This window comes from Taurulus bubalis (assembly GCF_910589615.1).
Source record: "Taurulus bubalis genome assembly, chromosome: 15".
Classification (NCBI taxonomy): Eukaryota; Metazoa; Chordata; class Actinopteri; order Perciformes; family Cottidae; genus Taurulus; species Taurulus bubalis.
Genome location: NC_136603.1, coordinates 16,880,777 through 16,945,122, shown reverse-complemented (window position 1 = coordinate 16,945,122; position 64,346 = coordinate 16,880,777). Strand labels below are relative to the sequence as shown.

Here is a 64,346-nt window from a genome sequence, read left to right as displayed (position 1 = left end):
GTTTGTTGAGAACATTTATGTACAGTTTGTGGTCTGGCCAAGTAAGGGACGGCCGTCAAGCTCATCCCTTTAGGAGTGTGTGTGCATGTGCGCGAGTGTATGCATGAATTTGCCTGTTACTGTATGTTTGTGTGTGACACACCTTTGCCTTACAGGTAGCCACACAGCAGCAGGCTAGGAGCCAAAGGAGAAAGGTGTAATAAAAAGAAAAAATGATCATAAAAAGTAGAAGTGTATTACAAAGCCTTACACACACACACACACACACACACACACACACACACACACACACACACACACACACACACACATGAGGGAAATAGGGGAAATCTGAAGAGGGATGTGCAGTATACTAGCCACCCTGCCTTAATTCATAGATACCGATTTTTAGTAGATTATATTTCTAAGTCAGTTTACACATGTCTGTGAGCTGAAAGGTTCAGAGGGCATACATGTCTGGTACAGTGTGTCAATTGTTCCTCTTGTACCGTCACAATTGTGTCGACTTTTGTTTTTCTTATCTGCCAGTGTAGCATGTCGGATCTCCCTGCAGCATGCTGATCTGCTCCTCTCTCGGTTCTTCCTTATCCTCCCTCGTCCCGGACATTATTCATCATGAACCATATCACGACACCTTTTCTTTCTCCCAACAATGAGCACACTGTACCCACTCCTGCCCCACTGCGGTCCCGTGGGGTAACAGCAGCAGTCCCAGACTCGCAGCGTCTTTATTTATGGTTGTCCTCAATGACTTGCTACTCCCCACTGTTGCATTGTGCTTGTGTGTTTGCTGCCATGCTCTCTGTTATGCAAAAGTCAATGTAAGAATGCTGATGTCATGTTGTCACATTATAAGGGTTATGTGTTGCATTTATCTATGAGTTCTTCTGTATTGTTCTAAAATTATTGATGGCGGTCACTGTTGATGTATGGATGTAACTTAAAAAAAACTTTTGATATATATATATTGTATTGAGAAGGGATGTTATATAGTCTGTTGTTAGTAGGAGGGAGACTTGAAGCGGCGATGTCACAATCAAATCAGTAGAATGTTGAACTGATTTGTCCATCATGTCCTCCAGCTGAAGATTGTAGCTCATTATGGATGAACCACTTTTCTGCATTTCTAACATCCGAAGTCCTCTTTGTCCAAAGCATATCTGTCCTGTTGCACAGCAAGTGACTGACTCTGGAAGTCTTGAATGTCAGATTCCGAAGCATTTTTGTATGTTTGTACAGTTTATTTTCATACACATCACCATCTGCCAACATGTATAGATTTAATAACAGGTGATTGGTATTTTTTTACTGGGGCACAGATAATTTTTCAGTTTGGTTGGAGGTCTGGATTTGTCTCTTTCAGTTTTCACTCAAAGCCTCCACAAGTGTTTGAACTTGGGGGCTCAACGTCCTGACCTCAGTAGATTAATAGAAGGGCCTTGGTGCTTGTTATGCAGTGTCCCACCTCACTGTGCCATACTGTATCCAGACATATTCTACATGTCACATACAAATCCTACCATGATAATGCTCTATAAGGTCTATTTTACTTTAATTATGTAATGGGGAATTCTTTGGAGTCATTCTTCAAACAGTTTATCTGAGCCCTTCACAGCTCCGTTTTCCACGACTATGTCATTTTTGTGTTGTCCACATTGAATATTTCTTTTGCTACTTTTGTATCCCAGAGAGAATACTATATTTTAACTGTGTTAGAATGTGTGTTCAAGTTTGTAACCAAAATTAGAGCAACATATACATGATATGATTCATTAGAGATTTACCAATAGGTCTACACACTGCACTTTGTTCTACAACAGATCAGTTTCCCCCCCTAAAACAAGGTCTAATGTCTTGGGGCTTATAAGTGTTCACTCTTCCTCACAAGTTATTTTTCTAAGAATGTAGTGGGTGAGATAAAGAAAAAAAGTGACCAAATAACTTGACTAGGAACGGACCGTCTGTAGCCTCTATCTCAAATGGGTTTATCGCACCAGCCTTCAACTGCTGATCAGAATGTCAAACTTTGTTTTCTAAGTCCATCAGCAGAACAGCAGGTGCTCATCCTGTCACTCCTGAGCTTGGCAAATGTCTGAAATGTCAACTTCTGTGCTCTGAGCAGCACGCCTCACATCATACCTTCAGTACAGCACTGTTTGTATTACTAAACAGGTTTTGAGAACTTACTTTTTTTGTTTTGGATCAAGATTTTAAAGGTTCAGCTATTGACTTTTTGCCAGCCTGACTGTAGCAAATGGGGGCAGAGCACTGTATTGTCATTCTGCTTGTAATAAAGAAAGAGTGAAAACATTTGTGACCTGTGTTAAATACATTACATATCATTGATGCACGTGTTTCTGCCATTGTCCCTGCCTGTCAACAATCCTCTCTTGTCATTTCAGACTTCAGTCAATTTCCACCATTCCCCGGTCACATGACCGTCACGTGCCAGCACACCTGCACCTCATTTCCCCCTAATCAGCCACTCTGTACCAGCCCACAAACATTAGCCTCATGCCAGGTTGTCTAATTTAGCTTAGCTCCTATAATATTGTTACACAGTTAAAAAGTATCACACTTGATGTAGAGTCTTTTATTATCCCACACATTCGTCTTCCTTGTCAAAACGTTGCGCCTATATTACTCACAATGCAACTCGACCCTTGATAGTTCAGTCTGCAATACAGGTGTTTATGCTAGTCGCAGTTTATGTAGCTAACCTCGAGCTGCTAGTCTCATGCACAGATGGGGAGCGGGCACAGAGGTCTGGTAAGATGACGTCTTCACAACTCAACACCCCCCTCCCCCTTCTATGGCGTTTCTTTTCAACTTCACTGTATTAGGTACTAATTCAGAAAAGAGATGTTGAATTTTAACAGTGCCATTAATCTACTGATAATCAACCTAAATACTTACAGAACCTGGACAGAAAAATACATATATTTAGAATACAATTGTTTTGTATAAATATTATAATCCCTAACATGTTTCATACTTCTGTTATTTGGCTGGTCAAGTAGTGTCCAACAACATAGCATGTGCAACTTAAAAAAAAAAATACATCATGTGATCAGCATCCATGATAGTCCTGGGCAGCGCCTTTCAGGTTCACAACTGTGTGCAATAACTTCTCCTGTCTGTATTACCTGCCAACATGTGTTGATCTGTGTAGAGTTTAACTGATTTAAAGGAATTAAGCCTAAACCTTCATTCAAATACAACTGGAATTCACTCATTCGTAAAGTAACCCAACCATTTTTTGTCATAGCCAAGTGCCGTCACATGGTGGCAATGCAGCATAATCAATGATGCATGACCAGTAGTATTGTGCACGTTTCTGTGGATGACAAAGTTTCATGACACAGCTGTTGTGCCTTGCCTCCACACTGGATGTCGCTGTTGGATCAGCTGTTTGTGGGAAACTGACCTTCAAATCCCCTCCCCCCTCTATGTCTTCCAGGTCTGTACAGGTTTGCACCATCATGTGTGCGCCGGCTAAAGCATGCATGTGCGAATGAGGCTGCCTCCCGCTCCACCTCCTCCCCATCTCCATCGCCGGTGTCCTGCGTTCTGCATCCCTCTGCGGAGGACTCGTGGCTGCAGCTGGGGCTGTAACAGCCAGAGCAGCTTCAGCATCAACCCCTCGTCCGTCTCGGCAGCATCCTCGAAAGCATCCATTTCTTACAAGCATCCCAGCACCCCCGTGCTGCACACACCCTCTCTCTCTCAGCTCTCTTTCCTCCAGCAACCGTGTGTCGTACAAGCCAGCACCCAGGCAGTCGCATCCTGGTCTAGTTTACCCTGCTGCATCCCCCTCTGCCATTCTGCTCGGCTGGCCTTGCCACCACAACAGTCCCCCTCTCTCATCCTCTTCACCATCATCCACTCTCCGTAGCACCGGTCAGGAAAAAGCAGGCAAGCTGTCTCTTTTTCCTGCAATAGTGTCTGTTGGCTGGGCAGCTGGTCTTCCACTGTCCCTTTGGAGGATGATCCTATGGATGAAGACAGAGGAGATGGCCCTGGGGGAGCTTCTGGAGAGACTGAGGACAGTCAGTCAAAGCATAGGTGGGTGGCAACAACACACTCAACAACAGCTATAATCCCTGGTCGTCGTATTCTTCATTGCAGAGGATTATGCATGTTTGTCTGATACATGATTATAGGTGAATTACTAATCTGTAGTCAGCCACAATACGTGACAATATTGTATCTCTTGTTTGGTTAAATGTAGACCAAATTAAATTTTATTTCATGTGCAGGATCATCATGAGCTACAAATATTCGATTCTACAGGAAACCACACCAGGTTTAAAATATAGTCTTTTAACCTGCTGTTCATGCTGTCTGCCACGAGCTAGGGTGGTGTTTGGCCATTAAGCTGTTCTTTTGTCACAAGACTTGCTTTTACAGTTTAAGCTTGCCGTGGAAAATGTGACATCGACTCATTTTATTTAATCTAGAACGAGAAAACGTAGTGCACGGTGTTGTGACAAGGATCGAAATCATTTGTATCGCAGTCAGATAGTTCAGTTATTAAGGCAAAGTGTCCTTTGTTATAATTGTTCATTGAAAATGTTTAATTGCATTAATACTCATTGTTTATCTCTACACTGAAATTTGCAAAAATATCTTCGGTTGCCCATCGACATCGATGATGACATCTACTAAAGACAGGCTTATGTGTTTTGTGATACTGGATACTGTTTCTCAGTACTCCACCCTAATGAGTTACATTTTTCTATATCAATATTTAGATAGAGATAGACATATAGTCCTATCCCCACTGTAACCCTGTACTGATTATTTACTTCAGGTAGTCACATCACCTCTTAGATTCTTTTGTCATGGCTCGGCTGTTGTGTTATGTGCAAAGCTCAACTCTGTGGGTTTAGTCTTGGCCTTTCATATTTGCTCTGAGGAGTCAAAGCGGCTGTAGGGAAACATTTTATGTCTGTCATTACGCAGTCATGAAAAAAGAAAGCTATTTTGGAGCCTTTTTGAGATGACACGGGAACCTTTTTCCAGACTGTAGAGGTGACGTCCTGACATTGCTCCTGCAGCCTCCTGATTTATCGCCACTGACTGAAGGACATATTTCTCTCTTTAATCTAACAAGTGCACCTAAAAGGAATATGTCAGCTTCTCGTTTCTTTTTTGATCCATTTATAGAGATTTCCTTTAATCCACTCACTGCCAGCACACAGCCACAAACGTGAATGCATACTTGTGCAACAGAGCACCTTTCATGTTGTGCTGATCTTGTTTCATTGGAGATCAGTGATGTTAGTTGGATTTAGAGAGGCCACAGCTGCTCATTGAGTCTCATATGTGGTATTCAGTTTTCAGATCATGATTCTTTTTAGCTGTATTTGTATGTGCAGCTTCAGTATGAATGAGGAGGGAAGAGGAATATTGTATATACTTTTGCATGGTTCTTTTGAATCTCCAATAACGATGAGGCTCTTGCTACAATCATCATGAATACAGCACAGTGGGCTCCGAGTACCATCTCCTCTTTGGCACCAGACATGGTGAAAGTATGGCGGCAGTGAGTGAGTGAGTGGGTGGACTTGTGCGGGGAGGGGGCATGGCAATGTCGAAGCTAGATGAATAAAACAGAACAAGCTACAGCTCTGAAACAGAATCATGAGCTTCATGACTCCAGACATGAAACATTATAAAACATTGTCATATTATTTATTTTTATATGTGCAAGCATTAAGTTTGCGACATTATAGTTAACATTTGCAGACATCGTTGGTAGCGCTTTGTTTGGAAGAAAATTTGACAGGAATGTGCTGTGGCAGGAGGAGGAGAGCCGTAATCGGCTCAGAGAGAACAAAACACTGATCACAGAAGACAGCAGAGAGGAAGGGAGAGTGAGGGAAAGAAAGATTCAGAGAAACTCTGGGGAAACAAAGTCAATTGAGGATGAAAAGGATTTATCATTGTCTAATCTGGCGCGCTGTAAAGGAGGTGTCATGTTGTAAATTACTTCTCTGTTCCCCAGAGAACAAGTTGCAGATCTTGTCTCTGAATTGGATCATGGTTTCTGACTGACGTGTCTAAAGATGCAATATTCTTAAACTGATGAAATTCAGGAAGATCCATTTCATCCCACACTGCCTATATTTTCTTTTTCTAATCAGTGGCAGCGATCCAATCGATCCATCTGTCAGAGTGGTCGTTCAGTCAGCAGTAAGTGGGCAGAGCTGTTTAGCACATCTTATCTGTGCTCAGTTGATACAAAAATAATCCATGGAGTGAGGAAATGTGCCTTTCTTCATCATTTAATATACATAACTTTGGGTTTTAACTGCTGGCCAGACAGAACCGCGAGTATAATGCGTACCATGTTCACTATCTTAGTTTAGCCTGTTAGCAACATTAGCTAATTAGCATTAAACATGGAGTATAGCTGTGGCTGATAGGAATGTCATTTTTTGCAGGTATTTTGTCATAAACAGAAGAATAAAAAATAAAAATAAAAGATTGAACCTGATGTGCTCACTGAAAAGTTAAGGGGTCACCAAAGGTATTGTAATTCAACTTTATTGGATTATGAATATGTGTACAAAATTCCATGGCAAAAGTTGTTGAGATCTTTCACTATAAAACACAAATGTCAAGCTGGTCACCAAAGTCATCAGGATGCATTTTCTGGGATCCATGAATGTATGTACAAAATAATAAATAAATAAATAAAGTTTAAATATTTACCTTGATAAGTGGAAGCTTCGACCTGCTGGTGGCGCTACAGGAAAAGGCAGAGGATCACCAATGTCAGTATGCTTCCTTCTCCGGGAACCATTACTATCGATGGCTATTGGTCCAATCGTTGCTGAGGTATTTCAGCCTGGACCGAACTGGTGGACCAACCAACCGACATTTCCACCCGTACAGCCACGGTGTTACCACGGCTAAAAAAACATAATGTAAGTTCATCTCTGCTATGAGAAAAAACTTAGCTTTTTGGTTTAGTATATTCTTAATCAGTGAAATGAAAATCATTTTTACTTGCAGCCCTAATCAAAAATGTCCTCTCCTGGACTCTGACTGGGCATTTGACCTACTTCCAGTTGATTTAATGGGACACATCCAGTTCAGTGAGTCACAGGTCTCAGCTTTTCCAGCAGGAATGTGTTCATCTGCTGCCAGGGATGCTTGGGGAGCTGGTTCATATATTGTGCAGTAATAGTGACATGTATGGCGTGGTTGGTGTTTTTTGTGCATGCTAATCATGGCTAGTATGTATTCACACCTCTTTGCATGTATGTGAGTATTTGCTGCTAGACTAAGCAGGAGCTGAGGTTTATGAAAGTATCTGAGCTCCAGGCTGCCCAGCTGTCCTATGACTTCATGGTTGCTTCTTGAGCTCAGTCATTTGTTTTGATCCAATGCTCCCCTGAAGCATAGTTTTGGATTGGAAGCATAGTTTTGGATTGAAAGCACATCAAGGAAGCTTGCTTATAAATCAGATATACATAAGACGTTAGTGTCACCGTAATGTGAGTGTCAGGTTACTTATCAGCTCAAGGTCAGGGGTTCAACCTGTCTAGGTGAGCTGTGCTGTTTATCCCTAAAGGCAGAGCCGGTGTATTGCCAGATGGATCCAGCAGGCCACTATTACTCTCCAGCTCGTCAGCAGCGCTCAGAAGACGCCCACGTCAGGGAGAGTGCTGCAATAATTAACACTCAGTTTATGCCATTGCATTTTAGTGGGGGTAGTTGCAATGAATTTTTCACATCAAACTAAATATAATTGAAACTGTCTGCAGAGGAATTTGAAAGCCTTATTTTAAATGCTAATGTCCTGCTTTAGATCGTTATCTACTTAATTTTTATATTTGCCATAATCATGTCTAGATAGAAATTATTTAAACAATGTGTTTATAGTGGCAATACTGATGAATTAATAATGTCAGGTTAGCCACACTAATGGGGTGGTTCAACGGGCGGCCACCACTTTGGTCCAGACGGAAATAGCTCAACAACTAAAGGCTGAATTTCCAGGTAATTAGGTACTGATTTTCATGGTACCCAGAGGATGAATCTTTGTTTCCCCTCTAGCGCCACCATGAGGTTGACATTATAGACACATTTCCATAAAATGTGTACAGTCATGGCCTATCAAGTATTTGTGATAACTCTGGTGAGCCACTGGCTTTTCATGTAGCGCCACCATCAGATCAAAAACGAAGTTTTTCCAGTACTTAAAAATATACTTGAAAAACTAATGTATTGTGCTTTGCATTTACTTCTAACCAGCAAATGTTGTAAATCATTGTAACACAGTCCTGAGATAGTGAACATAGGTAACATTATACCTGCATCAGCATGTTGGCATTGTCATTGATGTTGTTACGCTGATGTTAGCATTTAGCTCAAAACATTGCTGTGGCAAATACAGCGTCACTAGCATAGCTGTAGACTCTTAGTCTTGTTTTAATGATTTGTGGTGTTGATTTCAGCAGCTTTGGTTATTACGTTAGGACAGGCAGACACATGAGCTGTGTGTGCTTGTGTATATGTTTGTGTCCAAACAGGCAGGTCTGTGGACGTGTGAGAGCAAACCGTTCTGAAGGGCTACAGATAAAGTAACACACAGGAGGTGGGTGATGCCGTAATGAGAAACCAGACCTGACTAACAAGGGAACAGGAGAAGAGAGGCGGGAGACAGAGATGGAGGGTTATGAGTAGATGGCTGATGTTGTGTTTCTCGTCCTCCCTGCAGTCGTCGCCTCAGTGTGAGAGTGCAGTGCCTCTCATCGCTATTCTAAGCCTATAAACTGCAAGCTGCCTTTTGCTCACCAAACACACATACTTAAAAGCCTGCCAGCAACCTCCAACACTCTCCCATCAAAGGGGACCCTCTTTGCTCCTCCACCTCAGTAACTAACACACTCTGAGCGGTCTATGTCCACACAAAGTTTTAGTGTTGGAAGGTTTTCAATTTCCATGCTCTCCCAGTTCACCAGGAATGAATGCATGAAAGAATCAGGGGAGATAGAAAGAGGGAAAGAAAAGGCAGATTAGTTAAGGAGTGGAGGAATATAATTAGCCTGAGCACCAGAAGGGGATTTGTGCTCCACCGGCTGCCCTCTGCTCCAGCTCACCTCCAGCCTCCTCCCCTTCCCTCCCGTCCTTCCTTGGAAACCTATGCTACTCTGATTCGTTCAATAGTTGCACTTGCAACGAGGTATGTGTGTGCATTCAGAGTGAGCAGAGCTGGGCCCATTCTCACCTCCAGTGTGAACACTGTTTGTTTCAGAGGTTGTGCAGACAGTGACTCAGCTTTTTCTTTGGTTCTGCACTGCTGTCTCCCGAGTCCCCAATGTGGCACTGCAGAGGACAGCAGGCTTGTCTCGTATGCAGCCAATGCAGACATCTCCTCAGAGGACGCATGTGAGATCATGTCGGCTTGATTCCGAGTGAACCGACTCATTGCATCAAAGAAGGTCCTTCCCATGCCTGCATTTGGGGGCTGCGATTTCGAGTCTGTTAGAGTGTGCAGCGGAGCTTTGCAGGGGCAGCGAGGGGTCTCGCTGGATGACAGAGTGTGTGAGATCAGCAGACTGCTCTCATGTCTCTGCATGAGTTTCTGCGGGAGGGTGGTGAGGCGTCGTGCCGGATGGTGAACCGGCTCAGTCATCTGATCCAGAACCTGGACGTCTCTGGACTGGGCTCTCCTTTCCCTTTCAACCCTGCCAGCCGCAGGAGCTCCTGGAGAGACTGGGATGGTAAGACCAAAAGAGCAAAGGAGACTGTGTGTGTGTGTTTGATTGAGCACTCTGTATGTGTGTGTGTGTGTGTGTGTGTGTGTGTGTGTGTGTGTGTGTGTGTGTGTATTTGTGCGCAATTTTCCCAACTGAAGCTCTGGCCAGAGTTCTGCAGGGCATCACGCCCAGAGCCTCACACACAGTGTTTCCTGTGGGCTTCCCTTGCTCCCCACTGGGCTGTTTGTGTGTCTTTGTGTGTACAACGGTTTGTGTCCATGAGAGTGCGTGACTGCGCAGTTTAAATAGCCGCTTCAGTTTCCAGCCTCCAGATCTTTGCAGCTGCACTGATATTTTTTTCTGTAGTGGTAACAGATTCTTCAACATATGCAGAAATTGCAGCGCACAGCACCTTCCCAGCAGACGAGCTGGTGCAGAGGAGTGGGAACTGCTGATTAAAGCTGCTGAGTTTTCAAGTTGCTGTCTGTCAGACAGATTGTTGCCACTTTGAGACTGTGGCTTTTTCCACTGCATAGAAACAGACTTTTGCCGGTCTCACTAACGCGCAAGGAGAAAAGCATGGTGAGCAAAGCCAGGAGGAGTGCTTCTCAATGGGATAGTGGGATACCGATGGTCCCGCTTAAGCCAAGTGAGTCAGGAGACATACACATGGAATCTGTGTGTCTGTCTGTGTGGGTAGGATGCTTGTGTATTTTGCTATGTCTGGAAAAATCTAACCAAAAATCCAACCTTGTGTCTGTAAGCTATTTTCCTAGAACTTACTGACACAATGTATGTGAAAGCGTACATATCTTTTTTCTCTCACAGAGGTTGTCCTCAGAGATTTATGTTCTTTCTGTCCCTGGTTGAAGGTTGCTTCATGTTCAGAGCTACTGCTGTGCGTGGCACTTATGGATTGCATGTGTGTCTGCAGCTACAGTACAGTATGTGCATATTGTCTTTACCTCAAGCTGTGGAGTTTCAGGGTAGGTTTTCCACTCTGTTAAAATCATTAGCCATGAGGGGAATTTGTACAAGAGAAGAACTATGTTGTTGACCTAGAAGTTGTTTGGTATTGCTGGCTGAGGCCACTTAGTAATGATACTGTCAGAAAATCTGGGAAAGAATATTTGTGTGTGCTTGATTGCATATGTAGGTCACTAATAACGAAACATTGATCTGCAAGTTGTTTCACCTACGACTGATTCTTAAAATGATCTCGTAAGGAGGACAAATTAAACTCTGTTGTTTCCTAAGAAACCTTACTTGTCTCGGGGAAAAAAACACTTGAGGTAATTGCAAGTTCTACAGAATGCAAAGTGATGAAATTGTGATTCGGGTCTGTATGAACAAAAAAGACTTGACTTGAGGACTTGTAAACCAAAACTGCTAATACAACATAGCCCGACAATATTATAATAGTACAATGCTAAATATACAGAGTACTCTTTTTCGCAAAGGAGAGTTAAACAAATTAAATAAGGATGTATCCTTTTTTAGTACACATATTAATCTTTCTTGTCAAAACCCTGCGAGCTGGGAATCGGTACTCAATATAACCCAGCGCCAAGTGTATCGAAACTTCTCCAGTCAAACGATACCTGCAATTAATCCTTTGTGTGCCCAGATCTAGAAAAAAAAGTTGTGTTTTGCTGGTAGCCAATAACAGCAAGCGTTCTTTAATTTTAGGAGACGTGTGATTGGCCCATTGCTGAAACAGCAACCCAAACAGCCAGTTTTGAACACGGCCATGTCTGAGCCTGCGGCTTGCAGCTAACAATACTAACGGTGCCAAGAGCGCTAACAACGGCATCGGTAACAGTACTGACAGAGCAAGCGGTTTTAACCTGGGGGTAACCGGAGGCTGGGCGTAACTCTTCCACTAGAACACACTTTGGGTCGAGTGACGGCGTTTTCATTTTACCGATTAATACCAATAATAACTCTTTAAGGGTACTAGTATTGATGTTGGCATCGTAATTTCTAAAAACAAACCCAGCCCTACCCACAATCCAAATAGACAGCCGGCTGAGTGTTCTGTCTAAGATGCATCGGTCAGTATCTGTCCAATACTGTGCTCATGTAGTGATGAAACTACTCTGATACAACCGCACCTGAAGCCACCAAGTTGCAACAAACATGTTTGTAAAGTCATTGTTAGAACTTTAATGGTATTATTAAGTACTCATATCAGTACTCCGTATCGGCAAGTGCTCAAATGTGTAAGTACTTGCTGTTGGTCTGAAAAGATATACCACTAATTGGGGTTAACGTAGCCTTGAGCTGCTAGCTTCAAGCAGAGATGAGGGGCATCAACTCTTCTTTTTTAACTCATCATTGTCATTATTTTTTTTTCATTTTCTAGTTTTCTGTTCCAACTGACGCTGACTCAAGGTAACATAACATGAGTTAAACTATCACATCCCCAATTATGTTAAACATCATATTCTTGCATTTTGTGCTGACTGAAGATGCATCTCTTGAGTTAGAGGAAAAGTTTATCTGAGACACTCGTTCCTTCTTGGTACTCGCTCATTGGCTTTATGTCACAAAAACACAATGAACAGTGTCTTTAAATGAGACTGAGACTGCAAGTTGAGCGTTCTGTCCCTTTGTTTGACCCTCTTGTTCACGTTGAGTTGTTCAGCTATTGGTTCTCGTGTTTATCTCAAGGTTTATGACACTGATAACCTCGTGCTTGCCCATGGTCATAGAGCAAACACATACATTAAACACCCCCCCCCCTCCCCCTACACACACACACAACACACACACACACATACTTCCAGATGCAAGCTTTCATACCCATGCGCACACGCACACATGCAGGCATACATGTACAAACACTTAACACGATCAACATCTCTTGCCCCAAACCTTTTAGCACACTAAACTTGTATTTGTAGATAATATTTGAAAGAGGAGAGCCTGGTGTCTATTAGCTTGTTTTTAGGTGAAATGTATCTTTTATGTAACTCATTGAAATGGAATCTAAATCGCCACATTCTGTTAAGAAACAGTGTCTTTCTTTGAGAAGGCTCATTAGAACTAAGTCTTTCAGTAAATATGTAAGAATGGGGTCTTTTATAAACAAGAATAGGGGCTTTGAATGGATACAGTCTGTGAATGGTTAAATGGGGATGCAGGCAGTGTTTGCATGGGCTGTGGGTCAGAATGGAGGCTTTGTACTTTTGGTCCACATCTCCCTTGATAAGGCAGACGAGGAGCGAGAGCTTTGTTGGCCTAGGTAAATGAGCACTGGGGAAAGGACTGGGCGCTGCAGTTCCTATAACACTGACACAACATGACATAACATAGCATGCATACCTTTTCCCTGTTTCTCACTAGTCTTCCAAAACTGGATGCCTTTTTAGAGATCAGTCATCGCCAATCATTAGCAGGTTGCAGGCATTGCTATTCAACCTGGAGAGGATCAAGTAATTATTTGTTTAGGGGAGGGAAAAGGGTAGCAGGCTGAGCAGGGAGGTGGGGTAGGGTGCTACACTGTTGCTTTTGTCTACAGGGAAGGTAACCTGAGGTTGCAAGAGGAAGTCCCCACAGTCACTGAGTGACGTCCTGCAGGCTGTAGAGCACCTGCAGCCTGGCAGAGAGCGAGAGGCCGACTGGAGTCGGGTGAAAAGTGGAGTCAGAATGAGAGGGAAATTGTGTCAGTGATAGCTTTTTGCAAAGCTGCATTGAACAAGTGTTGCCGAAGAGGAGGGAACAAGACGTAGGCTGGTACGGCAGGATGGGGGGAGAGGAGATGGCAGATTCAGGCTTCTTGATGGAGGAGGATGTTGAGGTAGAGTTAGACTCTGGGTTTTGCATTAATGTGGACTTGGAGCTGAGTTTAGACGGACGGGTGACTGAAGGCTCAGATGACCACCCAGATGGAGAGGAGTTGGACTGGTGTGTGAGTACAGGACACACAGGTTATCTTTTTGCTAGAAATGAGCAAAAAGAGGATAGTCCAGGAGAAGTTGAAGGGAGTCAAACCTCCGGGGAAGGTGAGACGGAGGCTGATTCAGGGTCGATGGAGAATGGGGAGACTGAAGCAGAAAGAGGAGAAGAGATGGATGATCAAAGTGAAGAGGTCAAAGCGGAGGAGATGGGGGGATCGTTGGAGGTGCGTTTGTGGCCAGTAGAGACGAGTGGGGGTCATGTACGGATTTCTCTGGAGGAGGTGGAAAGATACTACCGATTTGCTCGCTGCTGCCACTGGCTGCGTGGTAGGTATCCGATGCTTTATCATTTTCTCGCTTTTTTTGTCCACAAAATGATGTTTCCCTTGTCACAGTCTTTCTTACGCCGTGCTGTATATACATTACTTGTTTTGGAAGGCAGTTTATCCCTTTATTATATGAAGCACAATCTGGTTCTGCTATGGTTCTGTACACATCTTCAACATGTCCTTTTTTCTATTTGAATTGACCTGTTCTGCCTCTGTGCCCACTTAGTTAGGTTTGGGAATACACAGCATTTGCTTTCTTTGTTGTCACTAAAATCTTGAGTCCATTTGTCTGTGCAGTTTCATCTGATGTCTGTTTTTCCCCAATTTAAACGTACAAGAAACACTCAGTGTCCTGTTGTGTATGTAGGATGTGGTATAGATAATATTTTGATAATGATCAAGAGGGATGCATTACTGCACTATATTTAGACATTTCACATGTTTTGATGACCCGAGGCAGTACAGAAGAGACATATACTGTGTTTGGTTGAACTCATATATCTTTAGGAGGCATTCAGATTATTTTCTGATCACAACCATATCCTTATTTCTTTATTGTGTGATTACAGACCCAGTGGAGCAACACAGTTGTTGACCATTGCCTTAAACATTGCCTTCTTTAACCCTAATCTGAACCCTCTCACCCCTGATATTATATGGACTCATCTGTCACTGCTCAGCCCTATTTAGTGCTTTGCTTTGTTTTTGTCACTCCCCCCTCCTTGACCATGACTGTAAGCCCCTAATTCCCACTTGATGCCCCCGCTCTTTTGTTTTTTGGGTGTCCATTCTGTTCCCTGCCCACCCCGTGACCTGTCCAATACTGAGCACTGAACAGAATATTATCAGGTTTCCACTCTTTATGTCCTGTTGAATCAGAGTTTCATGCTTCTGCTCTAGTCCTGTGCGATCTGTGTCAGTAGAAGCAGGCGGTCCAGGTGCGTGACTGTGACCCAATAATGTTTGACTCGTCGCTCACAAACGTGAGCGTGAGTGGACACACTAATCCCCATCGTTAAGCCTTTTAAAGAACATTAGCGCCTCAACCAGCAGTGTGTGTGTGTGTGTGTGTGTGTGTGTGTGTGTGTGTGTGTGTGTGTGTGTGTGTGTGTGTGTGTGTGTGTGTGTGTGTGTGTGTGTGTGTGTGTGTGTGTGTGTGTGTGTGTTTGTGTGCGTGTGTGAGAGAGAGAGAGAGAGAGAGAGATGTTGGAACAACATGTTGGTTCAGGAAGTGTATTTTCTTATTGTTTTGTCTTGGCAGTATATGGTATAGTATAATTTGTATCTGCCATTTTTATTGCAAGGTTAAAGCACCAAATTCTTTGGTATTTTATAATCGTGTACCATGTAATATGCAGTACAAGTATGAGTAAAATAAACACAAACATTAATTTGAGGCCTCCCCCCTTCCAACTGTTGGGAGGATGAGGCCTGTGTTTGTCAATATTCACAGACTTCCATTTTGACCACTATAATACAATAATATTGTGTATACGTACACATTTTTTGAACATAATCTCTAATTACTGTGCTTTTATAGGATCCTTGTGACATCATCATACTTTCTGATCGTAAAAGACACTGGAGTGGTTTCTATGTACAGTAGTATCTAAAACTGGCTCTTCCTCTCCCGTTGTAATGGCCAGAGGGGCTGGTAACGATTGTGTAATACTGTCTAAACTTTTGAGTGGAAATTTGGATGGAAGTAACGTAGTTGTAGGAAGAAAGGAGAGGCCGGACAAGAAAAGTGTAAAGAGTGTAAAAAGAAGCTAAAACTCAAACCTGGCATCTTTCAGGAGGTTATTTTTTCCCCCGTAACAGAATAGCCTCCTTCTGGAGACAAAGTGCAGCTATTGCTGGCCTGGATGGGGGGTTGGTTTTGATATGTGTGGGAGTTGCTGGGGGCAAGGCGTGGCTGGTGGTGTAAGTGAGGCTGGGTCAAAAAGTGGAAACTGTTGGAGGTTTCTGTGTGAACCTGATTCCATGTGGAGCGTGTGAGTGCCTGTAAGCGCTCTGCAGATGGAGAGATATTTGCAGCTTTGTGTCCTGAGGCAGTGAGTGGCCATTATGAACAGGGCAGCACTGCTTTACCAAGCTGCAAACATCAAAGATATGGTCATTTGTCTTATCTCATTTTTACTTGCTGACTTCTGTTATGGAGCCCTTTTGGTTTCACACACCCATGCCTGAGGTTAAATTGAAAGAAAAGAAGAATAGGAAACTGTCTCGAATATCATCTGTATATCAGTCAGTCAGTTGTCCCTAATCAATATGTTTACTACAGTCCTTTTGCGTGCTCGCTCAATAATGTTAAGGTAGGGTTTTTAATTTATTATAGATGAACCTGTGCAACCTTTTGCCAGATCACAAACAGAAACCTTTCCAGTGGAGGAGAGGAGGGAACAGGTTGCTGCTACTGATGAGTGTAATTTAATACCTGAGGTTTTTGGACTACAGGTTTTAATCCATTTGAATTATCAGCCTGTGTATGTACAATTTACTAAACATTGTGTTCATGCGTGTCTGTGTGTGTCTTTGTATTGCTGGACTTGGTAGAATAGTGTAATGTGCGTCATGAGGTCAGAAGCTGTGGAGAAGTAACAAAGGTGTTGTGTTGGCACTGAGCTCCTTTCTCTCATGGATTGTCTGTTCTTGTCTTCTCATTGTGATATCATAGACTTTATAAACACAAATGTTCCCCAGTAACTCATTATTATCTCCTTCATACATGGATTTCTCTTCTCACAGTTATTCCGCAGCTACTTATTGATGATTCCTCCATCATGAGGTGTCTCACATTTTCCTTAGTAATTACTCACAATTTTCTATTTCCACTCACTATTTGGGATGACATTTAGCTCTTGTTCCTACAGATGCACTTATTATAAATCGCTTTGGACAAAGGTGCCTGCCAAATTAATGTAATGTAATTTATGATTCTCATGGCACTTGTGTTGGTACGTTAACGTTGTTTAAAATGTTTACAGCTAGATAGGAAAGCAATCTAAGCTTGTATAGTATGCTCTGTAAAATCCCAGTAGTGTGAAGTCGTAGAGAGTTGTAGTGTGCTGTAGTCAATGGGCTTACACATGTGAAAACACAGGTATGGTCCTTTAAGTCGTCCTGAGTAGCTAACACCTTTGATTGGTGTTGTTTTGACACAACAGACATGGCACCAGCTGGTCTCTGAAGAAAAGGTTTAAAGAAGGCAGGAGACTGAAAATGCCAGACCAAGAAGACACACTTGAATGAATCCTGTCCTCAAGTGTGTGTGTGTGTGTGTGTGTGTGTGTGTGTGTGTGTGTGTGTGTGTGTGTGTGTGTGTGTGTGTGTGTGTGTGTGTGTGTGTGTGTGTGTGTGTGTGTGTGTGTGCGCGCGTGTGTGTGTGTGTGGGAAATAAATAAAGAAAGCAAGCAATAAACTTCAATGTACCCTAAGGCCAAGTAACCTGATAGGTATTGCCAAACAAAGAGTTAACGGCAAGACTCGCTGGTTTGTTAAAAGTGGAGTCAGAGGAGTGCTCAGTAAAAGGTCTGTGTCTGTAAGAGACAGACAGACAGGAACGAGAGGGAATCGACATCCATAACAATGATGGATATGTTGTGATACTCCGAGATGGACTGAGCTCCAGTGAGTACAAAGTTAGACTTGACTACTAAGTGTTTGGGCCTGTGCAGGTATGGTGCCTTACAAAGTATGGTAACATTTAGTCCTGTTTACTCGAACTGTGGTGCGATCTGTTGGGGCAGTTGTGAACGCAGTATATTTACTCTGGTGTGGATCAACACAGTTGATCCATAATGGTCATGAGCTTTAAAAGAAATTGAAAGCTATGAACCTGTGTAGTTACTATGACTAACTACGCTACAACATGTTTCCAGCATGGGAATTACATGGTGATACTGTATGATTGGCCTTATGACAAAAAGACAAGAGAAAAAAAGTCAAAATAGTTACTTTGACTTTGCAGTCTATTGTATGTTTGTAACCACGTTGACGGGCTAATGTCGGTCATTGTGAGACACTCCCTTCTACTCCTGTATTCTCCTGGCTTTTCTGGTCCCTAAATGGCCTGCTTTGTTGTTTTCCCATCATTTTCCGCTTGTATTTTCAGGCCTCCAGCCTCTTTTTAATTGAAGTACAGCATTAAAATTCTGTTTTGTGGATGATAAAGAGGCACGCAGAAGAACTGGATCTCTCTAGATCTGGGCTGGAACCATGACTGTACGCATGGTTTTAGATATACAGAGATCCAGAAATGGAGTTTACCATGGAGTTTGGGGGCATGCACCTCAAAGTATTTTGGTGATCGAATGTATGCATTTTCAGATGTTCGGTGAGCAATAGTTGAATAGCAATAGATATAAAACTATGTCAGCGGGCGGTACCATGAATGTACTACTTTCAGTACTAAATGTTGTGAGTAATCCACACTACAATCTGAAAATACAGATTGTCCTCGGCGCAGTGGGCAGAACCTGCTCTTCCTCTCTCATCTGTCATCTTCTCTCGTTCTTTTTCTCAGTCTCCCCTTCTTGTCCCGTATCTCTTCCCTTCTCAAAGCTGAGGTTTGATTGACAGTCGCCCTTTGTGTGTCTCAGTGAAGAAAGTAAACGCGTATGGGTTATATAGGGAAGTGTTTGAAGTGTTCCAAATGGAGATTAAATGAGCAAGTTGGTCATCTTGGCATTGTACAATTTCTTTGCTGCACATAAGTCAAGTTATTTTTATTCAGAAAATACAGAGGTCTGGACCTCGGTGACCTCAATAGTGGGTACAGCCAGAGCATGGAAGTGCTTTTATGTCAAATTAAAGAGAGAGCTGAAGAAATCCGTCTTGTTTTTCATGCCTCCATGTGGTCATTTAGGTTTAATGACATAGACGACTACAGAGCTCCAAATTGCCTGTAACTAAATTTAAAATATCTTTAAACATGTGCCCAGTAACTGAACAGTGGTTTTTCAGGTTCTGATATTCTGACACTCTGATGTATGCCAACTTAACACAAATATTTGCACACCAAAAATGCCTAAAGGATTGATACCGAAACCTACTTGAGCAGCTTCTCACGGCAGTATCTGACCACAATGTACTGGATTACTTTCATGTCCCTCGGGCTTCTCGCTATGCCGTCTTCGTGACTGGCTGTTTAGTCAATGAGATATAAAGCTGATGAAACAGCACAGACCTCAGATCTGTTGTTATGTTGGGGATGGCTGCATGATTCCAGTGAAATGAGCGTGTTTGATTGAACGCTTTATGTTTAAGGCTTGAGTAACCTGTATCGATGCCACATATGTAAACCCACATTGCATGGCAGCAACATTATAATAATCCTGCAGCAAATAACTGTACTTCTGACAATTCTTCTGTATTGATCTTTTTTTGCGCTTTGTTGCACAGCGCTCATTTTCAAGTTGAACTGAGGCCAGTTTTTATTCAGCGAGCAAAACTGAGAAGTTTCACAAATACAAATCAATCCTTACACTCCATATTGTAGGGAGGCTGTTTATGTTCAATGCATAATCATGAGGCCGAGCAGCTGGCACAGACATCTGTTGTCACCTTTCTTTTTCACAATAATTTTGTCAGAGTACATATCTTGACTTGTGCTTTGTCTTGTCATTTAGACCACACTGGAAATATACTGTATTTGCCGGTTTGCACATTCACCGTGACAATGTTCAACATGCGTGATGCTATTTATATGATATGAAAAGGTATACAGCCCTTCTTCTGGCCCAAAAGTCTCTTGCTAAACTGCTAATGCGCTGCCTCTGCCGTGTGAGTGTCTGCTGCCACCAGTTTGATCCCTTTAATAACCACGATCCCCATCTCCTACTGGGGTATTGGACCTTAAATCTGATTATTGTAATCCTTATGAAGGGAGTCCATGGGGGATAGCTGTTGAAGGTGGAATGAGGGGACCAACAAAGCCTGTTGATTTATCAAGACTGTACGTTATCTACAACAGGGATGTTTCCATTGGTCCAACCTCACCACGCGCCTTCAGGAACATTTCACCCACAATATGACCATTTGTATATCACTTATTGACCCATCTTCAAGTCCGCTCTCATGGTAAACAAAGAATCCAAAAACGGACAAAAGCCTTAAATCAATGGAGGTAAACGGGTGCCTCGTTAAACAATAGCAAAACTATAGTACAATATCAGTTCACAAACTCTCATACAACCCAGTATTATCCCAGTCAAATGTATTGTTTACTCTGTACTTAAAATACATGCATATTCATTAACGCCTTACTTTTTAAAACACTCCTGACTCTTCTGGAATCACACGGACTACCAGCCCTGTGCAAGCGTGATACTGTGTATGCGTAAGTGTTTTAAATAGTAAAGATTGATATTTAAACTTGGATTTTACTGCACGAGTATGGGAGATTGTAAATGAATGTTTTGATATAGTTTTGCTGTAGTTAAACGCAGCCCCCCTCACCGTGGAGGTATGCTAGACAAATTCACTGTAAGTTTTCCACAAGAATTTAAGGTAACACAGGATGAGTAATTAAAAAACAAATGGTTATTTTGTGGGTGAACTTTTCTTCAATGTACTGGAAATGTTGCTGCCATAATTAGAAAAGTGTGTTTGCATTTTAATTCTCCCTCTCTCTGGTACGCATGGCAAAGCAGATCTTTAATGGGTGTCAGGCTCCCTCCATACTGTACGTCTTCAGCTCTGATGTCACTAATATTCCCCTTCTCTGTTTCCTCCAGATGAGATCATGCAGATGGACAGCAGTCCCTTGCGTGCTGCGGACATCACCCCTGACCTCAAGAAGCAGTTTGCCTTCCTTTCAGGTGACTCTTCATATCCATCTCTGCTTATCTGTCTGATTTGTTTCTCATCTGCTGTCTGACAGTCCATTTCTTAATTAGCGCTCATCTTTTGCCTCATCTCTGCCACCAGAGGAATAACTTATATTTTACCTACTCCACTTGATATCTATTACTGTGAACGGTTTTGTCCTGGCAGTTATGATTTTCTATGTCACCTCCCTCCATTTCCTCTTTGCTGTTTGTCATGTTTCGGTCCAAACACCCTCTGTATTCCCGCTGCTGTTACCTGATCTGTATTTACTGACCTTGCTTGTCCAGTTCATGATAAATTTCATGTTTTGTGTCTTTCACAGAGATTTCCAGTTATTTGTGACACATTATATAATTTCTTACAGTACTGTGTCCCATGAGCTGACCTTGTGACTGCAGCCAACAAAACAAATATTTAAGCAGGCGTTGAAACCATGACCGTGCACTAGCTGTTGCTATAGCGATGAGAGAAGAAAAGGCAGACCGATTAATATTCCAGTCACATGCGCTGACAGAGCGCGTTTGTGTGTGTGTGTGTGTGTGTGTGTGTGTGTGTGTGTGTGTGTGTGTTCTTTAAAACACATCTTCTTACCATGAGCAATGGGGTCTAACACGAACATACTCCTTTCTGGCAACGAGAGATTTTTTTTATGTCTATATTTTTCTCTGTGCTCTTCTCACCGGTTTGAGATGGAGCTCTGTTGGGAAAAGGTGATGTCACATATTTCTGTTAACTAATGAGGATTTAGGAATTTAAATCAGACTCTAATGACAGCTGTTTGGCCATTGTTTATCAAACACAATCCAAACACAATCACAGACCAGAGGAAGCAGATTAGCTATTTTTTAGGTGTTAAGAATTAGAAAGCAGGGGCTTTAAGGTAAAACTGTGTGGTAAGATGGTGGCGTAAGGGGGTAACAATAATGAGCTAATATCATTTGTTCAATGCAAACCATTGTAGTTTATTAATAATAAATCAACTGTTGACTCTTGTGGGCTACCTTATCCTCCCCTTTTTTTTTTTATATATTTACATTTATTCCAAAATGCAAGTTTTTCAAAATACACAATTTATCTATATTGGAAGAGAATAGAATTTCAAACAACTCTTTTTTTTGGTTTGTTTTAAAATGGAGGGGTATTAGACAAAATATGTTTTAATGTTGGATATTGCATGTTTTTCCTGTTCAGTCTCCAATCATCAGTGATACAGCTTCAACATCAGTGCCCTCTTGTGGTCATTGTTTCTTCTTGCTCAGTGCTCTCGTCCTTTATTCTAACTGTAATAAATCAAAAGGCACTTTCCTTTACAGACTGATTGTCAGAGCCCTCAACACAGAGACTCACAGCATGAAAGTTATGAGTTTATGTTTTTTTGTTGATGATAAATTACACTATCCTTTGCTTCAGTGATTTGCAACATCCACAAGGAGATATGCACACAATATTCCGACAGGTAATCCCTATACATTCATGCGGCAATTTTTAATCTTCCTTTTTCAATTTTCTAGGAGGTAGAGGAGATAATGGCAGCCCCATCATTGTGTTCCCAGAATTCCCTGCGTTTGGAGAGATCACAGACGGAGAGTTTCACAACGTGCTGACCTACCTGACTAGTGTGCCGAGGTAAAGTCCCTCACTGGCTGATTGTCACAGGCAAATCTGAGATGTTTTGCATGCCGTCTAACTGTCGCTTCCATGGTATGAGCACTGATGTCTTTTCCTATCTTGTTTATCAACACTTTTTTAACACCACCAGCCACTTATTTTCTCCCTCTTAATGCGACAGCACAACACTGTTGATGAACCTGTGTGGGTTTATGGATCAACTGAGAGCCCCAGTCAGGTTTCTTTTATTACATTTCAGACATCATGTGATAGAAGTGGTTTCCCGGGTTTGGACTCCAAAGACATGCAGGTCAAGTTAACTAAAAATAGACGGATGTCGGAATGGATGCAAGTCAGATTCAGTAAAGATGAATATTTTACTTTGGGAAGATGCCTTTGTGTAAGAAGTCTGCCAGTAGGTGGCAGTAAATACTTAAACACAATGCCACTGCATTAAGATGCTGAGGATTTGTGCAGTGGATGGGACAGTTGGTGTGTATTGCATAGATATCTTTAGGTGAAGAGTGGTTCTTGTGTTAATAAAATGGCCAATTAATAATCCAATCCAGGGCCTCTTATCAGTTTTCTGCAGACTATCTTTGTACACATGGACAGACCTGGACGAGACACGGGGGGGAGGGAAATGTAGGAAACTATTCCTCCTGAAAGCCCTCCCCTGACTCATTTTTGTACCCTTTAATTTTTTCTTTGATATTTTCCTCACTATTAAGTCTTGCATTGACATGATTTAGGTCTCCCCCATCCTGGCTGTCCCACCCTTCTTTTATCCTGACCGGACTGGCAAAGTGTGTAAAAATAGAAACCCAGCAACTCTTACCGTTTTAATCTGAATAATGCATACCGACAGCTGAGCCGAGCTGTGTCCTGCAGAGTGTGCGCTTATGTGTGATGAATTCACACAAGGACCTGTTCACACAGGCATGTGTCTATATAACGGCCGACATGTGCTCATGTCTCTAGGCCTTTAGATAATAATAATCTGTCAATAAAGCTTTTTTTTTTTTTTTTTTTTAGCTTTTATCATTTCTGATCAATAACTAACAAGCTGTATTATCAAATGTCCATCTTATTTCACTTTTCAAAATGATCTTTTATAAATTTACAGGAAATTTTGTATATATATATTTTTTCAAATCCAAGCTGAAAACCAGCTAACATGCAGATATACGTTGCATCCATATTAAACTCCTTCACGATCAGACCTGATCGACGGGGAGTAGAGGACGTCGAGCCTCAAGCGGTTCTGAACACAGAGGCAGATGGCCGGTGCTACCTGAGGGACACACAGTCCACAGCTGGGGAAATGTCCTACAACTCTATGGTGTGCCCTTGAACAGCTGCTGCTAGTTTAAAACAAATTCCTTTGGATCAGTATTAATGGCAGACATATTTCATAATGTTGGTTTCATCATACCATATGGTTATTCTAATCAATTATTTATTTATTGAACTACCAGAAAAGGAATTAGGAATGTGCCATAATGTCATGCTGTGATATCTTATATCATAGCATGACATATTATGCCACATTCCTAATTCCTTCTAAATATATATTTTTATTAAAGCCAAGATGTGTTAAGTATTAAATAAATGTCAGTCTTGTCGCAGGATTTTCTGGATCCTAATACATTTACTTTAGGCTTTGCATCTATAAACGCACTCAGGAATGAATTAATAGCTCAGTCCTTTGTCCCTTCTCTTATTTATCTCTCTTTGGCTTTGCAAGTGCACGCACACAAGGATTTAGTTTTGCTGATTGGTTTTATATTAAAAAGGTACCATTGGAGGTAAGATTGAAACCTATTAAATCGAAACGCATTGTGACTTAATCTGTTTTTAATTGAATATAGCACTGCTCTTATATTGAAGCAATCTCTCTCTGCGCTGCTCATTACAACAGAAGAAGGGCACGCTGCAGCAGGATGTGTGCTGCTACTCCTGAACGCTACGCATTCATGCAGCAAATGTCCCTCATCACTGCATCGCCATTAGGCAGAGCCTTTTTACAACTCACAGCTTCACACTTTGTCCTGAGGAATCCAATTATTATTAGGACACTGATGCATGCGCAGCAACCTCCAGGTGGTTTCTGTGCATATTTGAATTAAACAGTTTAATAAACCGTTAGACATGTCTGTTTACAATACAAATGAGAAACATACAATACGCTATATGATTTTACATTGTTTAAAATGTGTCTATTTACATTTTGAGGGTATAGTGCATTGAATCAACATTTACATTTGGAAAACAGTATAAATATGCCATGGATAATTTACACCCATAGGTCCTATAGAATAAAAAAACAGATAAATATTATTATTGAAAATCAAATGGGACATACGCAATAGATAGTCTTGTGTCTCACACAACACAGTTTGGGACCTTGTCTTTTAGCAGAGTTATTTCATCGTGTTCTTCTGATTTTTTTTTTTTAAATTTTGTTTAGCCTCAGGTGCTCCATGTTCACCATAAACCCCGTCTCATCTCAGCGGCCGTAAATGTCTTGGAGGCAGTAAGAGCTCTTGTTCCACTCACCCGCTCCTCCTCATCCTCCTCTTCTACCTCTTCCTCCTCCTCCTCCTCCTCCTCTGCGGCTGAGGCTAAAGCAGTTTGTGCTTTGAAAGCCCGAGTGGCTGTAAGAGTTTCTGTGGGTGACTGAGCACACAGATGGGAGGGAGAGAACAGGAAAAGATAACGGTGAAGGGAAAGTGCAGAAAAATGGAAGAGTGCCACAGTGTAAATGTTGTATTGAGATAAAGGAGAGAGCCAGACATGAATTAACAATCTGTGTTTTCCTAATAAATGAAACCATCATACTTACTGAGGCGCCCGCCTTTCAGTCTGTCCCCTCCCCCTCATCTGCTGACTGGTTTATAGAGCTGCCCATCACTCTACAGCCATTCTGTAATAGGCTCCTGTCTCAGCAGCTCCCGGTGTCCCATTGGATGACTGATGAATGCAGTGCAGGCTGGATGCTGTGGTGGTCTGAAGCATTTGGCTCCGTCCCCTTCAAACAGCACAGCACACTGGGATCTACCACTGAGACACAACCCTGTGTCCTGTCTTTTGATTTGGGCTTTATTGTCCCAAGGTCTGCTCGTTTTGTATCTGCTGCCACCCTGTTTGTGCCGTAAGTAGTTGCAGCATGGTGGACATGAAAGCAAATACTTGAGGATTGCTGTGATCTTCCTGCATGTCTCTGACAGCACTGTAGTTGCATCGGGAGTTCAAGTATACACAGGGGAGTCTGCCGGTGAGCTGCACATGGGACTATCATTGATTGTTGGCGGCGTGTAAACCATACCGCCCTCCTCTCTTCTGGGACCAGAGAGGGGAAGGGGGGGCCAGGGAGAGAACTGGGGGCCAAGAAATCTGGAGGTACTTCGCAGTGTCTCCTTTGATGGATTGCACCAGCTGTCTAAGAAGATAAAGAGCAGCATAACAAAACAAGGAGCTGTGAACAAGCACTTAGGCTCACGACTGTCTCACTGTGCACACGGCAACTGGAAACTACATGTATGTTTTATGTCTTAATGTTTTTTCTCTTTGCACTCTTGTGTTTCTACTTTTCTGCCCTTGGACGTGTCTGTAAGGAGTCATTACATTGTGGAACTGTGTGGCCCGCCACACGTTGCTGCAGTGTGTTTTTGATTTTATCTTTTTTTTTGTCAATGAGAGTTAAAAGTTGATGTGATCTCTTCTCCCTATTCTTCGTGCCGTTGCTCTGCTCACGATGTAGCCGCACTGTTTACTTTGTGTTGACACGTTGTCTCTCTGTGTGCCTCAGTTTGTCTTCGACAGGCGTGGGTTTCAACCTTGTCATCGATCGCCGGCAAGACCGATGGGCGGCCGTCAAGGGGACCCTGCTTCGTATCGCAGTAAGTTGACCGTGCACTCACTTCCTCTCTGTGTTGATAATGTATTTGTGTCTGTGTGTGTGAGAGGAACAACTGTTTTAGTCAACTGTTAAAAGGAGAGGACCGAGCTTTCAGAAGGGCTGGGCGAGGGTGTTTGTCCGGCCAGGGAGAGGTGTTGGAGCGTCTCCATCTCCCTATCACTTCCACCCTGAGCGGGTTGATATGAGTCAACATCATCCTTGAACTCCATCCCATCACCATCACAGCCTGCCATGTGTTTCCATAGCTACAGGGACAAATAAACAGCCACATGCCAGAAAAAGACAGAAGGAGATGATGTTGCTTTTGTTCAAACAGTCATTTGAATGTCTCACTTATCATCTCTGCACCACCAGAGAAACAACCAATTTATTTACACATATTTTGTTGCCCTATAATTAGTTGCTGAATGATTATGCAGGATGTGAAACCACTGCATAAACTATCCATAGCACATAATTCATTTTCCTATCACTTTTTGATCGCAATTTTTTTGAGACAAAATGTTTTTATTGTTGCTGAATAAAATAAAGTGGTAGAGCGTCAGAAGTAATCAGGGATCTGCTTTATTCTGCTCATTTCAGTTGTGCTTCTCCTATGGGAGTCTAAAAGCTATCTGTTCATCTATGTTGTATGTTTTGTGTCGGGAGGTGATGAACTGGCAGCTCTCCATAATACGTGTGTGTGGGGGAGGATGGCTTTCATAATCACACACTCTTCGGGGGGAAACTATTTTTGGCTAAAACAATGGGAAGTGGACCAGCACCATGATTCATGCTCTAACCGTATGAGTTTTAACAGCTTTACCAGCTTCATAATATCAACTTGCAGTTTATTTTGCCTGCAGGTGTAGTACAGAAATTATAATTGCTGTTGGTATACAGGAGACGGTAACGTTTGGGACAGGTCTCGACAGTTCTCTCATTAACGCTGATGGCAGCAAACTAATAACTCAACACACAGAGAGAGAGAGAGAGAGAGAGAGATGTATGAAAAGATGAAACGACTCAGAGAGAATGAGAGATGAATATCACCAAGCTTGGTCTCGGGAGACATGGGAGTCCACATTGCTCCTTTCAAATTAAATCAAGTTAAATTAATCCCACAAGGGAGACTTTTACAGGCTGGTAATAAGGGGCAGTCAGTCAATGATGTCCTGTTTGGAGGGATTCAGCTGCTAAATTGGTGATGATGATGATGATGATGATGTTGAGGATGATGAAAACAGGCACTTTTCAAGCTGCGACAGCTACTGCATATATTTGTAATGTAGTCTGGTTCTCGGGCTAAATCGCATTGTAGTCATAGCACGCTGTGATGTGTTCACTCAGCGAGGTTATTGAGTCGGTGTGTGTACATGTTATGGGGGTGTGTTTGTGTGTGAGAGGATATTGAATGTTTATGCTGTTGAAGGATTCCCTTTGTCTTTGTGTGTGTTTATTTATGAGCACACTTGTGTACATATGAATGTGGGTCAGTGTGTCTCAAGGAAAAGCTGCCGGTCGCTGTGCATGGATGAGTTTGATCTGATGACAGACAGAAAGTGTGTTTATTGACTGGGCCCAATTAAGTCTGCAGAGTTACTGTCAGTCCCTAAAGGGAATCCTCCTCTCTTGTCATTTATCTGGCTCTTCTTTGAGGCTTTGTGTGTGTGTGTGTGTGTGTGTGTGTGTGTGTGTGTGTGTGTGTGTGTGTGTCTGTGTGTGTGCATCTCTCAGCCTACAACTGACAAAGAACAAAGAGCAAGTAGACCATGACTGCCAGCAACCACACATCCAAGCAGCACGGTTGAATGGTTAGAAGCTATAATTTGCATTTAAAGGTTAGGTCTGGAGATATTATATAGTGTTGTTGTTGTCAACAAATCCATGAAAATAGGATAACCAACAATTCTTTAGTGCATTCCTTAATATTCATACGTTCATGACCGTCTGTAGCCCTAAGCCCATTCATGCTTACTGAAGATGTACATCTTGAATCATCAGTACATTGTTTCATTGTTAAAAGGAGGCAACATCCTTTTCTAAAACAGCTGTAGTTGTTTATTAGTTGGGGATTATTGTCAGCTGCAAATTTGGTGTTCGAGAGAAGATTCATGATACTGGATGTTTGTGGGATCGAGTCAAAATACAGTCCAGTGTCTGTGTTCGTTGTAATAAAAGAACAGTGTGGTTAATGTGTTTTTAATAGTTGTTTAATACAGGGCTATATGCCACAGAGGCGTAGGATATATCAGGCTTTGGCTCAATTAGGATCCATTTTTGAGATGGATCTTTTCATGGGATTTGTTGACAAAGAGGAAAATATAGCCTTTTGCCAGACATATCCTTTAGCCACTTTTTGAGTGAGATACTACTACATACGACTACCATGTTATAAAAACAGCAGTATGTCCCGCAATCATTATCATTTCTCCAGATGGCGAGTGATCATATTCACAGTGCTCCTCCTTGTTCTGGCAGGTCAACAAGGACAAACCCTGAATTGATTTATTAATTCCATTAACAGTGCGTATCCCAAGTGGTTCCTATTAAGGATGGTTTCATTGTCATTTCTGCTGAGAGCAGCATTCCCCAACTCACTGAGGAAGGCCAGCCATTCAGGCGAAGCAGCCGTTTAGGTCATTAGCTAATTAAAGTAGCATTAACAATCATATTGCCTCAGGAGGGGAGATCAGTGTTCACCCTTAACCATCATCCGACTGCTTTCACAGCAGTACTTACTTTGTCCGTCTGTGTTATTCATGGCCTTTTTATGAGCATTGTATTAGTTATATTGGCTGAGCTGTGTGGTAGCATAGCAGGATGAATATGAGGAGAATGTTCCGAAAGGATCTTGCAAACCTTTTAGTTTTTTTTTTTTTGCTTAGTTTGGGTATATTTGCTTTATGATGAGTATGTTTGCGAGCAAGGAACACTTTTTTGTGTTCATCATTCCAAAGTATTCCATATCAAGGCTCAACGATGCCAGCTGGGTAAAGAAAGCCCTGTGAGTCTGCACACATGTATGAGTTGCTGGTGGTGACTCTACCTCATTATTCACGCAGCAGCATCCCAGCGACATGAAGATTAATGTCCCTACCTCCACAGGACGATACCCGACATCCCCCACATCTTTTCCATGCTCTTGTACGCTGCACACTCCACGAACATGCTGTAATGTGTTTGAACGAGATTTCCACATGGGATACAAAGGCTGGGAATATAAAGGAAGTGCAGGCTGTCAGCAGAAAGAACAAAACCCGTCCTACTGAAGTGTGATGTATAATGGACTCGGGGTGGAGGAGGATCCTGTCTGCTCTGTTGCAGAAAATGACAGTCTCCATCCACTCTCTCTTTTCAGGGCTCCTTCCCAGGGAACCTCCAGCTGGTTCTGGTCCTGAGGCCCACCACCCTCCTGCAGCGTACACTCTCGGACATCCTCTTCAAGTTCAACAAGGATGAGTTCAAGATGAAGGTGCCGGTGCGTACAATCACTCCTACCTCTGGATACGCTGCATTAGTGACTCGGTTTCTTACCAACTTATTGAGGAAAGAAGAATTAATAGAATGACAGTAAAAATGCTAGTTTATACGATTGTCAAGTGATATGTATGTAATCATCTCAGGTGTTTCTGTCTCAGGTGATCATGCTGAGCTCAATAACTGAGCTCCACTCATACATCGACCGCTCCCAGCTGACCCGGGAACTCGGAGGAACACAGGAGTACTGCCATGAGAAGTGGATCTCTCACCGCACTGTATGTACACTGTATACACCAGCTTAGTGGTCAGCATGGAGATCAATATGCTGCCACACATTACTTTATGAGCGAGATATATGAATATATAAATATAATAATGTAAATATGTGCATTTAAACGGCAAAGACAATTAAGAATTAAACAGGAGACGGTTTAATTTGAGACGCTCTGTGTCTTGTATATATGTTAACTTGGTATAATGAAAGTAAAAAAAAAATGCCAATACATGGTCACTACTTTAGGATGACCATTAGAAGTTGGAGTTCAAATCCAGCCCCCTTTGCTGCATGTCATCCAATAAAAGCAACAACAAAAAAGCCCCGCCTCCATCATGAGCGTGGCATGCCAACAGTCTTCGTTGTGTCTTGCGTGCATCAGGCTATTGAAGGCTTTGCATTGATGGTGAAGAAAACCGCGCAGATCCTGCAGTCGTTTGGGACTGTACTGGCTGAAACTGAACTCCCCAATGAAATCCAGGCCACAACCACCCTGCTGAGCACACACACCAACAAGAAAGACAAAATGAAGGTAGCATGTCGATCATGTATATACAGTGTACTCAGTGTAAATAGTAGTTCTGTATCTGGTTTACATCACTCCCTCTGTCTGTGTGTGTCTGTAGGAGGACCTGCAGGTCGCTCTGGATCAGGGCGGCAGGCTGCTGGAGAGCATCAATGAGCCAGTGGTGCGAGACCCCGACCACAACATGAACCAGGATGAGCTTGAGAATCTGGCCACTGTGCAGAGGTTAGAACCGCTAGAGCTGACGAAGCTGCAGGTCGGCTCCTAAAAACAAGTCAACACCATCATAGACATAAAGGAACCAGACAGATGGAAGTGATACTGTTTGTGATCTTTGCCACATCTGGTTTGGACAGTCCTCGCAGAAAGCTCAGGTTTCCAACTATTATACAGCAGCATATATGGACACATTATTTGGGAAACTGTCACTGAAACAAGGTGCGACATTGTCACCAATCAGAATATATAGAATGCTTTTTTTATTTTATGCTGAAGCGATAAGTTGGTAATTAAAACCTAATGTTAAAAGAAAATACTCTTTTCAATTTAGAGCTTCACATTGTGAATTTTTTTTTACTTTTCTCCATAGCAACTTTTTCAAGATTAATTGGAATAAATGTCTGCACTGGACTAAGATATAGTGCTTTGACTGTCATACACCAGATTTCAGTCTCTTGATCTACTCCCGATTTTTCCATGTAAGAAAGTTTAAAGCCAGCGAACATTTATTTAGTTTTTTTGTTTTTGATGGCTGCTGATCTGTTCAAAGCCGTCTTAGCTCTACTGTCAGTATAGTTGGAATAGTTGGCAAGGCAATTTGCTTTGAGGTCAGTCAGTACGGTATTTTAAGCAACACTGAGTGCACTGAATCCCATGTCAACAGGCATTAGCTCTACATAACATTCACACACACACACAAAAAAGATATCCAAATACCTCAGTCAGTATCGCCATTGCTTTTTCTACTTTAGTCATTTCTCCCCTTACTGCTTTGGGTCTACTCTACTGAGTTGTTTTAAACGACCCCTCTCCACCTCACCACGTCCCTACCTCTTTCTCTGCTCTTGTTTCAGACTGTTGTCCCAGCTAGACGAGACAGAAAGGGCTTTCGACGAGTTCTGGCTGCGGCATCAAACCAAACTGGAGCAGTGTCTCCAGCTGCGCCACTTTGAGCACAACTACAGAGAGGTGAGCCGGTTAGCTCGAGTGAAATTGTCCATACAAGCCTGCGACAGAGACCACATGATCCCTATTTAAACCCGACTTCGGTGTTTCTGCTGCAGGTGAGGGCTCTGCTGGATCAGGTGTCTGAGAAACTTGCAACCTTCTCTGAGGTGGGGATCAGCCCGGCCCACGCTGACCATATCTTCTGTGAACTCACCGGCTATGAGGAGAGAGTCTGTGTAAGTAATACCCAACCCCTCACAATTACAGCTTTGTTTAACCATGCCATGAATAGATGAATAATATCTTGTATTATGACTTCAGTGAGCCAGTCGGTGTTTCAAAATATTATTATTATTCATAGCTACACTGTACTCTCTTGAAAAAGGTCTGACCGAGCATAGCTTCATTAAATCTAAGAAAGCATTCGTGTTTTGCTCTGCCAGCTGCACAATCACCTACATTTACTTGGAAAATATTAAAAATAAAAAAGTTAATCTGGATCCAGATCTGCTTTGAAATTTGTATGAAGTGCACATTCCAGTCCTGCTGATTGGTCGATCGTGGCCATGGTTTTGGGGTAGTATTCATTACTGTCTGGGAATATGTGGGCTTTGTACGAGAAGACATTCTGCAAAAAAGTCACATAACTATAACATTATGGATATTTAAATGTATCATGCTGCTGTATAGCGCCACCTTTAGGTAAAATGCCATCACATTTTGCAGGACCTATCAGAGTTGACGGTTGCACATTAGCTTACATTTTGGTGCATTCAAGAGTTATGACAGTTTATGTCAATACAGTTTATGTCAATAACAACCAGTATTGAAACATTTTATGAAATATATTTAAAAACAAGGAGTTCAAAGTATTACGACTCATCCAGGTCTGTTGCATTTGGTAAAAATATACTTTGAAGGCCTTGACTCAATGAGTATGACTCCACAGGAGGTGCTGGACAGAGCCTCGTCGTTGGCCGGTGAAGGTGATGACCTGATCCAGAACTCCCACTATGCCGAGGACTCCATTCAGCCCAAATGCAGAGAGCTCAGAGCCATCAGTGAGAATGTGAGCAGCAACCTGAGGGCCAAGAAGGACCATCTCCTCAAAGCCATGGAGCTGCACCACTGTTTGGAGAGAGTAAGAACACCCACACACTCCTGGTGTAGTTGCATTGTCTTCTCCGTTGTTGTTTTCACTGATTTCTTCTTCCTCCGCTGTCCTCCTCAGGCTTCCAAATGGGTTGATGATGGTATATACCTGCTGGCGTCTCAGCCAGTAGACAAGTGTCAATCACATGAGGGGGCGGAGTTGGCCCTGAAGGAGCTAGAGCGTCACCTGGATAACGCGGGCCAGAACCAACTGACAGAACTCAGCACCATCTGGAGAGAATATGAGGCGGTGCTCAACCAGCAGTTCAGAGTAAGGCGACCAAGCAAAGCATAACAATTGCATTTTTAGACCTCACTTTATCAAAAATGGTTTGTGGCAATTTGGTACAGTTATTAAAATCCTATATGACCAATGTCCATAATACTGTTTACATATGTTGAACATCAGTATGATACGAATGTATGCCAGAGTTCAGCAAAGGTTTGACCATATTTTGTATTCGTACTTATTCTGTAAAGCTATCCAAAAAATGTGTCACGCTGTGTCAGATGTTTTTATAGTGCTAGACATTACACATTTATATCATAAATGATATGCTGAGAGAAAAAGTACTTATATTTGCTGCACATATCCCGTATTGACACTCCTCTGATCCCTTCCTGTGCATCAGGACCAAGTGGAAAAGGTTTTCCAGAAGCAGGCGTCCATGCAGGAGATGTTTGACAAGAGGAGGGTCAGCCTGAAGAAGCTTGCAGCCAAACAGACCCGGCCGGTGCAGCCGGTCGCCCCCAGACCTGAAGCCTTCATCAAATCCCCTCTCAGCTCGCCCGGTCAGTCCCCACGCATCCACACACGGAGCATTTATTATGCGCTTCATTCTGTGCATGACCGCAATGCTATTCACATGATGTATAACAATGAAATGTACATTATCAGACTCTACATTAGGAAATAACAACATGAAAGCTACGCTTTTAGAAACGTTCATTGAAGACACAAATAATCCAAAAGTGAGGGTACTTGTGAATTTAGAATTGTTAGTGACTTCTTAGCAGCCATAAGCATGCACTCATAGATAGATGGCTCTTAGTCTGTCGTACAGTTAAAAAAAAAAAACATAAAACATTTATGAGGACTGTTCCAGTCTTTCTTCTCCTGTACAAAAATATAAACTCCTGTAAAAAGTAACCCAGTAAAAAATATATCTGTTGTGTTTGCTGACTAAAAAGGTGATAGAATTAAATAAAATTCAAAAATAAATGGAATTGAATGGATTGTGTAGCTACAACATGAAAATGAAATGAGATTTGCATGAGTTCTATTAAGAGTTTTATTAAAAAGTTCTCTTTGAGCACAATAAAGACCCGATGAAAAAAAGGCTATACTTAATCTTACACACTACATTTATAGGTTATTTTTAATATTATTTTTAAAGGTATTTATATATTTACTGTAATAGAAGACATTGTATATGTCATACTAATATCATTTTTTTTAAGCATATATAGAGCATTATTAAAGGTATTTTTCTTTTTAAAACGCATATGGACAGTTTTGTCAAAAAGAGAAATAAACATTGCGAGGTCTTATAGTAGATCTATGACTTTCAGGTAATTTCTAATAAAACAAAAAGTTGTAATTTCTTAATCTACTGATATCCGTTACCGCACTCGTATAGTAATCGCAAATGTGTTTCTCTGGCATTTTGTACATACGGGCAAATTTGTGCTTTACCTAAATAAAAACAAAAAGGAACATATTATACACAGTACATACAATATGAATAATATACATAAATATTAAATAAACACAGAAGTAGTAATATAATTAAATATGAGCCATATAAAGATAGAAAAGAGCATTAAAAAGAATAAATACATTGTAGCTCAATCATAGAAAAGAGATTTTTTTTTTTTACCTGGATTTAAAATATTCTGACTGAGCCATGCAAACTGGATATATTATTCAAGCACATGTTCTAATTATATTGTTTTTCACAATTAATTTAAGGTGACAATACTTGAGATTGAACCAAAACTGCCAAAATATACTGTATGCTATTCAAAAACTACCAAGCATGTGATGCATCAAAAAGGTGGACTGGTGGCCAACCAAACCTTGCACAGATAATCTGTCATCCACTGATGTGTGTAGATGAATGCAATATTTATATACTTCCTCCATTCATTCTGTTCTTCCACAGCACACAGAGCACAGCAGGAGAGAAAGTGCTCAGAGACAGACTCTGGGAACAACTGTGATAAAGTGAGTGGAGCATTGTCATGATTGTGTTTGTGTCTACGCGCTGTCTGTCTCCTAAATGTTGTGTCGTCTGTCGCTTATCATGGTGACCCGATGTTTTATTTATTTTTCCAGGAAAACGGGCAACTGCAGAACGAAGACAGTAACGGCAGACATGCGTCTCTGTCAGAGGAGGAGGAGAACCTGGCGGTGCTCAGGAGGTGAGGGATCAGCTGTCGCTCTTTCATCTGTAATCCAATTACACAGCAGATGGACCGTGTGAAAACGGTTATCTCATTATCTGCAGTCCTGTGCATCTCGTCTCTTTTTTTAATTTATTTTTAATCTCTTATTTGTGCCTTTTTATTCATCTCCCTCTCTAATTTCTGCTTGTCTGCAGGCATGTTATGAACGAGCTGCTGGAAACGGAGAGAGCCTACGTGGAAGAGCTGCTCTGTGTACTGCAGGTGTTTACTCACTCCTTAAAATGTTTATTCTTCTGTCTTTTTCTTGTGTCTAGGATGTCATGTTTTGTTTTGTGTTCTCCAGGGATATGCCTCTGAGATGGATAACGCAGCAATGGCTCACCTCATCCCTGCTCCTTTGCAGAACAAAAAGGAGGTTCTGTTTGGCAACATGTCCGAAATCTACCACTTCCATAAGAGGTGAAGGAGCGCCATCTGCCTGTCATTGATGACACTGACATGTTGTCAGCCATCGAAGCAAATCAACATTTTATTCAAATATCCCTTTTTCATCCATAACATGATTTTATTTTGTTTGTTTCCAGCACGTTTCTGAGGGAGTTGGAGCAGTACACCGACTGCCCAGAGTTGGTTGGGAGGTGTTTTATAGAGAGGGTGAGTGAAGTTTTTCAGCACATACTGTAGATCCCACTGTGCTGATGAAGAGGTTTCTTGAATACAATTTGTTTTCACTGCTCCTCTAGATGACAGACCTGCAGATTTATGAGAAGTACTGTCACAACAAGCCTCGCTCTGAAAGCCTTTGGCGGCAGTGCTCAGACTGTGCCTTCATCCAGGTGAACACCGTCAGCACCATCAAGTCTTTAAGTCAATGGGTTTGTTTTATTTAACACATTTATTTCCCCCCCATTTCCATCAGGAGTGTCAGAAAAAGCTGGAGCATAAACTTGGCTTGGATTCTTACCTGCTGAAGCCCGTTCAGAGGATTACCAAATATCAGCTGCTACTGAAGGTATGATCCCACCGGTGGTCTTTCTGGTCTTCAGGTGTGGGTGGGCTTCATTGTTCATTGTGTTTCTGACCACAGGAAATGCTGAAGTACAGCAAGAGCTGTGAGGGGGCCGTCGACCTGCAGGAGGCGCTGACCTCCATCTTAGGCATCCTCAAGGCTGTCAATGACTCCATGCACCTCATCGCCATTACAGGATACGAGGTGAGACATGAAACAGGACAAGGCTTATCAATCACAGAACAGACGCTGTATATAGGTCTCTGACAAATATTTTATATATATATATCCAGATGAACATGACATGGAGCACAGACTAGAGAAAACAGAAGCAGAATTGTTTGAATATTAAATTATGGCCTCTAAACTGTACTTTAGAACAAGAGCAGAATGCAGTCAATTTGCTTTGTCTCATAGCATCTTCAACTCTTTCTTTTCTCAGGGTAATATGAGTGAGCTGGGTAAGCTGCTGATGCAGGGGTCATTCAGTGTGTGGACGGAGCACAAGAAAGGTCATGCCAAGGTTAAGGATCTGGCCCGTTTCAAGCCCATGCAGAGGCACCTCTTCCTCCACCAGAAGGCCCTGCTCTTCTGCAAGAGAAGGGAGGAGAACGGTGAAGGCTACGAGAAAGCTCCCTCATACAGCTTCAAGCAGTCTCTGAGTGTGAGCACGTCGACGGTTGCATAGAGTGCTGCTGCATTTGTCTCTTCTACTGCCATCTATTTGTATTTATAAAATGTTTTACGTTTTACCACGCCCATCTTTTTTAATAGATGAGTGCTGTCGGCATAACTGAGAACGCAAAGGGAGACAACAAGAAGTTTGAAATCTGGTGCAACTCCAGAGAAGAGGTCTACATTGTTCAGGTACGTTAACACCTGAAGATCTAACAATGGTACACGAGTGTCCTGCTGTTTTAGGAAAGTATTGGGCCTTTTCCAAAAATAAATGCACTTGGGAAGTTTTGAGACACGGACTAACACATTACTGTTTTGTAGTCTTTTTTTAATGAAAAATGCAAAATAACGACAGGGCTTATCCTTGAAGTGAAATTTTCTGTATTTGAACAATAGGCATTTATTTGGATGTCTACCTCCCAGGTAACAGTGGTAAGCATAAAACAGCCTGTTGTTAACATCCTGTTTCAGGCGCCAACGGCTGAAGTAAAAAACACCTGGCTGAATGAGATCAGGAAGGTTCTGACAACCCAGCTGGAAGCCTGCAGAGGTACAGAGAACGCACTCTAAAACGTATTTAATGAATCAATGTTCACACTGATATCTATGTTCAACCAGAAACTGAAATACGTATATTATTATCAGTCATGATTATAAAAGAACAGTCTTTGAAAATGTTCCATCATGGGTGTTTTTGAAGCGGTCGTTCCCCGTCTCTTTGTTTCCAAAGCCAGCCAGCAGAGGGCACCAGATCAGGTTTTCCAGTCCCCTCCTGCAACCAGTGGAGCAGTAAGTCTCAGGTAAGTCTGTACTCGCTCTCACAATTTAAAGTTTGATTTGTGACAGCCTTTTTAATATTAATATGTGGGTGATCAGGAACCATCAGGCTGTTGAAGCTTATGCTCCACTTTGTCCTCCTGCAGTCCATTCAAGTCTGGTCAGAAGAGCTTGAAGAGGGGAGAGGAGAAGAAAGCTGAGCCCTGCAGCCCCGATGCCAACTCCTCTTCTTTACCAAAGCCAACAGGAAAAGGTGAGTAGAGAGAACAGACTTCAAATCAAACGGATTAAACCCTTCATTTGTGTTTGTTTTTTTTACAAATCTGCCTCCAACATTTGTAGTGCATGTATTCTACAAACTACACTTATTGTGTAGCTATGTGTCTTAACTTCTGTCTTTTCCACTGAATCATATAACATGCTTCCTCTTTATTCCTTGTCTTCCTCTATACAATCTTAACGTACCCTTTTCTTTCCCCCTTGTCTGTCCCATCTTATTCTCTGGGTCAGATGAGGCTGTGACAAGCCCTACCTCAGACAGAGCTGCTGTGGCTAAAAAGCGTTTTACTTTACAGGGCTTCAGTAACCTCAAAGCCCAGAAAGGTAACTTGAGGCCATTCAGTCAATTTCATATCCAACATATTGCATAATCATCATCATCATCAAATCATTCAAAAAGTAGACTTTTAGACTTATTTGCTTATTTTCTTGCCGAGAGTTAGATGAGAAGTTAGAGAGTGCTCCAACTGTCTGTACGGTGACAACAAATTAAAGTAATTTTCTGATCTCGGCCAAGAAACCGTCCGGCTCATACCTCCTCATCAAACCACAATGTGTCGTTTTTTGCTGGTAGCTCGTGAGCTTTAGCTATGCTGATTTAGTTAACTTTTTATAGAGCCAGCGTTGCTGTTTCCCCATTTTCAGTCTTTATGCTAAGCTAACCGACTACTATGAAGCGGTAGCTTGATTTGTACTGTGCAGACATAAGAATGGTATCGAAACTTCTCATTTAACTTGAGCCAAGTAGGTTGTCCTAAGTCTCTAAAGGACAAAATGAATAAAGATATACTTCAAAGAGGTTTGGTCAGTAGGTCAAACACTGCATGCTTCCCTCCACAGAGTCCTCAACTACTGATGACAAAAGTCTTACTTTACCATCCACGATGATCTTCCTCTCACCAGGTATCACACAGCTCTAGACCCTGGTTTGAATTAATCCGGCACATTGCCCTTTTCACAGCTTTGACTTGTAAGAGTAGGACAAGCCCATCTGGAAAAGTCTTAACAATAGCTGTTTTATCCAAGTGCCTCAGTAAGTCATGGCAGTGCCCAACACCAGGTGCCTGAAACAGAAGCATCATTGATTTTATTATTTATAGCTGTGCTTCTCGTACTGTAACATGTTAAAATGTCCTCTTAAAAAAAAGCCCATGTTCCTAATGCTCTTTAACCTCTTCCAATCGAGAAGCATCACAACATTGAGCCGCATTTTGCAGCTTCTCTAAGTATTAGAATTTGTTTTCTATCTCCGTATCAGTCGTCTTTTCTCAACCTTGCTGATGATTCAGGTGTTAGTTTAGTCTGTGTCATTGTAGTCTGAGATGAAACTTTGTGGTTAACTGTATGATGTTTGTGCTTTTCTTATCAAAATCTGTTTTTCTTGCCTTAACAACTATGCTCCTCCCTCCTTTTTCTTCTCCATGGCAGGCTCTCCCCCGAGTCCCGATCACAAGACGAAACGCCAGAGCGATCCCACTCCATTCGGCTTCAAAGGTAGTTAGTCCGTTCAATAATGAGTGCGTACTCTGCCTGGCCGGTTACCGGTTCATCCCCGATGCCTGAGCACAGCCTAAGTCTATTACAATGATGAGTTTCATTGGCTGTGGCTGCTGCAGGGTGAGTGACCAGCTGTGTTTCTATGTCGTGTCCCTCAAATGCAGGTCCTCCCCCCCTCCAACTGAGCAGGGCCAGGTGGCGCAGCACTCCTAGTCTCTTACAGACAAAGTGGAGAGGTACACTGTGTTGGGCCCGCTGTTACTACTACGAACGCTTTAGAGTCTTTCTCAGTTTTTGCTTTGCGGTCCCACAGCTCCAAGTTTCCTTCAGGCTTAGTGAAAATCATAGAAATACTCGCTGATATGGAGGACTTCTCTGCCTGCCACTTTTTCTTTGATTGAGTCGGCGTTGAACATCTGGACGTGCATGCCTGTCTCCCTAGTCTTAGAGTGTTCTGGTTATAGTTGTGGAGCTGATTGTGCCATGCTGGGGTTCCTGTGATTCTCTGTTCAAAAGAGCTTTTGGTGGTTCTTCCCCTCACGCTTTCACACTCTCACTGCAGGTTACGCGCATTTGACGGCAGCTGAAGATCAATGTTGCCGTAAACTAAGCCACTGTGTCTCCCTCCTCCCCTCAGGCTGGAACAAGACCTCCCTGTCGCTGGATGCCTCCGAGGAGCACGACGGCTATTCCAGTGCCGAGGATCCTCTGAATTCTGACCCAGAGGACGACAACGGCAAGAAGCTGGTGAGTCACTGTGTGAAATAGACATGCGTCAACCTGGCCGTACGACTGATTTTAAACACCATTTTGATGTGATGTATTATCAGTATGTCATTAAACGTGTAATAATAAGCAGTAACATGATCCGTTTTGTTATGAAGGCAGCAGTCACCTTAAATGTAGTTAAAACAAACGTTTTAATGACGGTGCCTGTTCTGTTCTTATGCACACACCAAACAAGAAGCACATTTTCATGTTGCATTACTCTTGTTTTTGCGCCATTCACCTTTGGAGAGAAGGAGGGGCTTATCCCCATGGAAACCGTTATCAACTGAGCCCTTTATTTCCACCATCAACCACAGAAGAAATAACCACTATTTCTGATTTTGACTTGGAAGTCCCACATACGCCGGGACACTAAACGTCGGTGAACCCGGGTTCATCGAGGTGTATTTACTGCAAATAGCAAGACGTCAGCTGGTTTACTACAGCTGTATGAACCCAAAGCAAACAATTGTTCTGTGATTTAATTGCAATAAACAGATAAAAAAAGATACCAAAATAACTACATAATGATGCCAATTTGTAAAAAAGTCAGAATTTATGTTTTTGTTGCCTGGAAAAACATATAATCAACCTCCCCCCGTGAAAATTTCTCTTTGCGCTTGGTGTGAACGCAGCATTACGACGCCTGTGAGAAGCGAATGTGATGCACAGGTAACCGCTTAGTGTCTGGCCGTTGTCGATATCGCACACGTTAAAGTATACAAATAATTACTCATTAAAACTAAAGAAAAACAATGGGTATACAACAGTGTTCAATCTAGATTTGGATGAATTGGTATTCTTCCAACAAACTAAACAGGAATCTATCTCACCTGAACACTGATTTGTCGTCGGTGCTCCTACTAAATAGATCTTATTCAAACATAAAACACTGAGACGATAGGACACATTTCAAGACACCGTCTACTCTAGATTACATGCGTCGTAGTTATATGCATATATGCAATATCCATTTCAAACAATCGGCCCCTTTCACAGCCGTCATTTTGACATGTCACTGCAGGGTAAACTCGGGTGTAATTCATAATAATTCAGCTGCTAAATGATCCCCTATGTTCACCAACTATTTGCTAACTTTGTCGTTAAAATATCGATAAGAGCAGCTTTAAAGTTGGCTCATGTTGATTGGTTTGTCCATTCATAGCACAAAACTATCGTACGTGTTCATGTAACCGCTTCTCATTTTAGTATGCATCCTTTTCTGTTTCCTGATCTCAACCTTGAACAGTGTGCCGGTAAATATAGAGTGATGGCCGACTATGAGAAGGATGACGCTCAACAGCTCTCAGTGAAGAGCGGGGACCTGGTGCAGCTGGTCAAAGAGGGGGATGACGGACAGTGGTGAGAATACAGTCATACTGCTGCCTCTGAGGAACAATAATAATATTGCATTGCATTGCACTGCTATGAAAGTGAGTGTTTGTCTGTGTGGTCATGCAGGTTTGTACGTAACCTGAGCAGCACTACGGAGGGCTGGATCGCAGCTGCTAATCTCATCACGCTCATTGAAAAGTCCAAGTCTTGCCAGTCTCTCACCAGCTCAGGTATTCAAACAAACAGCCGCAAATAAAGAGTGTGACAGATGAGCAGATATTTGTTAAGCAGGAGTACATCTGACATTAATCCTCAATATATATATACATATATACATATGTATGTGTGTGTTTTCACCAGAAGGCAGTGGCTCTGGTAACCTCAGCACATCGTCCAGCTGCAGTGAGACCTACACAACCTCTGACGTCAAACCCTGAACTCCTCAGCTTTTCCGCCATCACCAAACTGCCCTCATTAATACTGGCGTCACATTGCTATCTGTGCTGCATTGCCAACATCAGTACCCTTAAGAATTTTGTCAGGTTTCCACAAAAAGCTGTATTTTTTTATTTTTCAAATCATGCACATGCACCAATTGTTAAGATGATGTGCCATACGTGTGCACATGGTTTAGACTTGATTGTGGTGCAGTGAAGACACAGAATGCTGGATGGATAAATACATCAGTCATTTCACTGTATTGTGAAGTGATCTTCCTCGTCATACACTTGTCTGTACATTTTATTATTATTTTGTATTGAGGAACAGTGGACCCCTGTGTTTATAATGTAATAGATGTATGAATGGGCCAGCGGGACTGATCTCTGTTAATGCATCTATTTGTGTTCACATTAAGAGTGGAGAATGATTAGTGATCTGTGGATGTCGGCTGTCTTTGTGTTGTTCATCTGCACTAATTCACCCAAGCAGGAGTTTATCATTCTACTGTTACTGTAAATACAACGGAGGGAGTGAGATAAAGTGTACAGCTAGTTTAGCTTGAATGAATGTTTTCTGAGAGTCTAATCACCGCGTCCTCTGCTTTCCCTTTTCAAGTCTATTTATTTGTAAGAAACAAAAAAGCCCACATATTTAGACCCTTTTTTTTGTTGCTTATTTTGTTCCTGTTTTTTTTACTCTCTGCCTGTCTGTCACTGGTCTCACTGTTGTCATTTGAAACCTGTTCTGCCACCAGCTGCCCAGATGTTGTGTATGAGGTTTGTCTTTCGGGGTCTCTGTTCATGGTCTTAACTCTGTGAGTTTTCATGTACGCTACAGTTTAAAACGTTTCCCCATGTTAATGATCAGAGATCGCTGTATCGCGCTAACTTATTCCCTGTGGAGGATCATGTTCTGAATGTAGATATTGTTTATTAAGACCAGTCTGTCATGAAATGTTTATTTGAGATGCTATATTGTACATTTAGTTTGGTGACGTCACTACTTTGTGACTTGTTACTTTTTTCTTTTTTACATAAACCGCTTCAATTCCGTCATTGTCTCTTTCGTCTGGTCTATGAAGGCTCGTCACTTGCTGCTTTTATTGAATTTATTTTTAATAGGTTTGGACTTTTAGTGGGACAAAAGAAGGGTTCTCTGGTATTTGGTCTAAGAAAACTTCTGACAGGCATTAATAAGAATAATGGAAATAATCATTAGTTGCAGTCCTATACAAAATTGTTAAAGATGACTGGCACCTCAACAACCTAAACCACCCTTTTATGTAATGAATGCGTAATAATAATCTAAATGTATATTTATTAATCTCAAATGGGCATTTACTTGTAACGCAGTATTTCTACACACACACACACACACACACACACACACACACACACACACACACACACACACACACACACACACACACACACACACTCTCTCTCTCTTACGGGAAAAAGTCCTTTGGATCAGAAACGAAAATGAAACTGGCCAATTGAGTTGCCAGGTCTGTCAAAACCCACTATTTAGGCGTAAACTAATCTTGTTGACTACAGAATGCAAAATCCACATGAAGCTTTCTGTGGGAAAAAAGAAAGAATATTACCTAAATAAAAACGTATTTGTGTTCAAATTAAAGTTACACATTTTACAATAAAGAAATATGATCAAATGATGCGACAATAAAAACAGGATGTCAAAATGTGCATTTAATTAATTACAAACATTACAGAGGGAAGCCGTTTAGTGTTATGATGAGAACAATAAGTTAAAACCATGTATGTATACAAGATCAGTGAATCCTGTGTTTTACTAATAAACACACTAGAATGTTTTTGGAACAAGAAGCTACCATCTTTATGGCCAGATACCAATGAGGACGCCAAAGTCATGTCCACAGCAATATTTCTGAAGAAGCATGAGCAGAATTGTGACTTGAAGGAGAGTTACTAACAAAATAACACTGGTGCGTCCCCTTTTTTTAGTAGGGGATAAGGGTAGGAGGACAAACACAGGTCAGACAAAGAATATTAAAATAAAAGATAGATAAATATTCAAATAAAAGGAATTCATAAATGTATACTGGCCCCAGATCCTTGATACATGTTACAGAGAATAACACTGTTATTTTTTTAAATGTAGGATTCTTCTTTTAATTATTTCAGATTTGTGGTTTTGCCAAAACTGTTTTCAGTGGCTGGTATTCTACTTGTGGGATTAAATTCATAACTTCAGTATTAAACTAAACCCCTTATTACATTTCTGATACAATATAATACAGTCACTTACATATGTTAGCACAAATAGCTTAGTGTCAAGAGAATCGATTGGCCTGTGGGATGTTGGGAGATCGGGGGATATTACGGATGCAACCTGGCAACCGCCTGACAACGTGAAAGGCGAGTAGACAAACCAACAGGACTCGCAGTCGTTACTCGTTAGTTTCGGACGTCCCGACATAACGCCGCTGCTTGGCCACTTTTTCTGAAACACACTTTGTCTCAGACAAACAAAGAGTGTGTTTGCGGTTCGGTTCGCCGACAGAAATGGACGACGTAGACAAAGTGTGCTGCGTACTCTGTCTCCAGTGCGAAGAGACGGAAACGACCGGAGCGTTGTCGACTAAAGATGAAGTCACGGCTCACCAAAACTGTTTGGTAAATATAATAAACACGTCTGTCACACTCACTTCGATTCTTCTTTCACTTCTTGCGAGGGCGTTAACCTGAGCTCGTTAGCGCGAGTAAGCGAGTAACGTAATGGCTTCACATCGGTTGACCTCTGACCTTTGTGCAGGAGACCCTCGTCCTCATGCTCGAAGGAGATACAACCGATACAGCTGATGCTATTGTTAGCATCTTCCTTTTGACAAGAAATATAGGAAGAAGATGAAATATATATTATACTGGTATAGTCAATACGATGCATACAACTGATATAAACAGGTTGTGCAGTACTTAAGTAATACAAATACAGTTTGTGTATATACAAAGGTGCATGCACACACTTTGTGCATGCACCTTTTTGCATTCATCACAGCAGCAAGTGTTTGTAAATACGTCTTCATATTGCCAGAGCATCTCCTGTGTTCAGCTCTCTTCCTCATGTTTTCCATGGGATGGAGGAACTTGGACGAGTGCATCTTCAGCATTTTGTGCCAAAGTGTCTCTCCCTTCATTATCCCGTCCATCTTGACATCCTCTGACTCAGAATCAGAAACCGTTTATTTGCCAGGAATGTTTACACAAATGAGGAATTTTTCTAGGCGGAAGGTGCATACGTTAGACACGAGACGTTAGACGAGACAAACAACAATCAACAATCAACGACAACAACAGTGCAATGATATTAAATCAATGACTGTAGTGGCTTCAAACGTCTATCTCTGAATTGAAGTGTTATTGTCCGAGACATTTTGTCTTCTCATGTTTTTCCTTTTCTTTTTCTCCAGTTGTTCTCCTCTGGCCTTTATTGCCGTCATTCCCCACAGTTTGACGATCTGTTTGGTTTCACTGTGAAGGATGTGCTGGACGAGGTGAAACGAGGAAGCAAGCTGGTAAAGAATATTGATTTATTATTTATTTTTGATATGATTAAACCAAATCCATTAATAATGTGCTGGAAGCTATTTTTAAGTTGTGTTTTCTAATTTCTTGACATTAGAATTGTAAGAAATGTAGGAAGAAGGGTGCCACTGCGGGGTGTGAAACCAAGCGCTGCAATAAGTCCTACCACTACCCGTGTGCGGTTCAAGACGGAGCTAATAATGTCGAGGATGCAGACCAGGGGAAATATGGGTCAGTCCAACAAGCTGCTGTATGGCTAGAACATGTTGTGTTCTAAAACACTCTGTAATGCAGTTTTAAAATGTTTTTTAAATGTATTTTTACTTTTTTTCAACCATCTTCAGGCTGTACTGCTCCTATCACTATAAACTGACACAAAGTAGGTGCCCTTCTTCCTCTCAACACGTTTTCAGTGTACAACATATTATGTGTTGAATTTTTCATTTATTTCTTCCAGGACACAACGTCTCTGTAAACGGAGGTCCCTCCTCCGTCACTAAGTCCTTAACTTGTGAAGCCGGATCCTCTAAGGTTAGATTGATGCAGATATCTACTACACAGATGGCAACTTTTAACATAAATGAAGGGTCAGCAATTTTTTTAAACGCTTTTTAGTCACCCAAGTAGCAGGAGGAAGTATTAATGCACATTTTGCACCTGAGGGAGTTTTTATGGCAGCCGGATAGTGTATGTTTGGCTCAAGATAAGTACATTCTGTCAACCCAAATATCATCACAAGATTACTAAGTCTCGTGATGATATTTGGGTTGACAGAATTTTTTTCTTTCTTAGTCATTTAGTTATTTGTTAAAATCTCAAAAGACATTGGTTAGAGTCTGGCACAAAACCGTGTTTAGCAAGTAATGATATCCATTTTTTCCACGAGGTGTATTGCCTTGCCTGTGAGAAAACAGAAGGAAATATCAGCGTGGACAGTTTGTCCCATAGCATTGTCATGTAAGTATGTTCTCACTTTGCAAACATTTCTTTATCAGCCTGTAACTAAACATCTGTATGTTTCTAATCTGCTCCTAACATCAATATCTGACCCCGTGGTAACAACCGGGCATGTGTGTTTTTAGGTTGTATTGTCACCAACATGCTCCTGCGTCACATCAGAACAACACCAACGGTAAGGCCTGATCCGAGCGCACGTTGTTTTACTTCCTGCTATTACAGGTTAAAATAGAAACCTGTGCTTAAACTGTGCATTCAAATGTTTCACACACAAACCCGCGACTCAAAAAGATGTTCTCACATGAATTTGTTTTTCATTTCATTCATTAAAAATAAATATCCATAGACAACTTTATTTAAAACCATCAATATACTTATTTGTAGCTTAATAGCCAAATATACGGTTCAATTATGAATAAATTACTTCATAATATATTGTCGTAATTAAAATTATATTTTTCAAATGAAGCTTTGATTGTCTGTAATCACATTTTGTTTATGACATTTCCGTAAATCATGTTTATGAGTAAATGTAATTTGTTAAATACAGATGAACAGAATGAATCGATTCACAGAAGAAGAAGAAAAGCTGTGCAGCATTCAAGTATTGATTAAGAATTGGAAATGTCAAAGTTAGGAATGAAGCTTCGAACTATTCGCGTACAGCCAGAATGCAATTAGGAAATAAAGTACCCTCATTTGTTGACTTATCCCACTTAAAGACACCAATAATTAACTCTCATCTTGGGATGATGAATCTTCCTCCCGTTTCCTTCTTTTCCATCTGGTCTGTTATTATTTCTTTCACATAAACTTACTATAAACCACATCTGTTGTACCCGAGTATCACAGTCTATATCACAGAGGACACCACAGGCTTATTTCATCTAACGCCTCTTTTTATTTATCATCATCATTTCAGCCTTCCACACTTTTTCTTCGGGAGCCATGTGTCTCTAACAACAATTTATAACAACTGGGTTATGAACAATATTACCCTTGTCAAGAATGCTACGTTTACTTTGCGTGTGCACTCATTCTGTGCGCAAAAAATACCGTTTTCAAGGTGAATGAGGCCCATTGTCGTTCTTCTTCACAGGAAATTCGACGAAAGCCAGACGACTCTCCGAGTGCAGCAGTGACTCCAACTCATGCATCAGCGTGACGCCGCCATCTTCCAAGGTATGAATATTGTTCATAGTCACATGAAATATAGCTTTCAGTGCTATTTCTTTCTTTTTATCAGAATGATTCAGTGATTTAAAATCTTTTTGTTTTTGCTTTTGAAACAGAGAAAGTTGAAATTCAAACACAAGTAAGTGTGATCATTTGCATGCTTGACTTCCTCCAGATTGATCACCTTGTACCTTCTGTTTGCAAATTCAAAACTGTTCTTGCACGGATAAAGTTTTAGTAATGGCCGCATTGGAAAGGAAACAAAGAATCCTGCACCATCTTGAACTCTGTTGGTCCTCAGACATTTATCATCCACGGTACATATATACAAACAGCACCATACATATAGAGGTTATAGGCTCTTATCTACGCACATAATCATACAAACATTAGATAGAAAGTCTTGCTCTCAGGCGAGTGAGAGCCTGAAGCCTTTATGTGCTTGCTGCAATGTGACTTCATGACCTTTGCCCAATGAAGGTCGGAGGAATAAAGTGAGTACAAGTGACGGACCGTGTGCAGGATACTTTCTTTCCAAAGAACCTCATACCTTGACTGTTTTTCTTTTCAATTGCATCCTTGCTGTAGTTGAAAGCAGCCCCATGACTTTCTGCTTTCCATAAAGTGTTTATTCAGTACAACAGATACAATAGTTATGAATGTCTGACCTCTCTGTCACAGACGGGAAGGGAACACCCCCAAGCGTAAAGTCTGGAATTTGATCGAGGATCCAACAGATGACTCTTCAAATTCAGGTTAACGCACTTCCATTCATGAGAGAATGTAACATACGTAGTACTCTTGTTTGAAGCGGTGACCTGATTTATTCCATTTCTCTTCTGCTCCAGATCGGAGTGATTCTGAGCCAGAAAGAGCAATATTTGCCCCTGTAGAGACGGATTTCGACGAAAGTGCAAACTCGGTTCCAGAGGCCGAAGTAAGTCTAATCTTTGCCGTTTCATCAGTAACGTCACCATGAGAGGCTGAAGATGTTCAATGATCTGACAATAATTGTTCTTCTCTTTAATTTCCCTCCTCCTCTTTCTTGGCAGTTGATCAGGTGAGATCAAACCTTTGTGAACTGAAATTATGAATTGCGTTTACATTTTACATTGTGTGACCTTATTGAAGTTGATACATCAGTTTTTTGTGTGTGTTGAGTCATTTCTGTGGTATGTTTTCTAGTTCGTAGAAACAGCGGTGCAATACTCTCTGATATGCTGAGGACAGTTTTGAGATACATTGCAAAGGAAAAACTGCATTTATTTGACAGCTGTAGCTACTGGTGACTTTGCAGCTCAAATATGACGGATAGTTGAATAGCTATAAATTAAAAGTTGAAATGAGTTCCCTTCAGCACCATGCGGCTCAGAGGTTAATAAATAATCTAACATAGAATAATGTAACACGGACTGCCAGTAAGTACTTCAGAACAAAGACTGTAATCTAGTGCGGTATGATGTCATTCAAGCCTCGCCTAACACAGCTAACTGCCTCAGTGCCGGGCTGCCCACATGCCAGCCATTTGGCCGATTATTGACTTACCTTTTTATGGATTTAAATATGACCCTGAAAAACACATCCAAGTCGCTGTTTTCAGATTATTATTTTTTTCTCCATTTATTTCATAATCTACTGCACATCATAGTTACAGTCCTTCATTTACATTAAAATTAAATCCCAGTTAACAGTTAACACCGCTACAGTGCAGCCAACAACTATTACAAATTAAATAACAGTTTTCATATCAGGAGTGTGTTACTGGATTGCATTCAGATGTTCTGTTTCTCTTTTTTGTGGTTATTCAGTGTAAAAATAACAGTTTTTTTAAAATAATTGTTCGATGATGTCATCCACACAGCAAGAGTCCCACTGGGTCCACTTCAGGTACAGTAGGCTGTCACTGCACATGCTGCGTTTATGTAATAATATGTGACCAACATACAAACAGTTGGCTGACTCTTGCTGTCTTCTCTAGGAAATCCAGTGGGAGACGGGAGCGTCCATGGAAATGATGAAGATGGAGATGAAACATTCAAGCATTCAGTGAGTTGTTACGTACTGTATTGCCTGCGACGTGTATGTTTTTTTTTTTCTCTCAACTGTAAAGTCTCAACTTGTCCTTAGACTCCATTGAACACTTGAGCAGTTCTTCTCATTTAGTCCTGAAGATCTTAACTCAAAGCTTCTTGAAGCTACTTTGAAATGATCTGCCTCAGAGGGATATTTAATCCCAGATTCTCAAGATCTGTATCGTCACTAGCAGAGCAGCATTAACTCACCTGACATGAAATATTGTTTGCTTCCTCTCAGGATGCTGAGTCAGAGAGTCTGCTGTTTCCTGTGTCTCGGTCACCTTCAGCCACGACGGCTGGCGTCTCAAACGGGACTCGGTCACCCTGTGTGGTTTTGTTCAAGATGGAGGCAGCGGCACAGCGATCAGACCAAGGTACAGTTTACTCTCCTCACTGTCTGTTTCGCTCAGACGATAAGAGGAACTTTAGTGTGTCAGGAAATTGAAACATTACATTCAAATTCAGTATATAATTATAATCAAGACTTTATATAATGATTGTGGTTATGCAGTGCGTGTATGTTCTAATTCTTAGCAACAGTACCATGTGTGTAGTAACAAGTGAATAGCTTCATGTATGGAAGATGAGAACTGAGAGGCTTTTAGTTCATTTTTAAAATGCTGTTATCTTGAGATCATGAGTTTATTATCATGTTACTTCGAGAAAACGAGCTTCATTATCTCGAGATAACGAAGCTCGTTTCCGCATATTACTTAGAGAAATTATTGGATCTTGGTTAGTCTGAAGCAGAGCTGTCAGGCTCCTGTTCACATGCAGCAGCTTCTTTCCTTTTTTATACAACTAGAATGACTTGCTTATCTCATTATCTTGAGAAATTGGCAGAAAATGTAGTTTTCTCGAGGAATCTCCATTAATTAACCCGTTATCATGAGAAACGAGCTTTGTTATCTCAAGAAAATGAAATAATTAACTCATGATCTCGAGATAACAGCTTTAAAATATAATAATTGCCAGCATGGCTGTTCTCAGAGCACTGATCCCTGTTGGACCTGGTTCTTCCTTTGGGCCACAGGCTCCACTGGGTTGGCCAGTATGGCTGGAATAAATGGCACCTTAATAAAGATTTTGCTCAAACAAATGTTCTCGGTGTAGGATGGATTTTAATTACCACCTTCAGTGAAACACGCTGCAGCGAGGCCAATAACATGGTTATTATGTTGATGGCAGCTCTTCCCTTGGAAAAATAACTCAACTTATAATGCAGAGATGTTTTTCTGGGATTTAAATTACAGGAGGACCAACAAGCTCTCTGATGAACAGTGGTTTGTAATGATTATTATTATGGTGCGGGTGAAAAATTACCAACATACACACATCCAGACAGAATTCAAATAATTTACCAGCTCAGGTTATCAATCTTTCCCTCGAGAAATGAATCATAGTCGGAATGGAGCTTCTTTCTACATTTTCACCATTTTCCAGCCAGCCATTGTTGGTATGAACATATTATAATATATTGTGCATGATTACTGGCCAAGTTTTACAATAATGTACAAACAGAATTTGGCAGTGCACACATTTGTAAACACAAATAAAATCTATGTACACGTCTTGCTTTTAAGTGTACATACTTTGCCAAGTTTTACAAAGCAGACATCCAAATGTTTAAGGTTAGCCATTCACATTACATATATTTATTTAAATAACATATGTAAGAAATGTACTGCTGTAGTGCTGCTCCAGGTCAAAGTGGTTGAATATGGCCTTTGATATGAATAATATTTGGGAAACGGTATGCTGTTGTCGAATGAAGTTTGCAAAAACCAAACAGGAGTTATGTCACTCACTATCTCAGCTGTGATAACACATGTAGTAACTTTTTCAATTTTTTTCAGACTCCAGTCCTGATCAGAGTCCCGCTGCTGTCCCGCCTCTCTCTCTTACCCGCTCACCTCCATGCACCAGCTTGGCGGCCCCTCCCCCTCCTTTGGCTCCTCCCTCAAACCGAGAGCCCGGCTTCCAGTCCTCCAGCTTCTGGAAAAGCTGCAACGCGGCAGGGTGCACACAGGCCCTCTTCACTGGTTTCATTGATGAGATGAACGCCATCTACAGCAGAATTCAGTCAGACCGGGCCAGCCAGGAGGGTGAGGGCCGATACGAGATCCCCACGAGTTACTGGGACAGCACCTCTGTCTCGCCCTTATTGCTGTTATAAAAGCTCTCGCTCTTCTTTCCACAGACTATGATCACGCACTCACAGTGATGACTGCTTCTGGGAAACTGGCAGAGCTTGTGGCCAAGCAGCAGGAAGGTGAAGTAAACCAGTGTTTCCCACTGGAGTTTGTGAGATTGTGGTCATACCCTCTGGAGTGGGTCTGATGGGTCCTACGACTAACTTTGGTCTAAAGCAGTGGTGGAATATAGACAATTACATTTAGGCTACTCGAGGCGATTGCATAGATATTCTGTGCATCTGTTACATTTAGCTTCTTTCCAGCAACATCCTAATTGGAAGCATGGTCTTCTGTCTTGGCTACAACTTCATGTTGCAAGGATTTTGAGTTTGTCCACAATCTGTATACTAAAGAAAATCCCCAATCCTCGGCTTCGACCTTTCCTCCATTCATCCGTCTGCCACAGCTCGTTGTAGAGGATGAGGTGACTCCTCTCTGCCACTGCACTATACCGCTACTATGACTTTTTATGGCATTTTAATAGCACACTATACTTTGACTTTTTATGGAATACTTTACAATAACGATAATTTACGAAAATGATGCATTCTAAAAGGACAACATATTGTTTCCACAGAGTTACAAAGGAAACAAACGGAGCTGCTGAAGGCCACAGCCGCCATGAAGGAGGTCGTCTCAGCACTGAAGGCATGCGTCCATCAGCAGATACTGTGAGAGCGTGGATCAGTGTTTAGCGAGAACCCTTAATATTTAAGTGGAAAATGATGAATGTGGAAATGGAAAACCGCACCAATACACGGCACTGTTCATTCAAAATGCACCGAAAGAGTTAAAATGTTGAATTTCTACAATGTGATCCTGATGTTTGGGTGTCGAGTTGTAAACGGTACCTTTCTATTTAGAAAAAACGTCACAGCGGTTTCGTTTAAAAACCTGTACTGAAGGATTTTATAAGGTATAATTATGTCTTGAAAAAGCTCCACATTCAATACTGATCTGAACCAAGATGTGGAAATTGTTAAACAATAACTGTTAAAATATTTTTGTACTTTGGTTTGTTCCCTTTATGATGTTGTGCCAGGATTTCTTCAAGTACTTTTAAGATATTTTATTGTAGCTCTACAGTAGAAGAACCCACTGTGTTTGATTGCATGTGTGAATGTCGGAAAGTAGGTGAAGTTGGGCCAGAAATTGAACAAATGTTGGAGTTTTCATCTCAGTGCAGGTCCTTCCCCCTCAAACAGAGTACATACAGTAACTTCTTGTTGTTAAATCAAGACTCAAACAAGTTTACTGTGAACCAAAGGACAGAAGAGCAGAAATAATGCAGCAAGTTTACAAGTATTTGCAAAGTCCAGGAATCTGTTTACATTATTGTTCAAAAGAGGAATTCATGTTTAGTCTTCTTGTTCAGGAATTACATTTTTATAACTGTTAGTTTTAAGTTGTTTGTTTAATTAAAACATGTTGACGTAAAGTTTTTCATCTCCTTGAACCTTTTTTCTAAGACTTGCTCAATTCCATATATTTCAGTAAAATAAGTCTTGCCCCTCATCCAGTGCAATGATCCAGTCTTTGAACTACTCCAACCAGTTATTGACGTAGCCCTCTGTGCATAACCAGTAAAGCTGTCGATTTATTTATTGAAAGATATTTTTGTTGACGAAAGATTGTAACAAACCACTTTTAAACAGGTCTCAGTGCTAAAGAACTATCGACACCGAACAGCAGCTAGAAAGATATTCAAACTTAGATTTCTTTAAAATAAAACACACAGAACGACATCTGTAGCCAAGATGCAAAGCCAACTGTCCCAGATGTGTTAGTAAAAGTGCTTCTCAAGAGACGGAGCCTCAAGCGGACCACTGGAGGATCGCCAGCAGATCGCTTTGCCGGGGGCACAACTCACAATGCCACTGCTCGTGCCGTCTAAAAATTCAGTTTGATGATGAAACAAAAATCATTTTGTGGCGGCGGACTCATGATTTGCATCTCGCAGTTTATTGATGCACAAACAAGTTCTGTTTATTGTGTTGATCACCTGTTGAACTCTTATTCTTGACTTATTATAGTTATTACTACGATGCATGAACATTCCTGTCTTTTCCAATTCCGTTAATTGCAATATGTATTTATGTTATACTTAAAAAAACTTGTTTACAGAAAACACAAATGTATTTTTATTCATTTTCTTGCAGAGGTCACAAAAGTTTACTGGCAATTCACAATGCTCAATCAATCAATAGACATGATTGATTTTGATGTAAAAATGTCCTGCATAGAAATTTTGAAAATATATTCTTCAAAATGCTCACAGCAGCAGTGCAGATGTCACTTAACAACTTTATGAATGCTAACACTATAAAATATTGTTTTCAACATACATTAAATGTCAAATGGATGAAAAAGTATCCACGAAATAACCTCCGTCCAGTGTAAGCTTCTGAAGGCCACGCCTTCCTGTAAACTCACTTTAATGGCTGCATACATTTATTTTCCGCTGGCAATTGTAGGTGAATTGTTTTGAGCAATAGAAATAGACAAATTAAAGAAGCTTTTTTTCCATGGCATAATAGCTGCACAAAATAGCATTTTCCAACCTATAGAATCCATAAAGCTACTGTAGCGCGCAGGCGATCCTCTTCACATCTGGGACCGTTACAGACTGAATCGGAATGTAACCCGAGTTCCCTCTCTTTGGGTTGTCTTACAACCTAGACAGAGAGCACACCTCAGCCACTTGGCTTAATAAACACTGACTGGAGTTTGACCTAAACAGACTTCATAAAAGGCGTGAATCTGTATTCTTTATATGTCAGTCTCCAGTCTTCAAAATCTATCCTGACATCTAAAAGTGCAAAAACAGCCTCAAACCTCAACCGGAAAATCAGGATTCCAGATGGCACATCTGAGCTGGGATGCAGCCGTCTAGTACAGAATCATATTTCAAGCAAGTGCAAATACTAAAGAAGTAACTTGGCTAGTTAAACAGAATAATAGAAAACTATACGACTGGCGAGAATCTTTCAAGTTAATAGACACACGTTGATCAAAAGCTAAGTCCTGCTCTACACGTCGTGTGTAAATGAAAAGGCAGTGAGGCACTGTGGCAAAAAACACTCTAACTGAACTGTAGAACCTCAGCTCAGCCTTGTTTCAATCTGTACAGCCTGAACTAAACACACTGCATTCTAGTCTGGAATGAGGTTAATAACAGCAATGAGTTGATGGTGCTAATCTTAAGACATAAAGTTTGAGTAACCGACTGTCGGTGAAGGTTGTTGTGACCGAGTCCTTTGGGAAATCACTCCGCAGCATCTTCTGCGTCCGCGTCTATAAGGACTTGAGGTCAGAGTCAGTTCTTGAAGGCTCCGCAGCGGCTGGCTCGACATATGAAATCTTTGAGCAGGTCGCCGTCGATCTGCCAGAAAGCGGCGGTCTGGGTCACTTCAGTCAGGTGGTTCACGCAGAACTTAAAGCAGAACTCTTCCAGGTCCTGAATGTCAAAGGTAAGAGCAGAAATTAGAAAATAAAAAGAGCTTTTTTTTGGGTCTCATGTTCTTCAAGAAATGAACGAGATACTTGGAATAACTCAGGAGCCGGTTTTCTGACCAGAGCAAGTAGCTCTGGCCGTTTGGTCTTTGCCTGCCGCTGTGGTATGTTGGTGCCACAATGAGTGAGCGTCTAGAATGCATCTCCTACTTCACATATGGGCCTGTGCTTGAAGGATCACAATTCACAATTCATCAAGCGTGTCCAAAAACAATAGCCAGCTGCCCTTTTGTCCACTGAAACTAGTGTGTTTCTCCTCCTGAATGCACTTCCAATGCAAATGATGGGGGACAAAATCCACAGTCCTCGTTCTGTGCAAAAATACATTCTAAATTATATCGGAAGATAATATGAGGCTTCAGTTACCAGAGTTCAACAAATGAGGTGGACACCTTTCAAAGTTAGTCTTTTCAATATAAAATTGCTTATCGTTTTTCCCAGTTCTGCTGTTGAGCTGTGGTGGATGAATAGCAACATTAGTACTTACAAGACTGCAACTTGATGTATTAGTGTCACATAAACTAGGGGGGGGGGACCCCGGTGGAACCGGTCCTGCCTACTGTCATGGCCCTGCTGATGGAACCGGCCTGGAGCCGGTCCTGCCAGCTGCCATGGTCCTGCTTTCTCCTCCCACTGCCCCTGGGATGCCCCTCCTCTCTACCTCCTTCTGCTTAATGGGTCGTGGTTATCTGGATCATTGACCATGCATACTACTCATTATATGAAAAATTTCTGTCATATTCATTGAATGTGCTGTAACTCTGTTACGTTATTCATTCTGGCCACATGACATCTATTGCTTCTGTCCATCCGGGGAGAGGGATCCTCCTCTGTTGCTCTCCCTCAGGTTTCTTCCCCTTTTTTCCCTGTGAAAGGGTTTTTACTATCTGTATTAGGGGAGTTTTTCCTGATCCGATGTGAGGTCCCGGGACAGGGAAGTCATGTGTACAGATTGTAAAGCCCTCCGAGGCAAATTTGTATTTGTGATGTTGGGCTATATAAAATAAACTGAATTGAATTGAATTAAACTAAACTCTGGAATACATTTGTGCAGTGAACGAGGACAGGGGATCTTGTCTGTTTCAGTAACTAACTAACCTAAACGTGAGCCTATCCTGTAATGACGATAATTCAAATCGACAGTCCTGAATCTCTTCTTATTGAAATGCATACAGATGAAAGTTGGCAGACTGATGTTGAACTCTGACCTCTGCATCATAGCGCACAGCAGCAGACAGCAGGGAGAAGGCGTTTTCGGCGGTGATTCCCCTCTTTATGATATGCTGACACAGCCGTTTTAGGCGGTTCTCGCAGTACGACGTGGCCAGGTCCAGCAGCCCTGACGGAGCAGAGGCACAGGCGTTAACACTCGACGCCTCGGCGGCCAACTTACAAACAGAAGTCAGGAAAGATAAGGCTGTGACGCGTGTGTAGTTCTGACCAATAGCATCCTCGGGAGGCAACTCCACATTGTCTGTGTAAAGGAACTCTAGGAAGGAGCGGTACACTGGGTAGGAGAACTGGTCTATTTCAATCACCTCCTTCATGTCTTCATTCCAGTGAGACTGGAACATGGATCTGAAGTGTTCACACCTGCAAGACAGTTTGTTTTAGGACAGATAAAGATGTTGTTAAATTAAATTATTTATATTCTTTAGTTTCATAACTTAAACAGACAGCTGTGAGATGAAATCCCTGACCTTATTTTGAGAACTGCTTTGTGGACATAGATATATTTGCCGTCAATGCAGAACTTGAGGTCAGCTGTCTCTGGGTTGTCAAACTCTTTCTTCAGAGACTGAGCCACGGTCAAGAAGTCATCATGCTCTGCCCGGAGAAAACACACACACACACACGCACGCACGCACACACACAAAGCTCTGGTATTAAGAGCGCAAGAGAAACTAGCAGTGGTTTGAATCTGAAACAGGAAGGACCACAGATTCTCTCATCTTTTTAAATAAGGATTTATGATATAATAATGAATCATTTCCGTGTCAGTTAACAGTCAAAGAAATGTGTAATTTGGCACTAATTACGGTATACGTCAAATTGTCAATCGGTATACTGATATTTCATTATTCCATTTAAACAATCATTCCAATTAACTGCTGAGCAAAGTCAGGTCGGCTTAACTGGAGCAAAAATGTGCACAGATGCAAGTAATATTAAATATGTCTGAATTCCATTGAGCTGCTGCATCGTGCTTGCTGGCTCACTGCCACGGCCTGCTGGGACATTTGAATAGAACATCAGCTGTTTTCCTTCTATGACAAGTAAAAATGTCTCCTGTGAATGAATAACAAATAAATGGGGATTCAAATGGAGTTCTTTCAAGGACATTCCTCTGGAAAGGAACAACAACTGCTCTTCATGCTAGCTTTACAATACAGCCATCAGTAACAGAAACCTAATTTGTGGAATCAAACACGTGAAACCGTCGCTGCGGCCTTTTTAACGAGCGCATTATTGGGCACTGAGCCCTTTGTCTTACCCATGGAAAGAAGCCTCCACATGACGGAGGGGGTGCCGAAGCAGGCGAAGACGTCGTCGGTGCAGGTGAAGTGCGTGAGGTGCGGCAGTACGATAGACTGGCCCCGGCACTGACCCCACATGTACACCTGACCGCTCTGAGTCTTAGCGGCGGATGTGTGCGTGGAGTGACAGGCAGCAATCTCCACAATCCTGTCGACAGGAGCCAGAGGAGAGAGTTGGCAGCGTCGAAGACAACGAGGAGGCGGTTTGTTCTGCCGTATGTGAGGCGACGGCCTCGCTCACCTCTCCTTCTCAGTCATGATCTGGACCGGGCTCAGCTGGTTGCTTTTGTTGCCGGTGCCCAGTTGTCCGTATGTGTTGGCGCCCCACGTGTATAGCAACCCCTCGTCTGTGAGTGCCAGGGCGTGGGCATAGCCTGAGACGATCTGGAGGGGGCGGGGGGGAATACTTTAGATGCAAGACCAACAATTCTAACATGCCCAAATTCAACACACAAAATGTTTTGTACTCGACTCTGAATAATTGTCAATAACGTTGTCCGAACGTGTGCAGGCTTCGATTCATATTGTAAACTGAATATCTTTAACTCCTGGTTACACAAAAGAAGTTATCACTTTTGCATCAATAATATTCTGTTGATGTGATGGAGGAAGGGGAATTTGAAAACAGGTTTTATCTGTGCCCTTCTCACTTGTTTTAAAGGGGAGATAGCTCAGTCGAAAAAAGGTGACATCACATACGTGCGTTTGAGTGTTAAACAAAAAATGATCCAAGGACACATTTTTCTCAAAATGTAAAAAAATGACCAATTAAGCCACAATTCTAGTTTTTTTTAAACTAAATTTTGAAGTTCTTTAAGTCTGCATCAATTTAGAAACTTGGTTAAACACAGAAGAAGCTTCAGTTTGCATCGTGAAATGGCTTTTGAGTTGTATCCCCCAGCAGACTCTTGTCTTTCTTTCTCTGCAGGTATTTAAGCTGCAAACCTTTTGAATACTCACAAATGTGTATTCTAAAATAAAATGACATTAGTTGACGCATAAATAAAAATCTTGTAGCCACTCACACAACAATACACTGGATAGAACTGGAATGAAAATGTTCATGTGCGTTTTCAGAATACAACGATCATGCAAAGCATCAACTCTCTGAGTGAGTTGCACAAATATACATTTTTAAGGGGATTGCGTAATCTCACACCTGTTGCACGCATAACCCCTGCAGAGCTACGATGCGACAGGGAGTGAGCTGGTTCCCGTTATTTCCAAGTCCCAGCTGTCCGTTCCCATTGTAGCCCCAACCGTACACCTGCAGAGACGTGAAGAGAACGTGAGTGCCGTGGTGGCCGGCGCAGGACAACATGGCGTCTAGCGCTGCAGTATAAAATCAGCCACCTCTCCATTGTCCACTACTGCCAGAGACGAGGTCTGCCCACAGACGATACCGACGGCCACTTTGCTCTGCAGGCAGCTGGACACTCTGCGGGGAGTGGGCTGGTTCGCCGTGGAGCCGGAACCCACCTGACCACAGTTGTTGTAGCCCCATGCAAACACCTGGCAGACGGGAGGTCAAAGGTGAAGAGAAGAGTTAATCATCCCACATCTCATCTATTATAAGAGTAGACTGTTATGATGACGCAACAACAATTATTATTGTTACATGTACAGCAGCCAGGCTTCTTAATACTAAGAGGTGAACTACTTGTTGGAAGTATTTATGCAATGTGACACTAATAAATGTAGTTCATAATGATGTTATTAATATATTCTAACTGGAATTATAGCCTCGGCTGTACTGACTGTCTCAGATAAATTCACTAGAGAATAGTATGGTGTATTGCAGTCATATAAAAAATCACTGCAGCTACAAGGTGAAAAAAAAAACTTAATTTGGGGAAATATGTGTATTTTCTTTCTTGATTTATACCACCAATTCAAGAGCCTCTTTTTGCATAACAGCACATTACAGTATAAGTAGTAGTTTGAAGCACAATAGTGTCCTCAAAGCTGAGCTTGTTTTATAAGTTTTCAGCTCAAGGGATCAGCTACTGCTGTGATTGGACTTAGTCCTTAGGGGGTCTGTATGACTAAGCACTGCCTTTGGCAAAAGCTGAATCACATGTCATTACAAAAGGTTTTGAACAGATTCTCACCTCTCCTGAGTCAGTCAGAGCCATTGAGTGGTGAGAGCCACAGGCCACCTCTGTGACCTTCTTGTTGAGCAGGTTGGCAGAGACGAGCACTGGAGCAACTCCTTGGTTGGTTGTCCCATTTCCTAGTTGGCTGTAACCATTATGACCCCAGGCGAATAGCTCTCCGTCTGAAACGAAACAAAAGATTAGTCATTCTGCAGCACTTTCTAAATCCATCTGTGGAAAGGGGGATTAGCGGTTGTGTGCAGCTACCCTCTGTGGCCAGCAGGATGTGGGGTCCGCTGCCGTAGCTCAGGCTCACCACCTTCCTCCCGCTCAGGAAGTCCAGCTTCTTGGGTACGATGCTGCTCTGGCTGTCCCCGGTTCCTAGACAGTTACTGCAGTTCAACCCGAACACATACACCTGGAGGGCGGAGAGGGGCGGGACAAAGGAGAGAACATGTAATGTGGATCAGTGGTAAGCAGGGCTAAGCAGAGACTCCTTCAACCGAGTAGGTAACAGGTCACATTCCAGACACACAAACATCAACACCAGTTGGCAGCACACACACTAGAACTACAGCATTGATGCGGGTGACAAGCGAGGCCAAGAGCACTGGCCTACAGTTTATTTTTCATTTTATATGAACATTATTCAAGGAAAGATTTAAAAAATATGGCTGCCAGAATGCACCATTTTTTTAAGCAAGAAGTTCCTGAATCCACACTATGTTTACTGAAATGCTTTTCTGCAGCCAACTCTTAAATCCGTATTGTTGAAGCTGCGTTACTTTTTTTGGCCACTTTGGGGGCAGAAAAACAAGCTGTAGTCAAAACGTTGACATATTTTTTCTTCATTAAAGTTGTTATGAAGTGTAACACATCAATTGCCGATCAATATCGGACACAGAGCAACATTATCATTTATTGGGAGTAAGTCTCTGGCGAACGGATGAAAGCAAGTCCAATATTCACTCTCCTTGAAGCTCTGCTGCTAAATGCTCCACTATGTTCACCAGCTTGTTTCTAACTTTGGCTAAGGGCTGGTAGTGGAGAGTGGGTTTTGCTTTAAACAGATGCTGGCTGTGGTTAGTAACAACAGTGATTTTAACCATCTAAAAACTAACAATGTGCTGAAGTCAATTACAGTAATATGAAGTAGTAATGTCAGACATGTAAAGCCCAAACGACGACCAGTGAAGAGCGGTGACTTCCCTCGCATGTTTACCTCCACAACCCTGTTTTCCCCTGTGACATCTCACCTCGTCGTCTTTGGTGATGTAGATGGCCTCATTGGCAGACGTTCCAAACACGCTAGCTTTTCGTATCATGGACAGCTCCTGGGACCCCATCAGGCTGAAAACGGGCCATTTGGCTACATCCACCATTGCGCGCTGGCTGGGGTTCTGAGGCGAGGGCTGGAGGGGTGAACCTCAATCCAAAGGCTGGGACAGGGGCAGGAGGAGCTGCCAGTGCTGCAGCTGCTGTGGTGAAAATGCACACAGGCAGGCAGGCAGCATCGAAGACACTTGTACACCCATATCAACATGAATTCAGTCAATGCAATTGTGCAACACAGAAATAGGAGTTGAGAAAAGAACATATATATTTGCAACAAGGTTTAACTTTGGAGAGAAAAAAAAGCATTGTATCGCAAAGTCACTCAAAGCATTATGTATTTTATTAAACTTGAAATACAAACAGGCTTCAAGCACACTTGCAGTGATGTTCAGGAATGGGATGGGCAAATGTCCATAAAGCAGGAAAATGTAGAGCATCATGCACAGAATACTGTTTTTATTAAATTGTGGAACTTGGAGCACCACCCATCGGGCTCAATATTAAGCTTTGTTTTGGGTTTTTACTTTTTACTTAAAGCTATGCAATTTAAGTGCAAAAAGCTTTAAGACCCCACTCATACATTAATTAATTTCACTATTTACAGATATTATAGCCAAGTTCATACTATATAAGTCTAAACCCATGAATCATTGGGTCATGTGGTGTAACATTAGCTCAAACAGATCAGGGCTGTATGTGTAATGCTCCTTAGAGCAAAGATATGTATATACATACGGTATATACATATCTATGTGCCATACATAAACTGTCCTAAGAGTTACGACTCATCTCCCAAATTATTCAAGAGCACTCTACAGAGTGGACTAATGGTTGGAGAGGAGCCGGTTTGCTTCCTAGGCACTGCCTTGCTCAAAGTGACCCCCAAACTGCTCCCAGTGCGCTGTATAGTCGCTGTTCTCAAAACTAGGATGGGTTAAATGCAGAGGCTACAAAAGAACGTGTAAAAGTTGATTAAAGCATAAAGCATGACTTTTTTACAACCTAAAAGCATGAAAGAATAAATATACGAGTTTCTTCTCTGCCATCTGACTTTACCCAATCAAGCTTCTGATTCCAATGTATGAAGAAATATGGATCTAAACTCAGTTGGAAGTCATCTATAACAGGAACTGTGAGCATTGATGCTGATGCGCTTGTTTCCAGCTTCAGGAGTCGTCTTTGTAGACATACCTCACGGTCACGTGTAAATAAAGTCTCCATCTGTTTGAGGATGGATGTTCACTCATACATGCTTCACTGAGACTGTTATGGGTGAAAACAGCGTATGAGCCCATACGGCTTCCGTCATCATTCCTTTGGGTAAACGGACTTAATGCCTTGAACACCCAGACACACGGACTGCTTCACTTAGTGAGCTAACCCCGACCGGCTAAAGTTGACCATTGTTACAAACGCCGTATTCAGCAGACCGTGCAGCTGACTCAACACAGCGAGGTGGACCGAGTCGCTACTAGACGGATCGGTTTGGTGCCTCGACTCTGTGCTCATAACTGGGAACCGGTAAAAAAAAAAAAAAGTAGCCTGGAAGAAAACAGCTTCCAAACAGCTGTCAAAGCTAGAGAAGAGCAACATGAACGTGTCCGTTAACCCCACCTGTTAAAATAGGTCCGGTTCTGGTGTCGTTAACGGGTCCGGGTCACAAACGGGTCCGTGACGGGACGTCCGTTCGCGTTTTCACTTTCTGCTGGAGCTGACACAACTGCAACTGACGCTTGTTTCCGGAAGTGAGTAAAGGGGGTGAAAATAACATTGTCACGTGATTAAAAGACCAAAAGAGTCGATTGCGGAATTCAATTCAGTTTATTTAATATAGCCCAACATCACAAATACAAGTTTGCCTCGGAGGGCTTTACAATCTGTACATATGACATCCCTGTCCCGGGACCTCACATCGGATCAGGAAAAACTCCCCCAATAAAGATAGTAAAAACCCTTTCACAGGGAAAAAAGGAAGAAACCTGAGGGAGAGCAACAGAGGAGGATTCCTCTCCCCGGATGGACAGAAGCAATAGATGTCATGTGGCCAGAATGAATCACGTAACGGAGTTACAGCACATTCAATGAATGTGACAGAAATTATTCATATAATGAGTAGTATGCATGGTCCATGATCCAGATAGCCACGACCCATTAAGCAGAAGGAGGTAGAGAGGAGGGGCATCCCAGGGGCAGTGGGAGGAGAAAGCAGGGCCATGGCAGCTGGCAGGACCGGCTCCAGGCCAGTTGCATCAGCAGGGCCATGGTTGCATCAGCAGGGCCGGGGTCCTCCCCCTGGTTCCAGGCAGCCACGAATCCATGGAAAAAGATCTTCAGATTCACCAATCCAACTTTCTACCACATGTCATGGTCTTACTCAGCCAATAACGTATGTTCGGTTGTCGTACAGTATTGAGTATTATTTTATATTTTGGATGTCTGTATATATTTTTGCCCAGAAGTCAAATGGCAAAATATTTTAACCACAAACTCCATTTTTGGTTTACATAATCTAGCTCAGCAGATGGGGTTTGCTCAGTTGTCATACAAGTGTACTTTTAAAAAGATTTCTCATCCATGTTGGAAGTTTAAAGTGCTAAATTAAATGAATGATCTTCCAATCTTAACCAAGAGTTCATCTCATGCAATAACATCCAGCCTCAGGGTGGACGTGTTAGTTTGAGGAATTTCAATAGCGCGTACATTTATTTAAAATTCCACACTAGGCATCAAATCAGCAATTACAGTTGGATTGTTATGACACAGTAGATACTGATTAGGTAAAAATTCAGGAGCCACCTTTAAACTTTTGTTTAT

General features: G+C 41.9%; 5 protein-coding genes across 7 annotated transcripts; 4 read left to right on the top strand and 1 right to left on the bottom strand.

The window, feature by feature from the left end:
• Positions 1-9,583: 9,583 nt before the first annotated feature.
• On the top strand, positions 9,584-43,134 carry mcf2lb (mcf.2 cell line derived transforming sequence-like b; the record flags this gene model as incomplete). The annotated part of the gene is made up of 33 exons (XM_079230624.1): positions 9,584-9,740; positions 20,685-20,768; positions 22,290-22,404; positions 26,198-26,288; positions 29,649-29,768; positions 29,929-30,045; positions 30,427-30,576; positions 30,671-30,795; positions 31,644-31,758; positions 31,854-31,973; positions 32,687-32,878; positions 32,969-33,160; positions 33,522-33,681; positions 35,055-35,116; positions 35,228-35,313; positions 35,493-35,559; positions 35,642-35,757; positions 35,883-35,952; positions 36,042-36,134; positions 36,218-36,310; positions 36,386-36,511; positions 36,750-36,971; positions 37,082-37,174; positions 37,457-37,535; positions 37,716-37,785; positions 37,909-38,015; positions 38,273-38,365; positions 38,882-38,944; positions 39,470-39,535; positions 40,176-40,285; positions 41,556-41,668; positions 41,768-41,871; positions 42,002-43,134. The coding sequence occupies 33 exons, from the start codon at positions 9,584-9,586 to the stop codon at positions 42,076-42,078; spliced, it is 3,648 nt and encodes a 1,215-aa protein (XP_079086750.1). The 3' UTR covers positions 42,079-43,134.
• Positions 43,135-44,620: 1,486 nt separating this feature from the next.
• LOC306747327 (PHD finger protein 6-like) lies at positions 44,621-46,263 on the top strand (the record flags this gene model as incomplete). The annotated part of the gene is made up of 5 exons (XM_079230368.1): positions 44,621-44,739; positions 45,534-45,638; positions 45,746-45,879; positions 45,993-46,027; positions 46,106-46,263. Exons 1-5 carry the CDS (start codon positions 44,629-44,631, stop codon positions 46,261-46,263), a joined length of 543 nt encoding a protein of 180 aa, XP_079086494.1. The 5' UTR covers positions 44,621-44,628.
• A 228-nt stretch (positions 46,264-46,491) lies between these two features.
• On the top strand, positions 46,492-48,845 carry LOC306747828 (uncharacterized protein; the record flags this gene model as incomplete). The annotated part of the gene is made up of 7 exons (XM_079230928.1): positions 46,492-46,605; positions 46,731-46,780; positions 47,705-47,787; positions 47,898-47,920; positions 48,463-48,536; positions 48,630-48,718; positions 48,834-48,845. Coding segments are annotated over exons 1-7 (333 nt in total). The 5' UTR covers positions 46,492-46,603.
• Positions 48,846-49,573: 728 nt separating this feature from the next.
• LOC306747555 (uncharacterized protein) lies at positions 49,574-53,723 on the top strand. Its single transcript, XM_079230612.1, has 6 exons — positions 49,574-49,668; positions 49,760-49,827; positions 50,095-50,230; positions 51,713-51,961; positions 52,057-52,128; positions 52,629-53,723. The coding sequence occupies exons 3-6, from the start codon at positions 50,200-50,202 to the stop codon at positions 52,724-52,726; spliced, it is 450 nt and encodes a 149-aa protein (XP_079086738.1). The 5' UTR covers positions 49,574-49,668; positions 49,760-49,827; positions 50,095-50,199; the 3' UTR covers positions 52,727-53,723.
• A 336-nt stretch (positions 53,724-54,059) lies between these two features.
• LOC306747573 (RCC1 and BTB domain-containing protein 1-like) lies at positions 54,060-61,579 on the bottom strand (the record flags this gene model as incomplete). 3 transcript variants are annotated; one of them, XM_079230632.1, is made up of 11 exons in its annotated part: positions 54,060-55,508; positions 56,773-56,903; positions 57,006-57,157; positions 57,265-57,442; positions 58,059-58,249; positions 58,343-58,485; positions 59,261-59,368; positions 59,455-59,613; positions 60,213-60,379; positions 60,465-60,615; positions 61,454-61,579. In XM_079230632.1, the coding sequence occupies 11 exons, from the start codon at positions 61,577-61,579 to the stop codon at positions 55,368-55,370; spliced, it is 1,647 nt and encodes a 548-aa protein (XP_079086758.1). In that variant the 3' UTR covers positions 54,060-55,367. The 3 variants fall into 3 exon arrangements, with proteins under 3 accessions (XP_079086758.1, XP_079086759.1, XP_079086760.1); XM_079230633.1 differs by having other exon boundaries at positions 57,238-57,391; XM_079230634.1 differs by having other exon boundaries at positions 57,265-57,391.
• Between the last annotated feature and the right edge of the window lie 2,767 nt (positions 61,580-64,346).

Excerpts from the sequence above, each read along its gene's own strand:
- LOC306747555 (XM_079230612.1), top strand. The coding sequence starts at position 50,200 with ATGGAGGCAGCGGCACAGCGATCAGACCAAG. Across the intron at positions 51,962-52,056 it reads AGACCGGGCCAGCCAGGAGG|ACTATGATCACGCACTCACA; the intron begins GTGAGGGCCGAT and ends TTCTTTCCACAG. Across the intron at positions 52,129-52,628 it reads TGTGGCCAAGCAGCAGGAAG|AGTTACAAAGGAAACAAACG; the intron begins GTGAAGTAAACC and ends TTGTTTCCACAG.